This window comes from Solanum dulcamara, chromosome 11 (assembly GCF_947179165.1).
Source record: "Solanum dulcamara chromosome 11, daSolDulc1.2, whole genome shotgun sequence".
Classification (NCBI taxonomy): Eukaryota; Viridiplantae; Streptophyta; class Magnoliopsida; order Solanales; family Solanaceae; genus Solanum; species Solanum dulcamara.
Window position 1 is genome coordinate 20,907,220 of NC_077247.1, and position 72,089 is coordinate 20,979,308.

The 72,089-nt window shown below is 35.7% G+C and overlaps 1 protein-coding gene across 7 annotated transcripts; it reads right to left on the reverse strand.

Moving 5' to 3' along the window:
• Positions 1-11,469: 11,469 nt before the first annotated feature.
• Positions 11,470-39,202, reverse strand: LOC129874232 (alpha N-terminal protein methyltransferase 1-like). Of its 7 annotated transcripts, none has more exons than XR_008762850.1 (6): positions 38,929-39,202; positions 38,695-38,839; positions 37,560-37,618; positions 33,164-33,208; positions 25,391-25,493; positions 11,470-11,689 (listed from the first exon to the last, which is right to left on the reverse strand). XR_008762850.1 is itself a non-coding variant. In XM_055949491.1 (5 exons), the coding sequence occupies exons 1-5, from the start codon at positions 39,055-39,057 to the stop codon at positions 25,479-25,481; spliced, it is 393 nt and encodes a 130-aa protein (XP_055805466.1). In that variant the 5' UTR covers positions 39,058-39,202; the 3' UTR covers positions 25,390-25,478. The 7 variants fall into 7 exon arrangements, 1 of the variants encoding a protein (XP_055805466.1); XR_008762849.1 differs by having other exon boundaries at positions 33,089-33,208; XR_008762854.1 differs by lacking the exon at positions 11,470-11,689 and adding an exon at positions 33,398-33,462 and having other exon boundaries at positions 25,390-25,493.
• Between the last annotated feature and the right edge of the window lie 32,887 nt (positions 39,203-72,089).

Genomic DNA, 72,089 nt, shown 5'->3' on the forward strand with positions numbered 1-72,089 from the left:
ATGATCTAGAGGGTAAGGTGCTTATGGCGTCATTATTGTATGTGATTGTGCATGTTGTTTGGTTGCTGGTGATGGCATGCATTGCATTGGGTCATTGTTTTCTCATGGATGTAGTCGACCCTGGTGTATGAATTGGTTCTTGGCATTGATTTCAGAAAGCTGGGTTGTAACCCAAACTATTTTATATTAATTTTGAATGGGGGAGGGGTCGTACTACCTTTATTACTACTATTTTTAATGGACTAGAGGCATCGAGGATGCGCTCATTTTATGATACTGACCCAATCATAGAGATTTACGACCTTTCTATACAAATTTGACTTTTTATCTCCAGCCACTGTGACAGAGCGGACTTTGATGATCCAACATATAGATTGATATTTATATTGATATAAGACCTTGATCGGGACTAGGCAGGTATATAAGGCATTCCCAAGCCCCCCATGGTGATCCTAGAGAGGCGCACGGGCCCTATTGCCTGATTGGGATTAGAAGTCGGTGTATATATTGTGGTATGAGGCACTTGACACAGATGGTAACTTTTATTCATATATGCATTGCCTATCACCAGCATAGTTGTTTGTATCTGTCGGTATTATGAGATGCCATATGGGTTTACCAGTTATGAGTAAATTCCTAGGCACATAGGGGCTCGAGAGTTATTGTCTTACTATTTGCGAACTTGTGGCAGTATAACGGGTGGTCTCTTGTTTGAAGGTAGTTACTGTCCTTGTTCTTATTTATCTAACTTTTGTGTAGGATTTAGTTGATCTACTCCTTTGGGCCTTTATGTGATATCTGTGTTTACTTTTGTTAGTAAGGTGTCACTTGGTTGTTCCCCTTTTTGTAGTATGTCATCGTGTTTAGGTCTTGGGCTGGCGCCTCCAGGTACGTCCTTGGTTTCTTTGTTTGTTTCCTATCTTCTCACTCTTTCTTATATCTGATGCTTCTTATTGCATGTTCTTTATACTTGTTTTATCTTGGAGCTCAGTAAGCTGATGCGTATTGAGTGCCACTTCTTGGTACTCATACTACACTTCTGCACCCTACAAATCATAGTATGGATTTCACTATTGATTTGGATATCGTGTGGAGCAGCTCTTGGATTTTGAAGACTTGGATGAGCTGTTGGCGTTAAGAGTTGCCTATTTCCTTCTATTTTGGACATAGACTAGTCTTTATTTTGAATTCAGAGATAGTCTGTATTACTATTACTATTATGGTATCTGTATAAATCTTGTACTTCCTTATTTAGTTTAGTGGCTTGACTACCGACTGATATTAGGTCTTAGGGGTTATCTTATTGTATTGTTTTAATCCTTATTATTATTAGAAAAAATTATTTTTATAGACCAAAAACTAAAACTATTTACAATGGGATGCCCTATTACTCTTATGCCCCAGTTATATTAATTTCACGCGTGTCTTCTTTATCAAACAATTAGCATGCAAATTGTCGCTTTTTCTCACCGCTATCTTCTTCTTCCCCAATCTTCTATCTCAAACAATTAGCGGCAATCTTCTTCTTCCCAATCTTCTTTCTCAAACTTTTTCTTCCCTAAGCTACCTCTAGTTTTGAAGTTTTAATCTGTTCATGGACAACATTGCAATTTTAGTCCAGCACAATGGAGTTTGGGATTCAAACAACCACTACAATGATTATCACGTTGATGTTATTTTAGAAAATTCTAGTATCAATTTTAATGAATTAGTTGAAACAATAGCAATAGAACTACAGAAGGATCTTGTTGCAAGCAATGTTGAAATCAAATATGCAATATCACATGGATTTACACCGCTGAAAATTCAGAATAACATGGGTTTAAAAGTCTATTTTGAATTGAAGAAACAAAACCCTGCTATCACTTCATATCCTTTGGTTGTAGAATTCAATGAAGTAACCAACTCCACGAGCATGCCCAGCCTCAATTGCATTGAAATCTCATGAAAAGATATACCCCTAATCCAGTTTGCAGACGCAATTGAGCTGAATCCTAATGAAATTGCTATAATTCATCATGAACACATAGGGCCAAAAGCTCATTATGGACTCAAGAAATCAATTTATTGAAGTTCAACAGATCTACATTGACAAACAAACACTGATCAAAGCACTACGACAACATTCAGTGCAGTAAAATTTTGAATATCCAACTCAAAAATCTTGTAAAAGAAGGTATGCTTCACTGAAAACACCTACCTCTTTAATAATTTATTGCTTGATACCATCAAAGTATATATATACTTCAATGGTATCAATGAGCAATTTCAGTGAAAATACCACTCGTTTGCTCCTTGAAACTATTAAAGTATATATATATATATATATATATATATATATATATATATATTTTGATGGTATCAAGGAGTTGTTTCGGTGAAAATACCACTCGTTTGCTCCTTGATACTATTAGAGTATTTACATACTCTGATGACATCAAAGAGCAACATGTAATCCCTCAATCAAAAACTGCTCAATTAGTTCTTGATACTATCATGGTATATATATACTCTTATGGTATCAAGTGTGAAGACATATCTCTTCACTGAGAATACTACTCATTTACTCATTGATACCATAAGAGTATATTATACTCTGATGGCATCAGAGAGGAGCATGTAATCCCTCAGTCAAAAATTGCTCAATTAGTTCTTGATACTATCATGATATATATATACTCTTATGGTATCATATATATATATACATATATAAAGGAAGCAGCAGTTTCGGTAAAACACTACCTCATTTTTCTCCTTGATACCATTACAGTATATTAATAATGTAGCATATAGCATTCATTTATTGTTCTAGAAGTGATATCATACACCATCCGTCTTATGGAAGGTATGCTATTATTTGTATAAATGACACATGTGGTTGGACACTTAGAGCAAGAAGCATCAAAAGATCGAATCTTTTTAGAGTAACAGAGTTTAAGGATGTCCACACCTGCCCCATACATGAGAGATCTTGTGCAGACACATATGCCACTATGATGTTTTTAAGTAGCATCACCCAACAAAAAATTATTGATCCAAAAATAGTGTACACACCAATAGATATCCAACGCAATTTCAAAAATGCATACGACATCAATTTGACATATATGCAAGCATGGCGGGCAAAGGAAAGGGCAATTCAAAATATAAGAGGCAACCCAAAAGATGCATATGCACAATTACCAACATATTTATACAAGTTGCAATATGCAAACCCAGGAACAGTTAAAAGACTACACACCGAGCAGAATGGCTCTTTCTTATACCTTTTCATAGCATTAAATGCGCCAACTCAAGGGTGGAGGTTTTGCAAACCTACTATGGTAGTTGATGGAACATTCCTAAAGGCAACATATAGAGGTACTGTCACACAAGATGCACAAGGTAATCTATGCTCATATATTACACGTTTTCTTTCTGCTATAATTTATGATACCCATATAGTATCAATATACCCCAGGGTATCATGGCCAATTATTTCTCATATTTATCAAGTGGCGCCATCCTTTTTCAGGCCAAACTATACCAATTGCTTATGGTATAGTTGATTCAGAAAATGATGTGTCTTGGCATTGGTTTTTCAGATAATTGAATGAGGTATATCCAGAGATGGAGGGAATGTGCATAGTGTCAGATAGGCATGAGAGAATAGCAAAAGGAGTTGTACTAATCTATCCAACAATTCCGCACTATGTGTATGTTTCATTTGTGGAACAATATGGAGGGAAATTTTAAAAAGAGTGCAAAACATGATAAACACATATACTTTGCACTAGCAAGAGCATTCACTATCCAAGAAATGAACACACTCTTTAGACAACTAGATGGCATTGATCAAAGAGTCAAACCATACTTACAAGATATTGGTTATCACAAGTGGACCCGCTCACATTGAACAACCAATCGAACAACAGCAATGATGTCAAACATAGTAGAGCTAGTCAATGCAGCAAACAGACATGCAAGAGATCTCCTAGTTATAGATCTACTTGACTTTATGACCACAATGGTATAAAAATGGAATTACAAAAATGGTACTGCTACAAAGTTGTCAAATACAACATTGGTCGACATGTATGAGATATTGTTGAATGAAGCTGGCAAAGAATCACAAATGATGAAGGCCAGATATTTAACCAATACTTTACTGTCAAAACTGCTTATTCTAGTTTTACAATCATATACTAATTTACTTTTTTCATCAAAAACACAAAACACAGGTTGTCCCTTCAACTCAATAAGTCTATATAGTGAAAGATGGTAAAGTCAAACACATTGTCTGTCTACAAAAAAAAAGACATGCACATGTAGAAAGTTTCAAATAGATGAATTTTCATGTGCCCGTACAATGGCAGTTTTGAGCAAAAACCACCTCCCACAATATACACATTGCTCTCCTTACTACACCAGGAAGTTTTTGATTAAAATATATGAGGCAGCAGTGCATCCTCTCCCAGATACCAGTATGTGCCCCATTCCCGATGAAGTGTCTTCACTAGTAGTCCTCCAACCAAATGTCAAAATCAAAATAGGAAGGCCTAGGAAAACAAGAGTAAAAGGAAGTTCTGAATATACAACAACAGTAACATGCAGCAAGTGTGGGGGACAAGAACATAACCGAAGAACTTGTGATAGAATTCCAAAAAAACAATGAAATACTATAATTGTTGATATACTCAGATAAAGAAACATTGAAATACTATAATGTGTTGCTTAACCCAGACGTTACAAACACTTTCTTCTATTTTTTTTGCTTATATTTTCTCATAGTGACATGATAATATAAGTTCGTATTTTGGTACTATTAAATGTTTAATTGTTATCTTACTTTGATTGTTATAGCAAGGTAAGGAGTAATAAAAGAAAGTTTGGCACCAAGATCAAGTAAAGCATAAGCCCCAATGCCAAAGTCCCACAATATAACCTTAATCACTTAATCACTTCGAGAGAATCCTCAACGTCTTGTCTAGCTTGGAGGGCATAGAACCTATTTTGGCGTAGGCCGCCATCGTGTGGAGCTTGTCCCTATTGAGTAGCTTGCCCTTAAAAACGTCCTTCTCTCCCCTTGTTTGAAAATTTTGGGCATTTGAAGACCTTGTGCCCCACTTCACTGCATCCAACAAGCACCCATACCAACCAAACATTTACCTCCATGATTTCTCCTATACTTGGAACACTTAGGAATAGAAGACCCACTAACACCACCACCGGGTTTGGATTGAGAAAACCCATATTCAAATAGATCCCTCTTTGACTCCATCTCCTTCCTAGAAGCCACTAGAAAGTCCCTCTTCTTATGCCCACTCTTGCCACACCAGTAGCAACCTTTTATATTGGCCAAACACTCTCTTAAATGATTCTTACTAAACTAGTAGCAGAAGAAGTAGGATTTTTCCTTTCCATCACTCTTCCTCATATTCGAGCCGGATGTTTCCCCTTTTGACATCTTCTGACAACCAAAGTCATTCCTTCTCCTAACATTCCCTTTGCTCACCAATTTCCTTTTCTTCGCATTCGTGCCCATAGGAGTTACTATTGCTATTCAATTGAGCAGTCACAACTCGAGCCAATAACAGAAGGTCATAACGAAACTCCACATTAGAGATATTGGCACTTGTGGATGGATTAACTGGAGTGGAAGGGCTACCGGCTTGATCAATCTTGTTATATTCCGTATTTTTGCATCTTGGACTATTCGTAAGCTAATGGACATAAATTCAAGTACTTTTAATTTCGAATTTTAAAATAACATTAATTGTTTGTAAATGAAAATTTATATGGATAATATATGTGAAATTAAACACAACTCAAGAAGGACCCTTGAGCCAATTCAAAGTGGAAGCCATCAAAAAGTTTTTTAAGTCACGTTTTCGGGTGATCTGACTTTAGGAGGCCATAACCCCTTTAGCATTTGAGAATTTGGGAAAACTCTAAAAATGAAAGTTGTATATAATTGAAATAGCTTTCCAACCATAGGTCGTGGGTTAGAATGTGATATCATAATAAGAAGATATGGACGTTTTAAGTCTGATAGGCAGAATTAAATAGTGAATTCGGCCCATCCCAATTCAACCTCGGGTCAGGCCCAATACCTACGCCATTAAATCAAATTTTTCAGCTTTTCCTTCGGCTTTTAGACCAAAATATGTCCAAAAATTTCCAGAGAGAGTGAGAGAAGAGAACCCTAGAGAGAAACACCAAAATTTACCACAATTGAAGCCCCAAATCTCGAAGCTCATGAAGAGAAAAGTGTTGTACATCGCGTTGCCTTCAATTTGAGCTAAAAATTAGCCAAGAAGGAGAAATGTTAATATGGATGTTGCACACTTGAGGTAATATTAAGGCTCCTTTTTCATTGTTAACAAGTTTATTTAGAGTTTTAACGGATTAGAACAGAGAAAATAGCGTTATAAACTCGTTTGTTGATTTGTTGAGATTTATGGATTAAGAAGCTATTTTAAATGGATTAAATGGATGAAATTAGCTGTGTGATTATGTATAATAATTGTTGATATTATTTTGATGTTGTTTATGAGTTATTGTTCTTGAATTTGGAAGACTAAAGTGTATGAAGATATTGTAGATATATTTTGGAGCTCTTTAGTATGATATTTATGGATTATGGTAGAACTTGGTGTAACATTAACATGATTTTCTTGAATTTAAATGGGTGATGTTACTGTCATGGGGGTGCTGTGATGTATCATCAAATAAGATGAAAAGATTGTATGAAATAACGTATAAAAATTGGAGGCGGTTTGCTTGGCGTGTTACAGGTGTTCATAAGGTTTTTTTAAGCATCTTTATGTGGTTAATTAGGGGCTGTTTTGGTATGTTGTTGTTCTTGTTGAGATTGGAAGATTTATGACAGTTAAGGTTATATGTTGTGTTGTATGTTGGTTGGGTTATTGTAGCAATGTTTCAATGAAAACGTTAAGACTATGGATCATTAAAGATGACTTTAGATGTAATAGTTGTATGTGGATTTGGATAGTTGTTGGATGTTATGAATGTGGGCTGCTTTAATCTAGAATAATGTTATGATGAAGAGATTAACTTGTATTAAATGAAATTGGATGTAAGAAAATTCCATGATTAGCGTTGGTGTTGGAATGGATAGAATTGGAGTTTCTTGAATTAGATTGGGATGATTGTTGTTGTTGATATTATTGTTATTGATTATGTGTTAAAAGTGAAGGGATTGTATATGTTAATGTTAGATTTCCATTAAGGTCGTGTGGGGGCTGTTCTAAGCCAAGAATGATAGATTAATTTTGATTAATGTTGTAGCTATTATTGTGGTTGATTATATTATAAAAATGGAAGAATTCGATATGTCAAGTTGAAGTTGTAATTGAGTTAAGGGTTGGTTGTACCGTGTGGCTTCTTGTGTTGAATTGAAAGATTAAGTGTAGTTATGATTATGCATTGTATGGTTAATTGTTGGGCTGTTATAAACCATTTTGATAAGGTGTGATGGTTGCACCCTATTAAGAGTAATTCGATAGCACCGTAGTCGCCATGTAGATAATTAACGAAAGTCGAATGATATATGAGTTGTTCGGGGTATTTTTGACTATGGTTGTCATCTCCCTTTCATGAGTTGAATCACGCCTCTCAGCACCATTCAATTTCCTGCTTTCGAAGGCTATCAGGTGGCCCTCTTGCTTCAGGACACCACCAATAGCTAAATCAGATGCATCAGTGTGAATTTCGAATGCCTTGGAAAAATCAGGCAGCGCCAAGACCGGTTCTTTGGTGATGGCTGCTTTGAGCTTCTCAAATGCATCGCTGTATCTATCATCCCACTTCCACTCCCGACCCTTTTTCAGTAGGTCGGTAAGAGGAGCTGCAATTGCCGAATAAGCGAAAATAAATCGCCTGTAGTAGTTGGCAAGGACAAGAAAGGACCGAAGCTCGGGTATTTTCGTTGGGGCCTCCCAATCCTAGATTGCCTTCACTTTGTCACCATCTATCCTTATCTCTCCGTGGATGATAGTATGCCCAAGGAACTGAATAGCAGGTTGTGCGAAGCTGCACTTCTCCCGCTTGATGCACAACTCATTGTCCTTGAAGACATGGAACACTTTGCACAAATGCTCCACATGCTCCTCCGTGTTGTTGATGTAAACAACAATGTCATCCAAGTATATCACGACAATGATCTAAAAACGGATTAAACAGTTTGTTCATCAAAGAACAAAACGTAGCAGGAGCATTTGTCAAGCCAAACGGCATGACTAGCCACTCAAAGCCCCATAACGAGTCACACAAGTTGTTTTGGGCTCATCTCCTTCGACAATGCGGACTTGGTAGTAACCTTTCCTCAAGTCCATCTTTGTAAACACTTTCGCTTGTCCCAAGCGATCGAACAGATTCGCAATTAAAGGGATCGGGTATTTGTTCTTCACTATCACTTTGTTTAAAGTGCGGTAATCAATACACAACCGCAACGTCCCTTCCTTCTTCTTTTGGAACAGGACAGGCGCACCAAAAGGTGCCTTTGAGGGTCGGATGTGACCAGAATCTAGCAACTCTTTAAGCTGCTTCCTCAATTCAGCTAATTTCGGGGGCGCCATGCGATAGGGGGACATGGCAGGCGGTTTCGCCCCAGGAACCAATTCGATTTGGTGATCAACCTCCCTTAAAGAAGCAACCGCTGGGGAAGTTCTTCCAGCATCACGTCCCTGTTGTCATCAAGGACTTGTTCAATACAAGGTGGCAAGGGCACTGTCTCAAGAGAGTCCTCAGTGACTCTAGTCAGGGCAGCAAGAAAGGTAGGTTCACCTCTTTTGAAGCCTTTAACAAGCTGCATCGCGGACAGGTGCATACCATTTTGTGGCACCCGAATAAGGGGTACCACGCACGAGCCTCCAGCATCCTTAATGTGTAATTGGTTGAGACGCGGCGAAATAAACGTGTTGATCTCGTACCAGAAATCAAGCCCCAATACAATATCGAATACGTCCATTGGTTCTACAGTGAAGTACGCCAATCCCTTCCATTCCTCCAAAGAAAGTTGTACCTTAGGGACAAACCCATGGACAGTAGTGGGAAGGGCTTTGACGGTCTTCAACAATGTGTCGCTGGACACGTATGACAGTCCCAAGTCCTTAGCTCGTCTTTCCGTCACAAAATCGTGCGTAGCACCAGTGTCTACCATGATACGTACGTCTTTGTCATTCAACTTGGCATCAACAAACAAGGACTCCCTTGGCCTTATTTTTGATGGTTGCACGGCAAGTGCAGCCAAGGTCATATGATTAAACAAGGTCATGTGATTGAACAAGCCAACAGCCTTGTTCCCTCCTTGCTCAACTCCATCAGCTTGTCCACCTCGCTCACCGGGTTGCCTGTCGATTTGCGCCGCTGTTTGTTCTTGCTGCTTTTGGGCAGCAACCATAGCACTCAACTTACTTAACGAGGGACAATAGCGGGCAGCATAAGTAGTTTCTCCACACAAGTAATAGCCTTCACGATGAGGAGCGCCCTTATTGCGATCCTCATAGTTCTTGCGGAAATTAGAAGGTTGGTTGCGATTATTTCCTTCATTGTCGCTGCCTCGGTTAGGCACAAACTTGCCTTTGTTCTTGTTGTTGTCTCCCTTGGGAGGAACAGTTTTGCTTCTGTTGTCCCTCCCCTTTGACATTCTGCCCGAAAATCGGACAAAGATTTAGCCACTGCTATCGCCTCATCAACGTCACCAACTTGACGCCTTTGCAACTCTTGTTTGGCCCAGTTTTGAAGGCCATCCAAGAAATAGAATAACAAGTCCTCACTGGTCAAAGACGGAATTTGGAGAGAGTTTCGTAAACTCCTTGACATAGTCACGGATAGAGGAAGTTTGCTTCAACTCCCTTAGTTTCCATCGGGCTTCATGAACTACGTTTTGAGGGTAGAACTGTCGCTTGAGGTCTTCCTTGAACTGTCTCCAGTCATCAATGGAACAAACCCCTCACTCCATGTCCGCCTTCTTTCTCCCCCACCACAACATGGAGGTGTCGCTCAAGTACATGGTTGTCGTTCTGATTTTAGCAGCCTCACTGGTGATATTAACATGCTCAAAGTAAGCATCCATTTGCCACAAGAAATTCTCGACATCTTGGGCATTTCTTTCCCCACGAAACTCCTTTGGCTTAGGAGCTTCTATACAAGTCTCACAAACATTTATGGGTCCAGCTGCACCCATACGGCCAGATTCCTCTACCTGCGCCTTCAAAGCTTCGAACTCTTCATGCAACGAAGAGAGAGCCTCAATGAGCTTGAGTTCAAGGTTGGAGAGACCTTCTCGGCTCTCTTCAGCCTGCTCAATAAGATTTGACTTAACTTCGTCAAGCCCTTCGAGTGCAACTAACTCAAGGGAGTCGAAGTTATTTTCGACAACAGCAAGGCGTCTGTTCAACGCCATCAGCCCAGCCTCAACGCCATTGATCTTCTCGTCGAGATGGATGGTTGTTGAGCCGTCTCCGTCGTCAACAACGTGGCTCTTGCCACTGCAGGGGGCTGGGAAGGATTCCTACTCCTGCTCTTATCACATTTCTTGGCATTTTCCTTGCGAACCTCTGCCTCTCTTTTCGGAACAGTCTCTTCGTTGTGCTGCGACCTCGACATAATGTTCTAACCGAATGCTATGATACCACTTGTCACGGGCCTATTTTCAACGACGCATGGGACAACCAAAGCAGCTTGCACAGCTGGCCTAAGGCTCAGTCCTAACAACAAAGAAAACACTTCAATTGCAAGAACAAAAACGTCTACAATAGTCCACACAAACAACCACAAAGATAGAGTAAAATGAGGGAGATGCTTGGGAGGCAAGTGCTAATTTTCTGGTGATATATTTTCCAAAGATTAGCTACAACTATGGTGTCCAAAGGGACTTATGTAGTTACAGAAAAAGAAAAGGCTGGACACCCCAAAGAAAACACTCAAATATGGCTATCTTTACAAGAAACAATAAAATAATAAAAAATTGTTTTTCTGTCATGCCTTCTCACTTTCTCCCACACTGCAGGCTGCATGGCACGGCGCTTGAGGCTGCCTGGACCTCCGAACAGCTGGAATCCAATGTAGCTCCGGGCGGGGCGGCACACAGAGTTTGTTTTCCTACGAAAAATATTTTCCAAAATATTTTTACCAACCAAACATGGGAAGATTGAAAAACAAATTCCTCCATACAAAACACACCCAAAGATAAAGAAAAATAACAAGTAAAACACTTTCGTATTTCACTTTGTATTTTTCCAATAGGATAACTCTTTTGCATTACACATTTTGGCCTTTATAAAGGATGAGTACCAATATCTGAGATAAAAATCTTTAAGATAATGTTCGACCAAGCTATTGGATAAACCTATGGGAGTTATGAGGTATCCGATATGATCAAGCAGCTCTTTCATATTACATAACAAATACATTCTACTAAGAAACAGAGAGAGGAGCACGAGCTTCCTTACTTAAAAGTGTAAGTTACACCCAAAGAATGTTTTTTCATTTCAATGTTGATACAGGTCAATTATGCCTGTCATAACAGATGTATGGTGTTTGCAACACAGAAGAAGCTACTCTTTATTCTCTATCCCAGGCATAACTATGACAATATATGATTACAGAAAGATTCTGGTTTCATATTCCAACTAAATACACCAGTCCACTAACAACTAAGTCTCCGAAGAATCTACCTGTTTTTCTGCACAACTAAAAAACAAATGATCAGCATCGAAAGCTCATAACATATATATGAAACCTATGTGCTCTTGATGTGCTTCTTTGGGTGAAACATAAAAACTACAACATTAGGCATAATGACTCAACATTAAATATAATGATGAGTCAGAAAGAAAACATAATGATGCTTTAAAAAGAACATGATTTGATAATCTTCAATGTGTCAATCAATAATATTTATTATCTTTGAATATATAAATAAAACTAATGGCACATCTAAATTATCGACATAATGTTCCATAATTATAAGAACAAGTAGTCAAGCTTTGGCGCTCCAGAATATCTTATAATCATGACCTTCAATTTATCCATAAATTCGTTTATTAGCATCAGGATTATGGGTAATTGAATACAAATCTATCCATTATTTTTGGAATTATTTGTTCATAAAGATTTGACCACTTTGGTGGTTAACAAACCATATATAACAATTCTAAAGAAATCCATCCATACTAGCAAAACAGTAATAATGAATTGGTCGTTTTCCACACCAGAATCAATGATATGATGTCTTAGCCAACTCAATCTCATAATTAAAATTCTAAAAAATAGGGAAAAAAATATTTAAAGGAAAATCATTAGTTCCTAAACCACGTTCGGGATACCACATGTTAAGGATTTTCTCGATTATAGATTGAAACATAAACAATCTAGACATGACTTTAGGATCCAGGAAATTTATGATTTTCACATGACATCATATAACATTTGCTTTAATCAAGAAAGCATAATGAATCCACAATGTTTTCTTGAATTATCTTCGGCGAAAGTGATTGAACTTTAAGAAAAATTGATTCCTCTCTTTTTCACTTCTCTCTTTCTCATGTTATATGGGAATAACCGTGAATTGCAGTTGCGAGAGGATCAGTTTCTTGAGGCTAATTTATACTCCAATTGCACAGAGTAGATATATATGATTTAAGAGTGGGAAAAAAAAAGATATATATGATTAAGATACTCTTTTACTTGATATGTTACAATGAACTATTTATAGATGGAGGATGATGTATGCAGCATGACGTAGGTGTGCCACGTGTTTGACATATGTGGACCTTTTATACATGTGCGACAAGTGTCTAACATACGTGGCCACCACTTTATGCATCTTTGACAAGTGTCAACCATGCAACAAAAAAAAAACTTACATGTGTAACACATGTCCACCATGTTTGACATGTGTCACGTGGCGTGACACGTGTAATGTTTCTCAACCACTTTATCATATATGGATACCCCACAATAATAAAATAGCCACTTAATTCTCCACTTTCCATCAAAGTGGGAACTAGGAAGTTACTTAATTGCCTTAGAAATTACCCCCTTAAGTTTTGACCAATATTCGTTAATTAGCCCCTTCATTCATTAAACCCAACTTGATCACATGGAATATATATCCTACATTATTAAGATTTTCGAATCTAAATATATATTTGAATATTAAGATGTATTTAGATCTAAATGATGAATACTACTTGAATTCTCTAACATCTACCTTTGAATTCTTTAACATTTGAATGTTTATAATATATCTTTATTAAGAAGTTGATAAATATAATATTTTCCACAATTATTAGGTTGTAAGGTAGTGGTTAGTGGTTGTCCAAGTGGTGCCAGCGATGGTTGGCAATGGTGGTTGAGCGACACTAGTAGTTGTAATGGTGGAAGTAGTTGGTAGTGGTTAGGGTGGTTGAGAATTTTCTTGTCAGCAAAATAGTTTTCTTATAAAGAATGAAATTATGATGTTGCATAGTTTGAACAAAGTTCAAAAAGAAAAGTCATATTTAGTGGCTATTAAAAGACCATATTTTTAGTGGTTTGAATCGCTTCATCAGTGCAGCCATGCACTTCAGAGAAGTGTGTGCTTTTAAGACAATAAAGCACAAAGTGATCCAAACAAAAAGAGCTGACGCAACTGTTACACCCCACTCTTTTTAAACTCGGGATGTCTCATAAGTTTCTTGGACATTAGCATGTGAGCTGGATGTGTTACGACACTATCAAATGACTCCAACAAGGGGAGGATGCGATACCCCGTAGTAGAGAAGGTTGGAAATGGAATCGTAAGAATCCGGAAGGAATTAGAGGCCAAGTAATGAGTCGTAGGACTCGATTTAGCTACGTAAGCTACTAACTTGGAAGTCTTACTTACTTAAGCTATTGGAGTACGTACCAAGCTTGCGTAGCATGGATTGCATAGGCTCTTAAAATAAGACGAGATTACGAACCCACGAGGGAGGAAAAAAATTTTGGACACGTGGCAGCCTAGGAGGGTGACACGTGGCAGCACCTCAAGCAGGCAGGTGACCCACCTGCTTGGGGTCAAGTAGGTGACCCACCTACTTGGGGGAGGTGGACCCCACTGCCACGTGGCATCACCCCATTTGGCCGCATGGTTGAGGTGGCCCAATAAGGGCCTGACACGTGTCACCCTTAGGGGCTGACACGTGTCACCTCATATATATGTGTGTATATGACTCTTCACTTGTTTAATTATCCAAAAACATCAGCCAAAATAGAGAGAAAAACGTGAGGGAGATGGCAGACATGGCTTTGGAAGCTTAAAGGTGAGTTTCTCGATTTTTCTTCCGTGAATTAATTATCTACAGTGTTCTTTAAGCACATGGCTATAAATATATGTATATTACGATGCCTACGGAACCATATTTTCAGTTCTTCACTTGGAAAACTAAGAGAAACTTAAAGAGAAAACGTTAGGGCATAGACTCATTTTTGGAGGGGACAGTTGTTAGTAATATTGGTATAACTTCTTGTGTATAGCTTCGTTTCAGGTGATTCAATATGTTTTGGAAAGTTATTTCATAGGCCTATAACTTTCGTTCAGACTCTAAAATCCAGCTTTTCCTTTAGCTTCTCGAAAAAGGGTGATGAAGTGTAGAGGAGGTACTGCCCAGATTTGGTTTTGGAAATCCTACACGGACAGCTGTAAGTATTTTGGTCATATCTTTTTGTACAAAATTGTTGTAGGAGTAATTCAAAATTTTTTGTGACCTTGATACACATGTCTATAACTTTCGTTGAGGCCACAAATCCTTTTTCCCTCAATTACCCCTCCGAAACTAAGCGACAATATAAGACAGTGGGCTGTCCAGATTTCACATTTTGGATAGTTTTGGCGAGTTTGACAAGTTTAACGTAAGGTAAGGCCTTTCCTTTTAAATTGGAGTTCATGGTATTGTTATATGGTGTATTACACCCCTTGTATGTTGCTGGAAGTTTAAGAATGTCGTAGAAATACTCGACGTTCGAAATAAACTAAATTGGAGTCGCTAGAAGTGAATTGTCATCGAAATAAAGTGTCGTTCTTGTGAGTTGTTGCTGCAGGGGTGTGGCTTGTTGTTGCAGGGCCTAAATATGTCCTAATGTGGGTTAGGGTGCTGCTGGTAGAAGCCACATGACCCCTCGTTACGTATAATTAAAGGTATCACAAAATAAAGGCTAGACGCCCTATTTTGGTATCGTATTTTTGAATAAGTCGTTTGGAGTTTATGTTGTATATTGTTGGTATGAATTGCTGCAGGTTGTTGTTGTTGGTTGGTTGTAGGTCTTAGGGACCTAATTGGAAATTCGGATAGGGCACATTATAGGGGAGGTGCTGCCTAATTTTTGTTAACGCCTTAACAAACTAAAGGACTAGTCGAGGAAACGACTAAGGAAATAGATTTCATTAACATTAAGGCGTAATCCAAGATGCTGGAAAGTTAAAGAGTAGTTGATATTCGTATTACTTTCATATTGAATAGGTTCGGAAGACGACGAGACGAGTAGGATAAAGGGTAACTCCCAAAAGGTATGTAAAGCTTTCTCTTGGCATGTTTTGGTATAAGTTCGTACAGCTATCTTTCTTTTCTTTTGGCAGTGTTTAGCCTTAAATGAATTGTATATGAAGTGCGGGGATAATTCCATTCCCAGAATTCTGAGTATTTCCTAGTAGGACTTCTGTATGTCAGAATGTAATGTATGGGAAGCTATCTCTCATTTCCATTGAGACATATTTGATACGAAAATGAGATTACAATGCCATAGTGGTTCACCGAGCCCCATGAAGGGCCAGGTGCGAGATATGTATGTCATGACCACCAGAAGAAAAGTACATACCACATAGAGTTTACTCACTTTCTTTTTGGCATGTCCTAGTTGTAAGCTAAATGTGATACGAGCTCCAGGGTAATTCCATTCTTAAGTACCTCTTATTTACTACTGGATGTTGAACTCTACGGTAGTTAAACTATTTCCCTGGAAACTCCTATACGTTAAAGAGGTATGAATGTACAGACCCCAAGTCTTAAATCTATTTGATAAAAAATGTTCTGATTCCATAAGTGAATTGGCCTTACTTTAGTATGCGTCTAGGGTACCTGAGATCTTAACTGATATAGCCCCGAGTGAGAGTTAAAGGGCACTTGAAACAACTACATTCCTACCCAGACCTCCAAGTGATGATTCGCTTGATGACTTCATTGAGTCTCAGATAATGATTTAAATTGTGTTTTGTTTCTCACTACTCTACTCGTGTATACTGTAACACTTCTTCTCCGAGTCCCGGGCCGGCTATAAGACTCGTGCAATTCACTGCATTATCCACCGAGCCCTTCACTAGAAGGCCGAGTACGTATGTATATATATGATGATGATGTGCTGTAATAAGGTGGCGATGGCATGGGGCCTGATACTGATACTACAGATATGATTCACCGGGTCCCTGATAGGGCCGGCTATATTGAAAATTTGAGCATGCATGATTTTACTTTTCCAGGTACTGATTTCTGATTTGACATTTTATCCCCTGCTTCTCTACTTCAGATATGCTTCCAGTTGTATCATGTTATGTTTTACATACTCAGTACATATGTCGTACTGACCCTCTATCTCGGGGGGCTGCGTTCATGTCCGCAGGTACAGATACAGGTTTTGGGAGTCCGTCATCTTAGGATCCCATGCAGCTCAGCTGGAAGAGGCTCCATTGTTTCGGGGCCTAGTTGTTGATATTGTCCACTGATGTATAAAAAGTATTTTGTCCATTCAGGGGTACGGCGGGGGCCCTGTCCCGCCATATGTTGTCATTTATATTTTTAGAGGTCTGCAGACATGTATATGTGGGTTGTGTATGTCAGATGATATATGATATATGTTATTATGTTATGGCAGCCTTGTCGGCTTGCGTGCTCTATCATGTTGTGATACAAACGAAAAGGGCTACAGGTTTATGAAATTGTTGTCGCCCAATGGGGCTCTATTATATGATATTGTTTATTTACAGTTCAATGTGACCACAACTGATAGATATGTATATGGGGGGTCCAGGTCGGACCCTAGTCGCGGCCTACGGGGTTGGGTCGTGACAGCACCAAGATAATCATGGCTAAAAGAATTAATCCAAGAGCTTAATACTAGAGGAAGATGTGAACTAACTCGGGGCAACCGAGATATTAGTAGAGAGGAAATATAGAGAAGAGAAATTTGTATTTCATAACATGAACTCACGAGTACAATTACAACTTGTAATCAAGTAACTGATATTGAGCTAACTAACTAAAAGGAACAATAGTAACTATCTTTGGCAAATGGTGCTATCAGACTTTCATAGGTTAATTGCCTAACCACCAAATGACCAACTCATTTCTTTGCAATCTTGCATCAATACCCCTACTGAAGGCCACCCTTGACCTCAAGGAACCTGTGTCATAAGTCAAGAGAGGAACTCCCAAGTTGCCTGAGCAACATCGATACAAGCCACTTGACCAGCACCTGACAAACAGCCCTTGTAGCGGCCCAACCCCCAAGTGATATTGTCTGCTCTGGCCTAGGCTCGCACGGCTTCAAAACGCATCACTAGTGTGTAAGGCCTACTTACTTATATACCTAACATCTCTCATGTGTTTTGCCAATGTGAGACTTTTATCCAAGTTGGGGTGTCACATACACACCTCTTATGAACTTAGCGTCCTAGCTAAGGTTTGTCCCACAGCATGGGATTTGCCTAAACTCAACACCGGAGGTTTGCCCCCATCTTATTGGGATTTGCCTAAACTAAGTTGAACTCTGGCCCATATTAACAAGGTTAACATAAGAGTGACTCTGATACCATCTGTAATGGCCCAACCCGTCAGTGATATTGTCCGCTTTGGGCCTAGGAGAGGTGTTAAGTATATAAGTAAGCAGGCCTTACACACTAGTGATGCGTTTTAAAGCCATGCAGGTCTAGTCTAGGCCCAGAACGGATAATATCATTAAGGGGTTGGGCCGTCACAATCCTATTACTTCTTTTCACTACTCTTCTCTCCAAAAAAGATCGGGCAAGGGACAATAGGGCTAGACATCTGAAGGAGAGGGGGGTGATTTATAACAGCAAGAACCACATGAAACCTTTTTGAGTAGGGAAACATGGAATGTATGGTGCATGAGCATATCAATAGGTAACAACAGCTTATACATAACTGCCCTAACTTTAGCAACAATCATATAAGGACCAAAGTACTTGGCTGCCAATTTGTTAAATGGTCTAGTAGCCACAGAAACCTACATATAAGGCTATAACTTCGAGTAAACCCGATCACAAACAGCAAATAACTTGTCTGATCTATGCTTATTGGCCATGTCCCTCATCCTCTGCTGAGCCCTTGATAAATGAAACTTTAGTAACTCAATGACAGCTTCCCTAGCCTCCAAGGTTCTTTGAACCATCTCACTGTCTGCTTCCCTAGCTAGGTAAGGAAGAAGAATAGGAGGTTTCTGCTCATACAAGACCTCATAAGGGGTGCACTTGATGGCAGAATGACGAGCAATATTGTACCACCATTCAGCAAGTGCCAGACAAGCAGCCCATTCCAATGGATTGTCACAAAAAAAGCATCTACGATAAGTCTCCAATGTTCTATTCAACACCTCAGTTTGACTGGCTGTCTAAGGGTGATATGTTGTAGACCTGTGTAACTGAACACCCTGTAAGGAGAAAATATCTCGCCAGAAGACAACAACATACCCAGTGAAATCCCACAAAATGGGGTCTGGGAGAGTAGAGTGTACGCAAACCTTACCACTACCTCGTGGAGATAAAGAGGTTTCTGAAAAACCCTCAGCTCAAGTACATCAAACTCAAGTAAAAGAAGAAAAAAACAATGGAAGAAAGCATAGTGATTAATAAAAAAAAGCAGTGTAAAGTCTACAAGAAAAAAACAATAATAACATCAAAATAGTGAGAAAAGCCAAATACACTAAACAACTATGGCAAGAACTATAGGGTACGACTAGTCCTACAACTGGCACTAGACCTACATAAAGCAAGACAATAATCTACCCCTACTAACCTTCTATCCTAATACGCGATCACCAATCTTTCCTATTTGAAGTCATGTCCTCGATAATATGAAGTTGCGTTATCCCTGTCTAATCACCTCTCCCCAATACTTCTTTAGCCTGCCTCTACCTCTTTGCGTACCCCTACAGCTAGCCTCTCACACCTCCTCACTAGGGCGTCGACGCACCTCCTCTGCACATGTCCAAACCATTTCAATCTCGCTTCCCTCATCTTGTCTTCCACATGGGTCATTCCCACCTTCTCTCGAATAACCTCATTCCTGATCTTGTCACTCCTAGTATGCCACACATTCATCTCAACATCTCATCTCCGCAACATGCATCTTCTGAACATGTGAGTTCTTGATTGACCAACACTCCATCCCATACAATAAGGACGGTCTAATCACCACTCTGTAGAACATATCTTTAAGTTTAGGTGATACATTCTTATCACACAAGACTCCAAAGGCAAGCCTCCATTTTATCCAAGCCGTCCCAATGCGATGTATGTTATCATCATCAATGTCCCCACTAACCTAGATGACGAACCCAAGATATTTAAAACTTTCTCTCTTGGGAATAGTCTGTGTGGCAAGTCTTACTTCCACGTCTACTTCATCCAATGCAACACTGAATTTACACTCCAAATATTTTGTTTTGCTCCTGCTCAAACTGAAACCTTTGGACTCCAGAATTTGTCTCCAAATCTTCAGCCTATCATCAGCTTTGTTCTGTGTCTCATCAATCAGTACTATGTCGTCCACAAATAATATACACCATGAAATCTCCTCCTGAATAGACTGTGTCGGCTCATCCATCACCAAAGCAAAATAGGAAATGGCTAAGAACCGATCCCTGATGTCGCCCCATCTCAACTGGCAAATGCTATGGGTCTCCTCCCACCGTTCTAAGTCGAGTCTTGGCTCCATCATACATGTCATTTATCGTCCTAATATAAATCATCGAAACATCTATAGCCTCCAAACACCTATAGAGGACATCCTTCGAGACTTTGTTATAGGCCTTTTCAAGATTAATAAACACCATATGTAGGTCCCTCTCCCTTTCTCTAAATTTCTCCACCAGTCTCCACATAAGATGGATTGCTTCAGTAGTCGATCGCCCCGCCATGAATCCAAATTAATTCTCAAAAATGGACCACCCTTTCCTCATCCTCTACTCTGTGTTTGGAGGCTAAAGGTGTTCTGATGATTTATATTAGGGCGATTAAAGACATGTATGATGGAGTTTTTTCACAGGCCTTTTCAAGATCAATGAACATCATATATAGGTCCTTCTTCCTTTCCCTATATTTCTTGGTCTCCGCATAAAATGGATTACTTCAGTAGTCGATCGCCCCAACATGAATCCAAATTGATTCTCGAAAATGGACAACCCTCTCCTCACCCTCAACTCCACCACTCTCTCCCAGACCTTCGTAGTGTAGCTTAGCAATTTGATACTCCTGTAATTGTTACAGTTTTGGATATCACCCTTGTTCTTGTAAAATGGAACCATAAAACTCCACCTCCATTTGTCGAGCATTTTTGTCGTCTTAAAAATAACATTAAACAACCTAGTCAACAACTCCATACCTAGCAAAAGGAACTTAAGCATATAGGGTCCCTTGTCATTAATCATGGTGGAGGGCATAGCATGTAACTTGAACACATTATCTAAGAAACACTGAGCTATTGTCTAAGTTGTGTATGGAAGTTCCAAGCTCATGAAATCACCATATTTACTCAGTCTGTTGACCACTACACAGATCACATCCTTGCTTCTAGACTTAGGAAGGCCCTCTATAGAATCCAAGCTAATATTAGTCCATACACCATCAGGAATGGGAGGCTAAATAAGATCAGTATGTTATTGCATCATATTTATGGCAGACATACATCACACTTATTAATGGAGTCATGATATCCTGAGCCATAGACTTTCAGGAAAAAAGAGTGTAGCCTTTTGGCCGTCCTTGAGTAGAATGCCAAAGATGGAGGATAATCTGTCTCAAAATGAAATCAGCTCCTACAATTAGCCTGCCCTTCCACATGAACTGAGAATTGATCCAAGTAAAGGACTTGTATGTATGCACCTAGAGTTAAGTGGTCAACCCCTGTAAAGTGACATCAGACAACCAAGATTGTTGAATCTGGTCATATAAAGCATTATGAGGACCCAATAAGGAGATAGCCAATAGCTCCCCACCCTGATTTCTAGAAAAGGAATCAGCAGCCTTATTATCAGTAGCCTTCTTAAATTCAATGAAAAAGTCAAAACCCATAAGCTTGGTAATTTCAGCCACTTGGAAAACAGTGTGTATGTTTTGGTCAAGCAGATGTTTCAAGGCTTTTTGATAAGTTCTCATAACAAAATGTCTACCCAACAAGTATGAGACCATTTGGCACAGAAAATATTAATGCTAGTAGCTCTAGGTCATACACACACATAACTTGATGTCGGGGAGCTAAGGACTTACTGATATAAGCAATAGGATGCCCTTGCTGCATCAGGACAACACCAATACCCATTCCACTTGCATCTGCTTCAATGATAAATGGCTTAAAATAATCTGGTATAGCCAAGACTTGTGCAGTCACCAATGCCTCCTTGAGTTTGAGAAAAGCTGCAGTATCTTCTTTATTCCAGCCAAAATTATCCTTCTTGAGTAACTCATGTAATGGCTTGCAGATGACCCAATGCGTTTGATAAACCTCCTATAATACCCTGCTAAACCAAGGAACCCCTCAATTGTGTAATGGTTGCAAGCACAGCCCAAGTTTGGACAGCTGAGATCTTCTTGGGGTTGGTAGCTACTCCCTTTGCACTGATAAAATGTCCCAAGTACTCTACTTCAGGTACACCAAAAGCATACTTAGAAGCCTTGGCATACAACCTGTGATGCTTCACAATCTCAAACACAACCTTCAAATGATCCCAGTGAGCAGTCATGTCCTTACTGTAAATCAGTATATAATCAAGAAAACCAATACTGATTTCCTAAGGAGAGATTTTCAAAACAGATTTCATAAGGCTTTGGAATGATGATGGAGCATTGATTAACCCAAAGGGCATAACCAAAAATTCATAGTTTCCTTCATGAGCCTTAAAGGCTATCTTGTGTGTATCAGTTTCAGCATTCTCAGATGGTGATATCCAGCTCTAAGATAAATTTGGGAAAATACTTTTGCCCCTCCCAACTCATCTAACAAATCTTCAATAATTGGAATAGGAAATTTATCCTTAATAGTCAACTGATTGAAATCTTAATAATCAATACAAAGTCTCCAAACTACCATTTTTTCCCAACCAATACAACTGGTGAAGCATATGGACTGGTGCTATGTTGAATCACCCCTTGGTCTAACATCTCATCTACCAACTTATCAATTATGTATTTCTTTACACCAAAATATTTATAGGGTTTTTTACTTACAGGTGTGGAAGAATCTATGAGTGGGATCCTATGATCAAAAAGGACCTCTGTGGGGAGGAAATGTAGTGGGAACTTCAAAGATACAGTTGTACTGCTCTATCAAGGCAACCAGAGCAGGAGACAAATCAGTACCTTGTGCAGCATGAATATTGTTACATTGAAGATCTGTGTCTATGTTTGTGGTTGTGATGAGTGTATCATATAAAATTGGCTTTGGTCCTCTGGCGTGTTGCTCAATGCCTTAGTTTTAGTTGTCTTGAGTTGAGTAGTCTCCTCTCAATACACGTTTCTTCCCTTTATGCATAACCTCACTAGTCATGTTTCTAAAATCAAAGAGGATTATGCCCAATGTGTTCAGCGCATTGCACTGCTAGGACTATATCAACATTTCCCAGATGAAGGAATAGGAAATCAGAAGAGGATATCGCTCCTTGTAACAGCCATTGAAGATTCTTGCAAATTGAAGCACTTTGCACTTTCCTTCCATCTGCTACAGTCAGAGACAGCTCCATTATAGGACTAGTCATGCACCATAGCTTCCTGGCCACATCTTCATCAATGAAGCTATGAGTACTCCCTGTATCAATAAGAACTTGCAAAGGTTGTTTCTCATGATAAACAGTGACTCTGATAGTCAGGTATCCACTAAAACCAGTAATACTAGCAAGGATATAGTCATACACTCATCCACAGAATCAAAATTGATAGTTAGTTCCTTCATGACCTGAGTCTGATCAAATTCCTCTTCATATGCAGCTTCACCTTCCTCATTCTCATCACAAAGAAAACATAGTCCTTTTGCCCTTTCCTCATCCATCTCTGCAGTGAGCAATCTCCTACCAGAATTGCCATTTTGGAATTTATTGGGTCTGTTATGGGATGATTCAAAAGATTTCTTGAATTAATTGTTGAAAGGAAATAGTCTTTGATAATTCTGATATGTAGGAGGATTTGGTGAAATGGGATTCTGGTTTTTACCAGAAGGTCTAGTTGCCAAGATTGTACCTGTGCTTCAAAGACTCCTTTTTGCAGCTTCGTAATACTGTAGGCCTGCATTAGTGTTCTAGGTGCTAGGATTCGAACAGACTTATTCAGTTCAGGCTTCAACCCTCCCAAGAAGCAACTATTAGCATTCTCATTGGAGAGGTTAACCCCAGTTAATAGTCTATCAAATTTGGCTTGATAATTCCTCACACAACCAATTTGTTGTAGATTCTTAATTGCTTCCATTGTATCTTCAAACCCATCCTTAAACCTCTCATTTAAGGCCAAGATATACTCAGTCCAAGTAGGTTCGACAGCTTAATTCCTAGACCTAATGTAGGATCTGTGCCAAGCAACAGTCTCACCCTCCAAATGAATAGAAGTTACCCTCACTCTTTGGTCAAAGGGAATCTCATCCATTAAAAAAAATTGGTCCACCTTGTACAACCATGTCCTCAAATCATGCCAGGAAATCAAGGAAAATCTAGCTTAGAATATTGAGTGAAATAGTTACCATTCACAGCAGGCCCTGCTTGAAATTCTTTAGCTGGACTCATCTGTTCTGTGTCCCTCGAACAGTCACCTCCCACAGAAAATTCTGCTCCAATGGTCCACCCCTTTATCCTTCTGTTTCATCCCACCAATGGCCTACTTGATCTCCATCATTTTTTTATCAGTCTGAATATTTCTATCATTCATACAGGTCATAGTAGTGCATTACGATCTCTTGCGCTTTGACTTCTGATTTCTGTTATTTCTGTTATTATTTATTACTTTCTATGCTTTGATTACTCAATTTTACCTGTGACGCTTTCATTATTTATTTAAGCGTTATTTGTTATTAGTCTTTATTTATTTGTATTTATTTGTCATCTATTCGTTATTTGTTTGTTGTTTTTCTCATAAAGCTTTTAATTTTCTATTCTTATCTAACATTTTTTTATGCTTTTACTGAGCCGAGGGTCTCCAGGAAACAGCCGTCCTACCTTGGTAGGAGTAAGGTCTGCGTACATTCTACCCTCCCCAGACCCCATGTTGTGGGATTTCACTGGGTTGTTGTTGTTGTTGTTGTATACAGGTCATACCCTCCATAAGTTTCTACAGCTGATCTTGAACCTGAGGAAGCTTGCCTTTAACTTCCTCAGAAGATTTGTCTGAATTCTTATTGCTGACCACCATGATCGAAGCCGAAAATCAGTTGCTCTGATACCAATTGATGCAACAAGATAATCGTGACTGAGGAGAATTAACCAGGAGCTTAATACTCCAGGAAGATGGGAACTCACTCGGGAAAACCAAGATGTTAGTTGAGAGGAAATATAGAGGAGAGTAGAGATTTGTATTTCATAACATGAGCGCATGAATACAAGTACAACCTGTACTTACACACAATTGAAATGAATGAAAGACTCTAATCAAGAAACTAACTTTGAGCTAACTAACTGAAAGGAAATAAGGAACAGTATTGACTAACTTTCGTGAACAGTGCTAACCGACTTTGACGTGCTAACTGCCTAACGACCCAACGTCCAGCTCATCTCCTTTGCAATCTTGCATCAACAGCTCAGTTCTTTTAATCTCAACCTTATGGAGTTGGATCCATATCGCATTAATATATATGGCATGCAAAGTTTTGTTATTTTAATTGTAATTTGATTAATATAGTAATAGATTCATGTACACTTTGTAGCTTTTAATTTTCTATAAATTGTCAACTTCACTTTGAAGGAGCATGTGTTTTGCTTCTGATTTATTATTCAAGCCCCATAGACCTTGTCGCTTTTTTGCACTACTGCGCGTTTTCATAAGCTGATTAAAACTTGCAAAATATTCATATCATACTGGATCATGGACATATGATTAGGCCAATAGCTACTTATTACAATCAAGCCCTGCTAAAACTTCAATTTTAGAAGATCACTTCACCTTTGCTCTCTTGAAGAATGCAATGAAGTCATCATCTGCAAGATGCCCAATGCACCACTGAACCCAAATAACATCATATCTTTCAGCATCAGGTGTGAATTCCCTGAACAAAAAAAAAAGAAAAAGGAAAACAATGTGTAAACAACAGCCTAGAAGTGCAGAGATAAAAAAAAAAAACTAACAAACATTATGGCAATCTTTCCAATTCAAAAATGTGGAAACAAAGTTCAAGCACAAATGAGCTGGTTAAACACACTAGACAGACCTTTAAAACACCCAAAGTTAAGCAGGTGACAGAACTATGAACTGCGATAAGCTAATTTTTCAGTTTAAGTTTCAAACCTATATACATATGTGTGTGTGTGTGTGTATTTAGTTACCATGAAAAATGTTCCAAATTAATATCAATGCTGGTTTGAATCAGATCGTTCGTATATAAGAGAGTAATATAACCAAAGGTTGGTATGGTGAGCCAGCGAGATTCACTTTTAAGCTCAATGATCAGTCATGAATTTTTAATGCCTCATGATGACACGCTATGATTAGGAGATATGTGTATGGAAAGACCTAAAGAATTTCTCTTAAAAAATACAATTCTGCAGAAAACAGTTTCCGGAGAACAAGACAAAAGAAGAGTTAAAAAAGGAAATATCTATTTCCATTCTTAACAGCGCAAAGTGAGGAATCATTTTTGTTCTCAGCAATAGTAACAAGCCAGCAGACTATTGTCTCTGTTTTCTCCTTCCAGAAATCATAGTATCAAATATTAAGAGATAACTACTGGAATAAGGACTTCATTACTTGAAACGACCATGTTCCAGGAGAAACTTATTGAGCATATCTCCTACCATATATTGCTCTTTCTGTCACCTGATTTCAAGAGTAATTATGAGGAGAAACAAAACGCTGAATTGTTAAAAGAAAATTGTTTACCTGCTGCCTACGCACCCTTAGGGAAAAAGAAGAAAAAAAGTAATATAGAAAGCAGCACGTTTCCAATTTGACGACTCAAGAGACAAGTGGAAAAAAGAAATTAAAAGTAAATAGAAATAAATCCTGTTTCCCACACAACGTGGAGGGGGTAACGGGTCGTGATTATATGGTCCACAATGGCTGAGTTTCACAGGAACTTTTAAGCAAGATAAGGCTCTATGTTGTGAATAGGGGTGCATATGGTTTCACTTTGAGCTATCTTCCAGAGGTGTCAAAGTTCGGGAGCGAAACCCTATGGAGACAGTCCATTCTTTTCAAGCCACTGGCAATTTTGAAAAGAATGTAAATGCTCCTTACGTAACAATCATATCAAGGAAGGATGAGTTACAAGCATTATGAACTTTGAACCTATTGAGTATAGCAAGAAGCATCTACATGAGTGTTGCACTATTGCTAAGGTACTCTCTATCAGATGTAAGAAAACATTGGATGTGACGGCTTCAACCTCCCCAAATGCATTCATTGAAAAAAGACAAATTGTAAATGTTGCAATAGTTGTAAATGTACCAGTAGGCTCCTGGATGTAAAAAAAAGGTGTAACAGCTCAGGCCCAAGATATTTTCCGTTCTGGCTCAACCTTTGAGGTCTCACGATTTTCTCTTCTTAAGTTTAATCTGAAATGTGTCTCAATAGTGAATCTGAACTCGCTATGGTCTCTAATTTTCCCCTCACGTTCTGATGTGGGATTTGCCTAAAAAAAAGGCTCCCAATGAATCCCATTTCAAGTTCAACTGATAGAGGCTTGCGTTATTACACTCACTGCCCCTTCCCCTCACGGACTCAGCATCCTCGCTAAGTTTATTCCCCACCACTATACTAGGGGATGTACCAGCTCTAATACTACTTATAAAAACCCTAGTCCAACTGCCAAGTCACAACAATTGATCAATATTCTTTTTATTAAACAAAATTATATATATATCAGTGTTATAAAAGGCAAAAAGCGCAAAAAAGCTCTAAAGTCCGTTGGGGCTTTAAGCTCAAAGCGCAAATAAAGCGTAGGCTTTAATTAATGAAAAAAGGCGCAAATGGATAAAAAAATACAAATATATATGTTTAGTCCAAGACTAATAATTATAAACTTGAATGACAAATATATGACCAAAGAAATTGAAAACAAACTATGATAAAGTGAAATATCAATTGTTTAGTGTCACTTCTTAAGAAGAGGCTCATTGGCAAGGAAAAGTTTGTCTTAGAACCTTGATGACAACACTGAAGCGTACATAAAGCGAAGCGAAGCGCTCAACACGTTTTGAGCCTTGCTTCAGGGCTTAAGAGCGCTTAAAGCACGCCTTTGACTACATATATATATATATATATATATATATATAACCATGGCTTTGAAAATATTCTTATTGAATATTAAACTCAAAATTAAAATTTATATTGACCACACAAAAAAAAAGGGCAGCCCGGTGCACTAAAGCTCCCGCTATGCGCAGGGTCCGGGGAAGGGCCCGACCACAAGGGTCTATTGTACGCAGCCTTACCTTGCATTTCTGCCAGAGGCTGTTTCCAGGCTTGAACCCGTGACCTCCTGGTCACATGGCAGCAACTTGACCACACAAAAAATAATTAATATTATTGTCATAGCCATACGTTATTTCAAAAAAATATGTTCATAGTAATAGTTTATTACTATTACCACAGTACTCGAGACTTCCAAAAAAAAATTTAAAAAAATATATATATATATATATATGGGGGGGGTTACTATTGCCACTTTAGTACACACATTTTTCCAAAATACAATTGTACTAAAAATCACTTTCAATACTTCACTTTTCTTCCTTCTTATCTCCTTAGCCTTTAGTTCTTTTAATAGATTTTTGTCTTCTACCAGAATTTTGTGACATCTGTTGTTGCATTAAATGGTATTAACCATTTTTTTGATTTCTAGTTCTCGTTTCAGATATGGCTAAACAGAGACATGGCTCAAATTGCTTCAAGTGGGAGTGGTTCTAAAGGACGAGCAAAAAGAAATTGTAGAAGAGTGCGTCGCAAGAGGACTAGAGTCAGTAATGATTCAGACTTTGAGCCTGAAGTCATAAGGAATGACTCACGGACGCTGCAAAATCTAAACAGAGAGAAAAGAGTTTGTAAAAGGGAAGGAAGGAGATTATTTGAGGAATTTAAGAATATCAAAATAGACAGTTGAAAATTTACCGAATTTCCTCAACTGTTTCTTCATTAAAATAAATAAAATATATGACAAGTATATTTATGTTGAGGATTGGAATGGATTGGGCATGATGTATAGTTTCTTACCAGATTATTGGATTAATGAACTAGCTGATATCTATCACGACTTTTGTCCTAATAAACAATTATGGAGGTTCACAGTGGCTCTAGAAGCTAGGTGGTCAGCATGATCCCATAGAAATATAGTTTAGTATTTTGTAACTAGTATTTTACGAATTCTGTTATGAACACACTTTGATGATCTTTTATATGTATGTGTGTGTTTTTTAATTGTAAAATGATTTAGACTTAAAAATTTGTGTTATTATAGTCTTCAATATAATATGTTATACATTAAGAAATAAATTTCAATTTTGGTTAAATATTTAATTTATAGATGACGATTGGAAACTTATGTATCCTTTTGATTTTACACTAAATGTGAAACTTTTCTGAGAATTGATTTGCTTAAATATGTAAGTCACATGCATATTGATAAATGTACTTGCGTAATTTTCTTTTATTAACAGACATGGCATCTAAGAGCATTATTGCCGACTTAAATAAGGGTGAAAAATAAATGGTGACAATTACGACTTCTGGAGTCGTAAAATATGGTATGTATTGGAAGAGCAAAACGCTCTTGAAGGTATCAACCATGTTTTAAATCAACCAAAAGAGAGTACAACTGCACAACACAAAAGAGATCTTAAAGCTTACAAAGCTTGGAAAAAAGCTAATGTGCAACACATGGAATTGTTGTGAGCTCTGTTGTTAATGACCTCATTCATGAATGTGAGGTATTTCCTACTACTCGTGCAATGTGGGCACACTTGTGAGGAATAAATAAGGGTACATTTGTGACCCGCCTTAGACAATTGACTATCAAGTTTGACACTTAGAAGAGACGTCATGATATAAACATCAAACAACACCTTAGGGTAATGTCAAATATTATAGCTCAACTCATAAGTGTTGGTCATATTCACTCGGATGAACAACAGGTTCAGGCAGTGCTTCGGTCTCTTTCCATTAGTTGGGAACATTTGAAGGTTAACCCACAATAATAGCATCAAAACTTTTTTTGATGGTGTCCGTCATGTTGAACTTGAAGACAAGCGGCTTGGTGTTGCAAAAGCTGCTTCTAATGCTTTTCTAGCAGAATCAAGTGGTACAAAGTCTTCAGGTTTCAAGCGCAAGAAGAATTGAAAAAGGAATGAAAAGGGCAAAGAAACTGGAGAAAGACCCTCTAAGAAAAAGAACAAGTCAAATTCCAAGAAGGGAAAACGATTTTTCAAGAAGATGAGCAAATGAAGTGCTACAATTGCCAAGTTCTAGGGCATTGTGCCTGTGAATGTACTGAGCCAAAAAAGGTAGCATTTCTAAATGCATCTCTAAGTACTATATATGTTTCTAGCACTACTTTACTAACTGAATCATATCCTATTTAGATTGTAGATTCAGGATCCACCGACCATGTAAGTCGTGATCGAGAAGCGTTTGTAGAGTTCTGTCGAGTTTCACCTGGATCAAGGTGGATATATGTAGGAAATAATCCCAGGCTTAAAGTCAGGGATAGGCACTTGCAAAGTGGACTTGCGTGGTGGCCGATCTTTGATGGTGCATGACGTCCTATATGCTCCAGAGATTCGACAAATCTTAGTATTTGTGTTTTTTCTTTTAGATGTAACTCTAAATGTGATGTTCTCTACATAATCAGGCCAAAGTTAAATAATGATTTTCCATAGGCTAACTCCATATGCAGCTGCTGAAGTTTTTGTGCACCAAGAAGTAAGCTCACCATGTTTAGCTTTGATCACCTCTTTCCACATTCCAATATCTTCAGTTCCATACCTCCGCAACCATTTCATCATCATGCTTTTATTGTGAGCTGCAAAATCTTTGATACCCAGAACCCCTAGGGATTTTGGTTGTCACTTTTTCCCATTTAACCAAATGGAACTTATAATTCTTGTTGTCGTCTTCCCATGGAAAATTCCTTCTAATTTTGTCAAGCTCTTGGAGAACTTCTGTTGGTATAGGGAAAAGGACATGTGATAAGTAGGGATGTTGTCCATTACACTGTTAATCAATGTTACTCTTCCTCCAAAAGAAGGCGGAACCCATCGATGGCTCCCTAAAGTTGGCACCAACTTTAACTTAGACACTTCAACTAAGTTTAGTTCATTTTAGACACCTCAAGTAAGGTCCCGATGTGTGACATTTTTTTTATAATCATCCAAATATCTAAAGTGTGTGTAATACACTTGTCGATGATGTGTTAAAGTGGTCAATTAAATAAAGACATGTGACATATATATCAAAAATAATTTTGAAATAACGACTTTTGAGTAGAAAAAAAAGTGGCCATTAAAATAATAATTAAAAAAAAAGAAGAAATTCATCACTTCTAAAAAAAGTGATTTTCGAAAAAAAGAAAAAATCCACCCCCCACCTAGTCGTCTTCTTCACCCACCCCACCCACCCAGTCGTCTTCACCACGACTCCACCTCCACTCAGCCCAACCCCAACCCCTCTTCCGCCCTATCAAATCGTCTGCTCCACCCACCCCAACCCCAACTCCCTCCCCACCCATATTGTCTTCTTAAGAAACACTATCAAAAGAAACTATTTTGAAAATTTTATTTTACGAAGACATAATTTTTTCTTCTTTACTTTTAAAAAATCAGTTACTAATTAACAATGGAAGGAAAACAAGAACTAGATCTAGGCAATGACAATGAGATTACAAAATCAAGGTCCAAAGTTATGGAGAAAAATGTCAAGAAGATGAAAAATCAACTATAAAATTACATGACAAATGATGTAAAACTGGACGATTTAGGCCGGAAGCTTGATATTCCAATGAATTTTGCCTAACGATGATGGAATTTTGCAGAGCACTCCCATTGAAACCCAGTCTGAAAGGTTTGATTTTGTGAAAAAATTTAAGCTTGGAAAATGATAGCTAGAAAATGAAGAAGAAGAAGAACAGGAAAAAAGATATTTTAAAAAAAAAACGCTCTTCATTGCTCAAAATGAGTGTAGCACACGCAATGTGCCAAGTCAGCACAAAGTGTCAAAATGACACATCGGAACCTTACTTGAGGTGTCTAAAATGAACAAAGCTTAGTTGAGGTGTCTAAGTGAAAGTTAGTGCCAACTTTAAGGGGCCACCGATGGGTTCCGCCCCAAAAGAAAGATATTGCATTTGCCATGCATGCTGCTATCCTTTTTTTGAAATTCTCAATTATTTTCGACGGGATCTCATTAGCCTTGAATTTTGCACCTAAAGGCAACCCAAGATAAGTTGTTGGAAAGGAGCCCATGTGCAACACATGATTCCTGCTAGTTCTGCCAGATTGTGCACTGAATTTACTGGATAGATAGTGCTTTGAAATATTTGTATTTGGTTTTTGTTGATATTAATGAGAAGTAACCATATTCAAAAAAAAAAAGGCAAAATTCTTTTTATATGTCTACAACATGCGCCCTCATGCGGAGATCGGATTTTTAATGAGATACGCACATGGAAATATTTTTGTTGAGGGATAGCCGTGAACTTGAACCTAGGACCTCTACCTACTAAACTACCATGAGTAAATGAAATGATGTTGTCTTCAAAGACACTGATTTTATTTTGGAACTTGATTCACTGGCTATTGCCAACATTGTGAACCATAGACGCTCCAGTAACTTGAAACTGAAACAGATTATAGACAGAATTGTCAAGTTGAAATATCTCCATGGTGTGCAAGTGAGTCACTACTATAGAGAGGGAAACCAAATGGCTGACTTTCTCGCAAAATTGGCTTCCACATCTTTGCAGAATAGCATGTTCCACTCCACCCAGCTAAGGGATTGGTTCAACTCGACAAGAGCCAAATGCCTAGCATCAGAACAAAAGTTGATAAGGCAAACTTCTTCATTAACTAGTGAGTCTATACATAGTTGTTGAGCCAGAAAGTTCTAATTTTTCTGCTTTCTGGTTTTTTCGGTGATATTATATCACCACCTTTTTTGGCTTGACAGTGTTGTATTGAGGTTACGCTCGTCCTCCTCTGCCCTTTTTTGCTGAATACAACACGACCCAGACTTTAATCTGGGTAATTGAATATAAAAAAATCTAAAATCTTAATATGTTGAGGAGGGAACACTTTTATTTATGAATTTCATTTCTACAACACAAACCTGCATTTTATTCATCTCTTATTTTAGAAATTACTTATTTTTGAGTGGGAAGGATTTTATTTCATAATATTTTGATTTTGTTAATACTCCTATGTTTTGAATCGTGTTACTTTAGCCGAGGATCTTTCGAAAACAGCCTCTCTGCCTAGTGCACACCACCCTCCCCCAAACCCCACTTGTGGGATTACACTGGATATGTTGTTGCACTGTTGTATTTTGGCACTTTATCATCACCAAGCTATGACTTTTTTAAAACAGATCATGCACACTGTACTTTGTAAGAATTGACTTGATATATCTACCTGACTGTTATGAAATTTAAGCCAGTACCTGAAGTGGGACACAATAAAAGTTGGCAGCTTTGTGCAACTTTGACACCATTTAATTTTCAGGAGCCAAATTTACCTGAGCAGATTCCAAAAAATGTGATACAGGTTCTAGGAGGTCAACCTGATAAAAAAACAAACATTTCAGCTTTTTCTCAAAGGAATATTAACTGAAGTTAAATCAGAGGAATAATAGTTTCTTAAGCAGGTGAAGTTTTTTATCATGTTTGTGGAAAAAAACACAGCCATCTAGATGAGATCCCAACAAAAAATTATGATGCAAAACAGTGGGCAGAATATACCTATTGCTTACATAGTCATGTGACTGCTTTATGGGGTGGGTGTGGAAGAGAGCCCATATACTCAAGAAAGGATTACCTGCTAGGAAACTAAATATTACAGAATGGCATCTTTGCAACCAGGGACAAAGCAATCAAGTAGACGAAAACATAATTCAAAACTTACTTATTGCAAATGCTCACTGCATCGAATAGTAACTATAGCATTTACCAAATTATTTTTCCAATAAAACAAATAGGGAAGAAGGATGCCTACCTTGAGAAACCTAGTATCTGATAAGGCCCCTAATGTAATGTGAGTGTGTAAATCCTTTATATATTTAAATACGATGTGCAGTCTAGTTCCTAAATATACTTCATGACAAACAAAATAACAAAAAGAAATTAGGTTACAACTACAAGAATCTCAACATGATGCTTACATCTAGTCCTTCCTTACCTTTTTTCCATAAAGCATGAATATTGAAACTAGAATAACCATCATTCACAGTATTCTCTTTATCAGCAGTTAATACTTAATAGAAAGCAATAATAGGACAGGAATGATCATTTGACTATCTACATGCAAAGCCTTTCGTCTCCACTAATTGTTAAGCTTCCCAGTGACCCAACTTCAGAACAATCAGAGACTACGCATCATCAACTGACTCATCAGCCATCAAGGGTCCAACAATTTTTTTTAAGCACCAATAGAACACTCAAGGAACAAGAATATACAGTGGCACCCTCCTTTGAAGGTCCGCCTACAGCTTCAACTCATACTTGCTGAGTTGTCCGCACTATTTGGTGGCCATATAAGTGAGAGCTATCATCAAGAAAATCAGAAGTTATACTGTATATAACCATTCATCTGTAAATGCAGAGTGGGAAATGCAAGAGCATGGAGATAACCTGACAAAACAGACTTCATAGCATCCACCACATTTCGTTCTGTACTAATTAATTTCTTTATGGAAACACAAAATTGATTGTGAATTTTAGTACAAATATTCCGAAAATAGAGAACAATTCAGACCTATTAATGAAGAACTGACACAACTTGGACCCTATATGTAATGTTGTCAAAAGCGCACTTAAGCCCCGAAGAGAGGCTCAAAATGTGTTGAATGTTTCTCCTCGCTTAATGTGTGCTTCAGTCTCCTCATCAAGGTTCTAAGACATATTGTTCCTTGCCAATGAGCCTCTTCTGCAGAGGTTGTACTAAACAATTGATATTTCACTTTATCATCTAAAAAACAATTAATTTCTTTGTTCATATATTTGTCATTCATGCTTATACTTATTAGCCTTTTAACTTTGAGGCTCCAGATTTCTTTGGGATCAAAGCAATCAATGTTGCATTGAAACTCTTCTCAAAGACCTGAATCGAATGAGAATATTGGATGGTGTTGGCGACATATTCCTTCAACAGACTCCAAAAAGTCTGATAAAACACCATTGGGAAGCCATCTGGACCAGGTTCTTTCTCCATAGCATACATATTCAAGCTTTCCACTATTTCTTACTCCTCGAAAGCTCTCTGTAACCAAGCATGTTCCTCATCAGTGATCCTTGCAGCCTCGTGTAGTCTAAAATCAGGTCTCCAGCTTTCTTCCTTCTTAGATAGATCTCTGTAATAGTTTTGCAAGCCTCTTTAATACTCTCTGGGTCTTGCATAATAGTGTCATTCACTTTAAGTTGCTTCATGGAATTGTATCTCTTATTTGAAGATGCAGTTCTATGGAAAAACTGTGTTCTTATCACCATGTTTTAACCATTGAACCCTAGACCTTTGCTACCAAGCAATTTCTTCCTTTTCTGCTACCTCTTCAAACTCCAATGCTAAGTTTGCCTTTTGCACTAATTCATCATCTGTGAGTGGCCTCTGTTCTTGGGCAATTTCCCAACAGGATATTTGATTAAGGATATCATCTTTTTTCTGTTTCCAATTCTCCTGTTATATCCAATTCCCCTGTTATATTTGCTCAATTCTTTTATCTTAGCCTTAAGCATTTTAAACTTCTCAGCAAGAACATAACCAGGGTCTGCCATTCACCCTGAAAGACTCCCACCATTCTTTCACTTTGTCCTTAAAGCCATCCACTTCAAGCCACCAGGTATCAAATTTGAAGTAGGACTTTTTCTAATCCCAGTTCCCACAGGTCAAAAGAATGGGATTATGATCTAATGCTAGTTTAGGAAGACTGTACTGCTTTATCTGAGAAAACACATCTCCACACTCAGTGTAGTGAAGAAATCTATCTATTCTGGATGCGCACTCATGATCCTCCCCTTCTCCAAGTAAAATATCCTCCAAATAAAGGAGGATCCACCAGCTCCAATGCTTCAATGCATGATGAACATTCAGTCATAGCTCCACTTCTTCCGGTGGAATTGGTTATCTCATATGGAAACCTGGTGATATTGAAGCCCCCACATACTACCCAAGGCCCATTGAAAGAGTCTCTCATATCTTTCTGCTCATGCCATAGCGTTCTCCTTATTACTCTATCATAGTCTGCATATACTGCACTCAAGTGCCAGCTTAAGTTCTCATTTATCCCTGTAAATTTTCCAGTGATACACTGACTTCCCACCCCCAACGGTTCACCCTTCCAAAACCTCTTACCGTTAAGATTAAAACTTCCCCGCTGCTCCCTTGTGCTTCTTTATGAATTTCCCACACCCATCTGTTGCTCCAATTACTTTGAGCTGATTGTCCAGTGATCCTTCAATTTTTGTTTCCACTAATACATATATGTTTGCCCTCCCCCCCTAGTTGATGCAATAGTTTCCTGACCGCCTCCCTCTTAATATTCCCATTCAATCCCCTTACACTCTAAGATACAATCTTAACTTTCATTGATAACCAATGGTAAGAGCTCTCCCAGTGGATCTTGGTTCTCCGTCCTTGAAATTCATATCAAAAAATAAATCCCTGACCTCTTTGGAGACATTGTTGTTATTTTCATTGGCCTTAGAACCCTCACCCTGCTTCATCTCCCTCTCCCTTCTCCGATCTAATTTCATCAAGAGGGCATAAGCTTCATCTTTTGCACCCTTTGATGTCAACCCCAAGCTGTTGATACAACTTAATTATGTTGGATTGCACCCAACCTGATGCCTTTGCCGCCAAATCCTCCTCCAATGCACTGTTATCAATTTGTAAAGCAGAGAGATCTTCCTCAGTGTACATCACTGCCGGGGCTTCAGAAAAATCCTCCTCCTCTATACTTTGTTCTTGCGATATTGTTCCTTCAGCAGAAACTATTGATTCTCCTTGCACGTATTTCACTGAGTTATCACGAACAACCAGAACACCCCCATGACCCCTTTGTTTTTCTGACCCTTTTGAGCTTGATCGTAACACTCTTTCTACTTCAAAGATGACGAAATTAGAGTAACCGGCCTTCTCTTCTGGTAAGCGTATGTTATTTACAAATGGCTCTAAAGAATTAATTGGAATTTTGATTGGGCCCTCTTTGGTATGATTATGGCATGAAATGAGTTTATATAAAGAAACATGGTTCGTGAGGATTCATACAATCGACCCTACTTGTTTGGGGTTGAGGCACAGTTTTTGTTGCAGTATAATGCTTATATAATATGCACAATTGAATTCTAAGTCAAAAAAATTGCATTCACAAAAAGTTGGATGTAATAAACTTACACCTTAGAAAGGAATAAAGATTATTTGATGCATCAGTTGTCTTCGTTCAAATTTTACAACTTTTACGTTGAACTTAAGATATTTTTTCACATCAACCAACTTATTCAATCCATTTAGCAGCGACTGATGGATGAATCATGGATGTTTCTCCCCATTACCGTAGGTACCAAATGCATTAATCATTAAAGAACCTCGCTTCAAGGATGATGGTAAGGAATTTTTTACGTGAATCGCAGAGTCCACCTACCGCAATTCTAGCTTTCTGCTTAATCTGGAATTTATTATTTTATATCCACGAATACAATTACTGTGAAAAGTCTACCATTTATCAGACCATAGGATAGTGCGGTTGTTTTCAGCCTAGAGAGTTTTTAGAAGGTTAATTCATGCTGGGTGAATGCTTAGAAAGTTTACCAAATTTATTTCAACCATAGTTTAACATAACATCTTCTCAAGAAAATCAAAATGTTAGAATATCTTCTTCGACTGAAAAACGCAATATACTTACACAAAAAGATAGTATATACCTCATTGAAATATCGTATAAGAAGATTCTTAGTAACCCTTCCAATGCCAGATCCACAATCTGCACCAATTGAAGCAAACTACCCACACATTATAAACCAATACACTTGAAAATATGGTATACAATTGTTATGAATTTTGAAATTTGAAGCAAACATAGAGTTCCCACAGGTATTAAAATTAGCATGCAAGTCCTCAGTAATGCTCAAGTTCCTTTTAAACTGCGTACTAAGGTGTAGATAGGCTGCACAAGTTAGTTTAAGAGTTGTCTTAAGAAACCTTGATAGCAGAGTAAAATTTGTTTGATACTCACCTCCATTTCAATTTATATGGAAGTTTTGATTGGGCACAGAGTTTAAGGAATAAGAGAGACTTTTGGCACCTAGCATAGTACCCTTAGAACTTGTGATCGTAAATATGTCATGACCTTTCTATGGCTACAAGAGCATATCATTAAGGCTAAAATGAAATGTTTGAAGCTAAAATTTTCCAAATACTGAGAGATATTATTCTTTTTGAAATGGAATAAAAAGGGAAGATTTTCACATAAAATTAAACAGAGGGTGAAAGAAATTTGTCATAACATTCTAACTCAGAGACAACTTCACTCCGCCCTTTAGCAATGGTTTAGAGATAGCAATGGCAGAATGAGAAGTTGAAGCTAAAGATTTTCCAAATTTAGAAAGGTTTTAATCTTTTCTAAAGAGACTAGAAAGGAAAATATTTCATCGTAAAATGAAACAGAGGGTGTAACAAGTTTGTTGAAACAAATTTAACACAAAGAGACAACTTCATCTCTTCCCTTTAGTAATGGTGTAGAGATAACAATGGTATAAAGTTCTAGTCTTGAGTGCTTTAGGGTGGAGAAATTTCTTCCATGAAAAAAAATTCTGAGCTAAATATTTCAAACGACATTATATGTGTGGCAAGGTTTGAGCCTTATATTGCATAAACACTGAAAAACACTCTCCTTGAAAAGAATATTTTACTAGGGAACATGTTCTGTTGTGCCGAACAGAGTAGAAGTCCAAATTTGGGGACCTTTTGCTAAGAAATACACTTAATCTTGTATGATACGATGAAGTTCCCATTAGTTTTCCAGTGAGATTAAAAGATAAAAGAGAATGGAAGGAGTACCGAGAGCTACAAGACGGTGGCCTGTTCCAGCATCAGGGAACCTTTCGGCCAAAATGGTGTTGAGAAAATCCTCACTTGCCTTTATATCGGGCGTATTCACATGCCCGTATCCACCGAGCACTCCATCCACTGTGGCTTCCACGCCCTTCACATACCAACAAATCAAAATCAAGAGAACACATAAAAGCATGCAGAGTAGAAATAACATAAGAGAAGCAAAATAAAGGGTCTTACTTCCCAGTAATTGATGCCTTTGTTGTACCACTGGAACTTCTTCTGGGGGTCACCATCCCCTACTTCTCTCCACATCTCCTCCGCGTTTCTAAACGTACGGCCGTCTGAGTCTAATCCGCCGATTTCCATTTGGGAAACGCTCTCCTTGCTGCTGATTTCGGCGCTACAAAACTGAGACCCTATATTACAAAAGCTTGGTCGGCTAGTAGGAACAATAGGGTGCCGATATGGAAAATCTATATTCAAATCTACAAAATTACTTGTGTCAATTGATCTGATGTGATACGGATTGAATAAGAGAAGTCAATTAATAAACTTTTATATGATTTTAAAATACTTTAAAGTATTAGTTATCGTGATTTAACATAAGTTTCAACTAATATATGATATTCTCTTTGTACCATTTTATGTGGCACATATGAAATTTTGAGAGTCAACTAAATATTCGTCATATTTTTAAAAAAAAATTAAATTGTTAATTATTATAATTTATAATACTACTTTTTCGTAGAAAAATTTCTATATTAACAAGGGAGAAGGAGAGGAGCTTAGTACTTTTTACATAATTTTTTGTATGGTTTTTAAATATTTTAATTTGTTAATTATTGCAATTTATAGTGTTGTTTACTTCATATTCAAATAATATATGTTGCTTTATATGTCCTAATTTATGTGGCACAGATGAAATAACAAGAGTCGACCAATTTTTTGTGATTTATAATAATAATACTTATTCATAATTTTTAAATATATAACATACTAAAGAGAAAAGTAAGATAAAGAAATTGAAGCGGTGAAAGTACTAATATAAATATAAGAAATTGAAGCACAAATTTCAACAATAAAGAAATGATGCAGGTGGAACTAAATAAAAGCAGAAGGGCAAATCGATCAATTTCCATCCTGACCCTAAGTTGTTCACATTCTCTCTTACATAGATAAGAGAAATATATTTATACACAATGACCCATGTGAGTACTGACCCAAATATAGGTTACTCCATTTATCTCAATTTATGTGGCACATATGAAATTATAGGAGTCAACCAAATTTTATACTGAAAAGAACCAAAAATATCCTTGAACTATTGAAAATGGTACAAAATTATCCCCGATCCACCTATTAGACCCGAAATACCCCCGACTTATACCTTTAAGAACCATTTTGTTCTTATTTTTACTGACCCTAAATTTAAACCTATTTTAATAAATTTATTAATGATGTGGCGATCATCTATTGGCTGCCTTTAAATAACCCAAACTAATTTAAAAGGCATAATACTTAAACATGAATTTAACTTAGCTTCTGCTGACAACTATGATATTAAAATTTGTCAATGCACAAGTAGGCATTTTAACAAAACGTGTGAAACACACTCAAATTAGGCGCATTAGAGGTGAAAATCAAGGCCTCAACGGTATGAAAGGCTTAAATGACAATTCTACCCTTAACGAATCCCTTTTATATATATTTGCATTTTTCAAACCATAATCCAAATTTATTCTCTTTCTACTAGCAACTATTTTTCTCTCTTCTCTTTACGGTTCTCTGCACATTAAAATGGCATCTAATTATTTTTCATTGTGGAAAAAGAGTTATAATGATGATTTCTTGGTCTGTAAACAATCCAGGTTGCTGGTTTCTTGGATGTGAAGATGGTCGTTTAAGATTTTATTTAGATGACTTTTTTGTTTAAATTTTAGTACTCAAAATTTAATTTTTATGGTTATTTTGTACTTCTTAAACAGGTTAGATACAAGTTTTTCAAGTGGTGTGAAGTTGATTATACTGAACACGCTCAAAAAGATATTTTGGAATTTCAAAAAGAGAATAAAAATCATGATGAAGAAAAGAAGAAGATCAGGAGAAAATATCGAGTTTTGATGATCATTGTGATACTACCGTGGATTGATAGAGGGTTCTTTATGTACTGGTTGTTACATATATTGGTTTTTCAATAGTTTGGCTGGTTGAAAGAGTTATTTTGGGATCATAATGTAGTTTTCCTTGACTTGGTGACTATATATATATATATATATATATATATATATATATATATATATATATATATATATATATATATATATATTAAATAGGTATTGCTTGTGCTAGCACGGGCCTAACGTTCATAATATGTTGATGATTTATATTAGTATATTTTACCAGTGTAAAACAAATCTTCCATTTAAACTTTAACTAGTATACGTACCCGCTCGTTGCGTGCCAGTAATAATATAATTGTAAATACTGATCTATTGACAATTTTAAAATTCAACTTGCTATAAATTGATATTGTAAAATTTACATTACAAAATGTTAGCATTTAGCACCTTGACATATTATAATAAAATATTTATAAAAATAAATCAATATAAAAGCTTAGTTCATAGTCTAAATTTGATAATAATAATTTTTAGCGTTATTTAATTTATATGTTTTTAAAATTATTCAAGTTCATAAATACTCTCACACAATTCATATTATCTTCTTGTTAGAATAATAAAGATATAAAAGAATTTAATCGTTAGATTACAATAAAATGTACATAATTAAAAAAAGTCCTAAAATTATGATAATGCAAAACATAAAACTAAGAAATTTTAATCACTTGAATGTCAAATTGTAGACATGCTATTCAAATTTTTAAATTTTATCTTTTAATTTTTCTAAAAATCATATATCAATTATATGATATTTAAAAATAATCATGCAATTATGTGGTATTTTACTACTATATTATTCTTATAGTTGAATGATATTTGTATAAATCTATTTTCAAATAATAATTTAATCAACCTATGATCAACAGAAACAATAATAATGATTCCTCATGTTTCTCTCTCTACACAATCCAATTGCTTTCTCTATTAAACATATCATAAATTTTTATTTTAAATATATATTTAAAATTTATATAAATTCTTAATTCATAAATCGTAGTAGTTTGGAAATGACTTTTTTCTTGAAAAACAGCAGAAAGAGTTGAAATTATAAAATACTTATTATTAGCTTAAGATTTTTTTTTCTTTTCAAATTCATACATTTATCTTACCTGCACACACACCTTATTAGATCCTCTTATAGTTAACTAATATGTTTGTTCACGTATATTTTTGACATAGAAAAGCAACAAAAAATATTAATATTTATTGAATATGAAGAGAAGTAATTTTTAAGCAATTGAATAAAACATGTAAGTAAAATTCAAATTTAAATATTTTTAAAAATTATTTTATCAAAATACATTAGTCATATAAGATATATTAACTAATTTTGATAGCAATATTTATGCATGCTTTATTTGAATTCAATACTTTGATGTTGTATAGAGTTCAATGGATTTAGATCTAATATTACTTGATTTGAATTCTATATTAGATCGATGTTGAGAAATGAGAAATATTTTACTATATATCTTTATTTAGAGGTCTCAAGTATAAGCTTTGAGAAAACTTTACGATATAATTTTATAATAAGTTAAATTATGAAATTGTCAATAAATTATTAGTTGCGATTATGTTTATTAAATGATCACGTAACGCGGGAGTACGCATACTAATAACCACTTAAAATCGAAGAAAGAGAAATCATTGAAAAGGAGAAATTAATAGCTATGAAAAATTAATATATGCAAGTATGTTAGCATTTACACCTTAATAAGTTATAATAGAATACTTATGAAAACAAAGCAATATATAAGTTCAGTTCATTGTCTAAAATTGTTAATAATTTTTTAATGTTATTTAATTTAATTATTTTTTAAAATTATTCAAAATCATAAATACTTTCACCCCATCCATATTATCCTCCTGTTAGAATAACAAAGATATATACCAAAAATAAACATTAGATCAAAACAAAATATGACTAAGAAAAGTCCTACAATTATGATAACACTAAGCATAAAACTAAAAAATTTTAATCACTTGAATATATTGCATAATTTATTAATTTATAACTTTCTTCTCAACTTAGAAGTCAAAATTTTTATTTATTTTTGTAATTAAGTTTAAAACTTTCGTTAAAACATCTACATTTATTTATTTTATCATGTTTTTACATTCTTTGAAAACATGTTTTTATCATGTTACTAACATGTTTCAAGTTTAACGTTTGAAAAGTTGATATGGCGATATATAATTTTCTATATACAGTTTAGAAACAAAATTATTAATAAAATATTTATTTGGTAGAAGAAAGAAAGATATTATATTAAAAGATACATGAATTGTATGAGCTTACTATTACAAAAAAATGGTAGTTGCTACTATTTTAATGTAGTTTGAAGTTATATTATCAGTGTTCCTCCAGATCCGAAAAATAATTTGCACATTATATATCGAAACGCTTAACTTCTTTCTCTTTTTTGCTAGTACAATAGAAGTAATAATTAACCAATATAATTTTTATTGATCACAATAATAACTTTTATATTCAGAAAATAATAAAAATCATCCAAATATCCGTATCATTCTTATAATTTGACAAATATAAACAAACTTTTATATTCAGAAAATTTATAACATTCTTTGAAGAACTCTTCGTGCATATCAAACAAACTCAAATAAGAAATATATAAGAAAAAAGGGAGTTTTAATTTCATGAATAAATATATCGACATGTTTTTGAGAGTGAAAGTTTTGGCTACTTTGTAATTTATCCTAATGTAGATATATATATTTTGAAGATAAAATTAAGAATTTTTTTGAATTGTGCTATTCATAACCATCCCAAGTAAAAATGTCTTTTTTTTTTTATCAAACTGTCCCATTTTTTTTAATTTTTAAGTACCTTGATTTATTCTTTTGTTAGATATTAATTTTTATTTTCAAATTTATTTTTTTGCTTTCTTTGTGTTCCATATTAATTTATTTTCTTTTCAGTTAAACTAAATGTTAAAATTTGAAATTTTTTAAAGAAGGTAAAAAGTAAATACGTACTCAGTGATGCGCAAAAAATATTAAAATATTATTTTTAGTCATTTTAGATTGTAATGTCTTGTTTTAGTATATTAATTCATTCTTACTTTACAAAGATTCAACTATTATCTTGTTTCTCAATAAAATGTACTCCCTCCTCTTCATTTCTCCGCACCCCCATAACCAAATTTATATGAATAGAAACAACGAATTATGTAATTATGAAATAACTTTTATGTTTCATATTTTTTAAAACTAAATTGTTCACTATTTAATTAGTAAGTCTTAACTTAAACAAAATTTGAAGAATGAAATTATTGAAAAAAATGTAAAAGTCTATATAACATTGCAGGCCTAAGTCAACCTCTTTTCCCAACAAAAAAAGGCTAGGAATAACATACTAAGTACACAGATGTTAAAATGCAGATAATAAAATAAGATTGATTTATCACTAAACAAACAGAAGCATGGACCAACCTGTTAAATTTACCTCTAAACATTGCCTTTAGACAGAGACTCAGACAACCTTGGTTTAGTTCTACCTTTAATGGAGTAATAGTGAACACATTTTCCAATTGGATAGCAAACTCGTGCCCCAGGGCATTCCAAATGTGACTATCCCAATGCTATCTTTGTGCTTCTCTCTGTTCTTTATAATTCCAACACACCTCTATTTCTACCACGAGTAATCATGAATACATCTCAAACATCAAATTTGAAATCTAAGTCAAGCTTGATGTTGTCATTGTACTTGATGAGGGGATAAAGTTAACCGATTGTTCTTCCATCAGAAGTGTCGAGATATGAGATCCGCTTTTGTACAAATTGCATCCATCGAACTTTACAAAATTTTAACGGATCAGCAAGAACTTTACAATCCTAATTAAATTAACTGATATTGTTACCATATTGTTGGGTTTGCAAGATCTTCATCTCCAATTAATAGAGATTTGCTCTGTCAGTACCCATGAAACATACATCTACATCATGTATAAAAGAAAGTATTAACAAAGCAAATAAAATTGATAAGACTAATTTAACCGTTAAAATAGGCAAGGATATACTTTGATGTAAGCAAGAAAGACTGATGAATCACATACCAAATATTTTTATTAAATTACATTGAAAATGAGAGGAAGCCCCATTAAAAAGAGAGAATGGAGGTGGAAAGAAAGTCTTCATGAACTTTACATTTAAGTGTTCATGAAACTTCTCCAAATTAAAATCGTTTGAAAATTTGAGAACTCCTAGAATTAAGATAAAACGGAGAAGTTGTAACCATCTCTAAAATTAAAAGTATTAAATTTAAATTTTAAAATCTTATTTTTCAGATATTAATTTTTTATAGCATTTTAATATAAAAGTTGCTAACGGTTATTAGAACATCTGTTTACATTTTCTTATGATCAATTTGTTATGTTTTACTTATTTTATATAATAGATATCGATTATTGGGATTCTTAATCTTTGCAATTTATTCCTACAGTATAAATTTTATGGATATGGTGCAGATTTTTCTTTTCTCTTTGATTATTTTGACAAAATTATATTTATGAAAAAAAATCAGTAAAAAAAATGTGTTCGGGGAGTTATGGTGCATAGGGTTACATGAATATTTCTTCAGTTTTTTCCTTCTTTTTTTAGTGTTTGCAATTTTATTTTATTTTCAAATTTTAAACTAATTTAATAATTTTAATAATTCATAATTTCTGTGTTTTATGGTGGACACTTTTTGCTTCTCCTATTATATATAGATAGATATTACAAATAATTTTATCCTATCATATTAGCAATTGAATATTTATCAACCTTCCTACTAATTTAGAATTGAAAAAAAAAAACGAGGATCGACGATTTACAGAGCAACGTTTGTAAAAGTCAAAAAAGGAGGCCAAGGTCAAGTCAAAAAAAGGGGCCAAGAGGCAGCAACTTTGTTTGACAAAGTTGGCTGCAGATTTGGGAAAAGTTGGCTGTAAATTTACACGGTAAGAAAACGCGTATACGCGTTTTCTTTCTCCTATAAATAGGGTCTCTTGCCCTCATTTGAAATTATCCCAGAAAGAGAGAGTAAGAATACAAAGAGAGTTTTACACCAAGATAAATATTGTAGTCTTGAGTGTCCTCTTTAGTAGTTGTTCCTTTTACAAGAGAGAAGTGTTAATTGTTGTTTTCTCCTTGTATTTGAGAGCTGTGTACTCCATAAAAATATAGTGAGATCCTTCTACCCCGTGGTTTTTCCCTTCTATCATTTAGAGGGGTTTCCACGTAAAATTCTCGTATCCAATTTATTTTCAATAATTTCATCATATCAAACTTTAATTGTGGTGCTTCCTCACCCCAACAGTGGTATCAGAGCCCTCAGTTATTCTGTTTATTTTATGCGAAGATACTATCTGTGAATAGTAACTTTTTGTGAATAGTAAAATTCGGTGAATAGTACTATTCACGTGAATAGTAAATTTCGGTGACGGTACAGTTTATCACGACTGTTAGCAAAAATATTCAGAAACGATCTAGAAGGGTGTGAAGCAAATAACAATGTCGAGTACAACAAAGTTTGATGTTGAAAAATTCAATGGGACTAATTTCTCATTGTGGAAAATAAAAATAAAAGCGATATTGAGAAAAGACAATTGCTTGGCTGCAATTGATGGCAGGCCCACAGACTTTGTTGATGACAGCAAGTGGAACGACATAGACAGCAACGCAGTTGCTGATCTACACTTGGCACTAGCTGATCAAGTGTTGTCTAGTGTAGCGGAAAAGCAGACGGCGAAGGAAATATGGGATACCCTTACAGGGTTGTATGAGGCCAAGTCTTTGCATAATAAAATCTTCTTAAAAAGAAGATTGTATACTCTTCGAATGGCAGAGTCCGTGTCAGTTACTGAACACATCAATACTTTGAATACTCTATTTTCGCAACTTACAACAATGGGTTGCAAAATAGAGGGTACTGAACGTGCGGAGCTTCTACTTCAAAGTCTGCCTGACTCGTATGATCAACTCATCATCAACCTGACGAACAATACAGACAGTCTAGTTTTCGATGAAATTGCAGCCGCTGTCTTGGAAGAAGAAAATAGGCGCAAAAATAAGGAAGACAGACAAGCAAGTTCGCAGCAAGCTGAAGCTTTGATGATGGTGAGAGGAAGACCAACGGAATGTGGCCCCAGTGGGAGTCACAATCATGGCAGATCTCAATCAAGAAGTAAGAAGAATATCAAGTGCTACAACTGTGGCAAGAAAGGGCACTTCAAGAAAGATTGTCGGTTCAAGAAGAAGAGTGAAAATCCTGAGCCATCAAATGCTCAAGGGAATATTGCATGTACCTCGGATGATGGCGATATTTTATGTAGTGAGGCAATATCAAATAATGAAGGCAGAAAATGTTTCACTGATGTCTGGATCATGGACACAGGAGCAACATGGCACATGACTTCCAGGAGAGAATGGTTCCATCAATATAATCCTATCTCAGGAGGGTCTGTGTTCATGGGAAACGATCATGCTTTGGATGTTATTGGTATTGGGTCCATCAAAATAAAGATGTATGATGGCACGGTTCGCACCATCCAGGAGGTACGACATGTAAAAGACTTGAAGAAGAATCTATTGTCTTTAGGACAACTAGATGATAATGGATGTTCATATAAGACTCATGGTGGAGTCATGAGAATATCCAAAGGAGCGCTTGTAGTGATGAAAGCAGAAAAACTTGCTGCAAATCTATATGTGCTTAAAGGCAAAACACACCAAGAAGGAGAAGCATCAACCGCGTCAGCAAGTTCATTTGAAGAATCAACGATGATGTGGCATCGTAAACTTGGCCATATGTCGGAACGAGGTTTGAAGATTCTTGCTGAGCAAAAACTTCTTCCAGGGCTCAAAAAGGTTTCACTACCCTTTTGTGAGCATTGTGTTACCAGTAAGCAAAATAGACTGAAGTTTAGCAGTTCCTCTGCTAAAAGCAAGGAAATACTAGATCTGGTTCACTCTGATGTCTGGCAAGCACCGGTGGAGTCTCTAGGAGGAGCGAAATATTTTGTGTCATTTATCGACAATTACTCCAGGAGAAGTTGGGTGTATCCAATCAAGAGGAAGGCAGATGTTTTTTCAGTTTTCAAAGAATTCAAAGCGCGGATGGAACTTGAATCTGAGAAAAAGATCAAGTGTTTGAGGAGAGATAATGGAGGAGAATACACTGGTGATGAATTTAATAACTTCTGTAAACAAGAAGGTATTAAACGGCAGTTCACGGTGGCATATACTCCACAACAAAATGGAGTAGCAGAGCGGATGAACAGAACCTTGTTGGAACGGACAAGAGCTATGTTGGCAACTGCAGGGTTGGAAAAACCATTCTGGGCAGAAGCAGTCAAAACCGCATGTTATGTGATCAATCGGTCACCATCAACCGCAATTGATCTGAAAACGCCAATGGAGATGTGGACAGGAAAACCAGCTGATTATTCTCGCTTACATATATTCGGAAGTCCTGCTTATGTTATGTACAACACCCAAGAAAAATTGAAGTTGGATCCAAAATCTAGGGAATGCATTTTCTTAGGGTATGCTGATGGAGTCAAGGGGTATCGCTTGTGGGATCCCACAGCCCGCAAGGTGGTAATCAGCAGGGATGTTGTATTTATTGAAAACAAGATACAAGCAAAAGAAGGTAGCACTTCAAAAGAAAAATCAGAGACTACTACAGTAGAAGTTGAAGAAATAGAAGAAGTTCCAGTTTCTTCTGAAGCAGCACCAGAGCAAGAAGAACAAGAGCAAGCTGAGATCGAAACTCCAGGAGTTCGACGGTCAACTAGGGAGAGAAGAGAACCAGCTTGGTACTCAGATTATTCTATGGAGAGTAATATTGCATACTGTCTATTAACAGAAGATGGAGAGCCTTCAACTTTTCAAGAAGCTATGAAAGGCCAAGAATCATCTCTGTGGGTGGCAGCAATGCAAGAAGAAATTGAAGCTCTTCATAAAAATAAAACATGGGATCTTGTTCAATTACCACAAGGAAGGAAGGCCATTGGAAACAAATGGGTCTACAAGATCAAACGCAATGGTAATGATCAAGAGGAGAGGTATCGTGCAAGATTGGTGGTGAAAGGATTCGCTCAGAAAGAAGGTATCGACTTCAATGAGATATTTTCTCCAGTGGTTCGACTCACAACAATTCGAGTGGTCCTGGCGATGTGTGCTACATTTGACTTGTACTTGGAGCAGTTAGATGTCAAAACTGCATTTCTTCATGGAGAACTTGAAGAAGAAATTTATATGCTCCAACCAGAAGGTTTTGAAGAACAGGGAAAAAAGAACTTGGTTTGTAGGTTGAACAAATCTCTATACGGTCTCAAACAGGCGCCGAGATGTTGGTATAAGAGATTTGATTCCTTCATCATAAGCCTTGGATACAACAGACATAGTTCAGATCCTTGTGTTTATTACAAGAGATTTGGTGATGAAGACTTTGTTATTTTGTTGTTGTATGTTGACGACATGTTGGTAGCAGGCCCTAACAAAGATCGTCTCACAAATTTAAAGGCACAGTTGGCTAGGGAGTTTGAAATGAAGGACTTGGGACCAGCAAACAAGATTCTAGGGATGCAAATTCACCGAGACAGAAATAATAGGAAGATTTGGCTTTCTCAAAAGAACTACTTGAAGAAAATCTTGAGACGTTTCAAGATGCAAGACTGTAAGTTAATTTCTACCCCACTTCCTATTAATTTCAAGTTATCCTCAAGTATGTGTCCTAGTAATGAAGCAGAGAGGATGGAGATGTCTAGAGTACCGTATGCATCAGCAGTGGGAAGTTTAATGTTCGCCATGGTATGTACAAGACCTGACATTGCACAAGCAGTGGGAGTGGTTAGTCGGTACATGGCTAATCCTGGAAGAGAGCATTGGAATACTGTTAAGAAGATCCTGAGATACATCAAGGGTACCTCAGATGTTACAATGTGTTATGGAGGATCAGACTTTACTGTTAAAGGTTATGTTGATTCAGATTATGCAGGTGATCTTGATAAAAGCAAGTCCACCACAGGTTATGTGTTTACTCTTGCTGGAGGAGCTGTAAGCTGGGTTTCAAAACTATAATCTATCGTGGCTACATCTACGACGGAAGCAGAATATGTAGCATCTACACAAGCTAGCAAAGAGGCAATATGGATGCAGATGTTACTGGAGGAGCTCGGGCACAAACAAGAGAAGGTTGCACTATTTTGTGACAGTCAGAGCGCTTTGCATCTTGCAAAGAATCCGGCATTTCATTCAAGGACAAAGCACATACGAGTTCAGTATCACTTTGTTCGTGAGAAGGTGGAAGAAGGCAGTGTGGATATTCAGAAAATTCACACTAATGACAACCTGGCAGATATGCTTACGAAGCCGATCAACAGTAACAAGTTCATATGATGTTGATCTTCTATTGGCCTAGCAGAAACGTAACATCGCAGTAATTAGGTAGAAAGGATGATGTGAAGACTTAATTGATTCTCAATTAAATCTTCAAGTGGGAGAATGTAAAAGTCAAAAAAGGGGGCCAAGGTCAAGTCAAAAAAAGGGGCCAAGAGGCAGCAACTTTGTTTGACAAAGTTGGCTGCAGATTTGGGAAAAGTTGGCTGCAAATTTACACGGTAAGAAAACGCGTATACGCGTTTTCTTTCTCCTATAAATAGGGTCTCTTGCCCTCATTTGAAATTATCCCAGAAAGAGAGAGTAAGAATACAAAGAGAGTTTTACACCAAGATAAATATTGTAGTCTTGAGTGTCCTCTTTAGTAGTTGTTCCTTTTACAAGAGAGAAGTGTTAATTGTTGTTTTCTCCTTATATTTGAGAGCTGTGTACTCCATAAAAATATAGTGAGATCCTTCTACCCCGTGGTTTTTCCCTTCTATCATTTAGAGGGGTTTCAACGTAAAATTCTCGTGTCCAATTTATTTTCAATAATTTCATCATATCAAACTTTAATTGTGGTGCTTCCTCACCCCAACAACGTTTTGTCTAAACTGTTGGTCTAGATCAAGTAAATCATGATCTAATTAAGTTTCTTAAATCAACAAATGTTGGTTCATTAAACTTCTAATAAGGTTACATTTTAATCATACACCAGATTGTTCTTTGCCTATACAGATAAAGAAGATATACTACAATTCTAGTGATGAAGTGATATAATAACAAAAAAAGGGACTTCTGCAGCTATCTATTACCAAAAAAATTATTTTTTAAAAAGAAGAAGTAGATATCAGTATAAAGAATATGACATTGAAGCGAAGTACTTACTTTTGCAGCTGTCTCGTCACAAGAAAGTCAAAAAAAAAAAGTATAAACAATTAAGCATGCAAATATAGTTGTTAGTCAAAAACTGCATTTTCTTGGTTGCACCGTTTCAGTTCTGTACTTCCATCATAGAGTCAAAGTAACAATTAAGTGTAAAGCTTGTAGGAAGCTTGATAATATATCCACCTTTATCAGATACTTGAATTCTAAGATACTAAAATCATACAATCAAATATGCAGAGGTTTGCAAATATGAAAATGAAAGCTACTATCTACTTAAGTACAGTGAATAGCCTTTGAGCAGTTCATTAACTTCGTTGAGATACATCATGTGCAGTATGTATAATCACTTTAGTTGTAACTGCACAAATAAAGAACCTAAAAACTAAATATGTCCTCCAAAGCCTATGGGAGTGACATTTTCATTCATTTGATTACTTCTTCCAATTTGAAATCTCGTACATGTGATAAAAATCGTTAACGATTATAAGAATTGAACTTCCTTTGTAAGAGATAGAGTGACCTGCAAATAATAATTTATCAGGTGGTCTTAATCAGCTTCAAACACCAAAAGCTATACATTTTGCTTGGTTGAAAAAATGTAAAAGATAAAGTAAAAGCATAGAATGGATTCCAATTTGACACATAGATTACACATTACAGATATTAACACATGCAAGTATTCAATCAAATGACTGCTACAACAATATAACCCAAGAATGAAAAATAATATTGCACATAAAAAGAAACTAACATGGAATAATATAGAAGCATCTTTCTAAAAGGTATTATAAATAATTCTTATGTTCTTCCTTTCTAATTCTTAAAGGAATATTTTCAGATGACATAATGACTACTTTGTATTTTTGATAGAAGAAGATTCCCGTTTAAAAGAAGAAAAAATGTAAGTAAATTGAATCCTAAAGAGAGTAACTGAAAACATATGTTGCTCGTACTTTTCAAAAATGTCAATCAATACATATATAATCCTCCAAAAGTAATTCATTTAGGAGTATCTAACATGAGTACGACAATATTTTTGAAAATCCAAACATTATAATTCAACCATAGACACGTGACCCTTTCAATATCTATTATGCAGTATGTTAGTGTGGGCATTTTAATATTTTATTAAATTACAATTTTAGCAATTGTCCATTGATGACATTTAATGTCATCTTTATTCTATTTTTCATTAGTGCATAAAATGTCTTTCATTATCATCTTTAGTTAGTGCAAGACTAAATCATTCCATTATGTATTTTTAACATAATAATCACTAATAAGTGGTGCACTAAATTATAATGGTGCACTTAATCATGATAATGATGGCATTCTATTATTTTTTCATTTTTGTATGATTTTCTCTCCTATAAATAGAGAGGTCTTCTTTGTTTTGAAATGTAAGATAAGTAAAGAAAAAATTGAGAGAATTAAGTTTGTCTAAAAAGAGAGTTCTTATTAGTTGAAGGGAGGTGTTCTTTGAGTGGAGCTTTAAACTCAACTCTTGTCCAGAGTTTGTTGAGTTACATTTTGTGATAAAGCTGTTGTATCCTGGAGGAGACAAGTCAAGAGAACTACTGTTGTATTCTGGAGGGGACAAGTCAAGAGAACTACTGCTGGATCAGTGAAACGATTTACTGCAGTGGGCTTGAATCTCCTTAAAGAGAGCGAGATATCCGCGCCTCAGCCAAGAAGTGAAGTTAATTTATTCATTTTATTTTTCAATTGTAATTTGTAATCTTGTAATTTCACCGACAGTTTTTAAGGAGATTCAATATGGCTACAATTGAAAAATCCGCGGATATCAAGATGGGAGATCTAAACAAGCCATTTCGGTTCAATGGTAATCATTTCAAGAGATGGAAGGGTAAAGTACTTTTCAACTTAAGTCTTCTCAATGTTTCATATGTGTTAACTCAAAAAAATCCTAATAAAGTTGACATCCTCTCCATGGATAATGATGAATTTATTTCTCATCAAGAGAAAGTGGAAAAGTACAATAATGATTCCTACAAGTGTCGGTATTATATTTTTAATTGTCTATCTGATAATTTTTATGATTATTATGATAGAACTTACTCTAGTGCAGAGAAAATATGGAAAACATTGCAGAGTAAATATGATACCGAAGAAGTTGGAGCAAAAAAATATGCTGCTAGTCAATTTTTTCATTTTCAAATGGTGGATGACAAATCAGTGATAGACCAAGCTCAAATTTTATAATGATCGTTGGAGAGCTCAGGTCCAAGGAAGTCAAAAGTGGAGACAACCTTATTGTTTGTGGCATAATAGACAAACTTCCACCTTCATGAAAGGAGTTTCAAAAAACTATGCGCCACAAACAAAAGGAAACCTCTTTTGAAATTTTGATCATGAAAATCCGCATGGAAGAGGAGGCAAGGGGCCAAGATGCACTTTTACAAAATAAAGAGAGCAACATCACAACGAAGGTAAATTTAGTTACTTCAAAATATGCTACTCCTGAATCTAACAAAAATACCTCTTTGAAGCCTAAGAAGAAAAAATTCAAGAAAAATAATGGTAGACTTCCCAAGAAAAATAATGGTGAAAATAGCCAAGCACAAAATCAACAAGTTTATGATAAAGGACCGTGTTTTGTCTGTGGCAAGAGTGGGCATATTGCTCGATTTTGCAGATACCGGAAATGTGATTCTATACCTCAGGCAAACGTTACCAAAGAGCCTTTTGTGGCAATGATTACAGACATAAACATGGTTGAGAATATTGATGGATGATGGGCTGATTCTGGTGCAAACCGTCATGTTTGTTATAATAAAGACTGGTTTAAAAAATATACTCCTTTTGGAGAGACCAAAATTATCATGCTCGGTAATTTTCATACTACTCAAGTGCTTGGAACGGGAGATGTCGAATTGTGTTTTACCTTTGAAAGGGTATTAACTTTGAAAGATGTACTTTATACTCCTTCCATGAGAAAAAACTTGATGTCTAGTTTTCTTCTTAATAAAGCAGGCTTTAAACAGATTATTGAATCTGATCAATATGTAATTGTGAAAAAGGGTATTTTTGTGGGAAAGAGGTATGCTTGTGATGAGATTTTTAAACTGAATGTTGAAATGAATAAAGCTTCTACTTCTATTTACATGCTTTCTTCTACTAATTTTTGGCATGCTCGTTTGTGTCATATTAATGATCGTTATGTTGGAATCATAAGTAATTTAGGATTAATCCCAGTGATTAAAAAGAATTTTGAAAAGTGTGAAGCTTGTAGTAAAGCAAAAATCACTAAAAGGCCTCATTTTAAAGTTGAAAGAAGAACTGATTTATTAGAATTAGTTCACATTGACATTTGTGAACTTGGAGGAATTTTAACTCGTGGAGGAAATAGATATTTTATCACTTTCATTGATGATTTTTCTAAGTTTACATATGCTTACTTGATGAAAAATAAATGTGATGCTTTTAAAAATTTTAATTTTTTTCTCCATGAGGTTGAAAATTAGTTTGAAAAAAAATTAAAAAGAATTAAAAGTGATAGAGGCCGTGAATATGAGTCAAATGAGTTTAATTCTTTTGTTAGATCATTGAGAATAATTCATGAAACTCCTCTTCCTTATTCTCCTTCATCTAATGGTGTAGCGGAAAGGAAAATAGAACTTTGGTTGAATTGACTAATGCCATGCTTATTGAGTCAAATGCACCTTTGAATTTTTGGGGTGAAGCTATTTTGACTGCGTGTTATGTGTTAAATCGAGTGCCTCATAAAAAAACTAAACTAACACCTTTTGAGTTGTGGAAAGGTCACAAGCCAAGTTTGGGATATCTAAGAGTTTGGGGTTGTCTAGCCTTTGTGAGGCTAATGGATACCAAAGTTACAAAATTGGGTAAGAAAGTTACTACTTGTGCTTTTCTTGGTTATGCTTCAAATAGTACAGCCTATAGATTTTTTAATCTTGAAGATAATATTGTAATAGAATCAGGTGATGTTATTTTTCATAAAAATAAATTTCCTTTTGATTCTAAAAATAGTGGGGGTCAAAGAATTGAATAAAATATTTTATCACTACCTAGTTCTTCTTCTTCCATTTTAAAAAATAAAGAAATTGATGATTTTGAGTTAAGAAGAAGTAAAAGAGCTAGAGTAGAAAAATATTTTGGTCCTGATTTTTATGTTTTTAATGTTGGAGATGACCCTTTCACTTTACAAGAAGCTTTATCTTTGCATGATTCTATTTTTTAGAAAGAGGCTGTAAATGATGAAATGGAATCACTAATTTCTAATAAAACTTGGAAGTTAGTTGATTTACCACCAGGTTGTAAAATAATTAGTTGCAAATGGGTCTTGCGAAAAAAGTTAAAACCAGATGGATCAATCGATAAATATAAGGCTAGACTAGTTGCTAAAGGATTTAAGCAACTAGAAGGCCTAGAGTTTTTCGATACTTTTTCTTCGGTTACAAGAATTACATCCATTAGACTTTTAATTGCTATGGCTGCAATTTTTGATTTGCATATTCATCAAATAGATGTAAAAACTGCTTTTTTAAATGGAGACCTTAATGAAGAAATCTATATGGAACAACCTGAGGGTTTTGTTGAAGCAGGCCAAGAAAGCAAAGTATGTAAACTTACTAAATCCTTATATGGCTTGAAACAGGCGCCAAAGCAATGGCATGAAAAGTTTGATTTCTGCATGATTGAAAATGATTTTAAAATAAAAGAGTGTGATAAGTGCATATATCATAAGTCTTGGAATAATACACATGTTATTATTTGCCTATATGTTGATGATTTATTGATCTTTGGCTCGAATATGAACGTTATTGATAATACTAAAAACATTCTTAGAAGCCATTTTGATATGAAAGATCTTGGTGAGGTAAATTTTATTCTGGGAATAAAAATTACTAGAACATGTAATGGAATTTTCCTTGACCAGTCACATTATGTTGAGAATTTTTTAAAAAAATATAACTTTCTTGATTGCAAGCATGTTTTAACTCCTTTTGATTCAAGTGTACACTTGTTTCCTATTCAAAGTGAAAATGATGTGATAAATCAAAAGGAGTATGCTAGCTTAATTGGAAGTTTGAGATATTTGACTGATTGCACTAGGCCTGATATTGCATATGAAGTAGGAGTACTTAGCAGGTTTACAAGCAAGCCAGGTAATGAACATTGGCATGCTATAACAAGAGTTATGAGATATTTAATTGGAACAAAAACTTGTGGTTTGTTCTATAAAAAATATTCTGCTGTACTTGAAGGCTTTTCTGATGCAGATTGGAACACTCTAGCAGGTGATTCCTGTTCTACCACTGGTTACATTTTTACATTGGGTGGTGGTGCTGTTTGTTGGAAATCAAAAAAATAAACTATAATTGTTAACTCTACCATAGAGGCTGAACTAATTGCTTTAGCTTCAGCTAGTAAGGAAGCGAATTGGTTAATAGATTTATTATTTCAAATACCTTATTTTGAAAAACCAATTCCTCCAATTTTAATTCATTGTGATAGCACTGCAGCAATTGGTAGAGTTCAAAATCATTATTACAATGGTAAATCCAAACCTATAAGGAGGAAACACGGTAATGTAAGATCGTATTTGACAAGTGGTACCATTAATGTTGATTATGTCAAATCTTGTGAAAATCTTGCAAATCCTCTCACTAAGGCCTTAACTAGAGAAAAGGTCTGGAGCACATCGAGGGGAATGGGATTGAAGCCTATAAATTCATGAGTCATATATGAGGAAACCCAACCTGAATATTAGAGATCCTATAACCAGGTTCAATGGGAAAAACGAATCATATGATGACTTGTTGTGAAAAAAATGCACTATTTTTTGTTCCTTCCCTATGATGTGAGTGCATTGTTTTCTGTAGTGAATTGTGGAGGTTGAGTTTAAAAAACTCTTAATGAAAATTTGTAGCCCGTATGGGTGGAGTGTTAAACTTACAGGAGCACTCTCGACAGATTTCACCTATGTGAGTGTGGAAGTAGGCCGCTTTCTATGAGAATTGAGCTTATTCTCAAAAGCACTCATAAAACCGGGATAGCACAAAGCCCTAATGTGCTGGCTTATAAAGCTCGTGAAAATACCTTGATTACTTTGTGTGAGCAGTAATATTTTATGTCCCTTAAGCAGTCATAGTTCAAGTCTGAGACCACTACGACTCTGGAGTAAAAGTTATTGTTTCACTAAGTAAAATTTCAATGCAGAGCACACCTTTATTATGTATAGTAGTCTTCCTTCAGCTGATAAACTCTCTTATACAATATTAAAATGAGTAGGGGGTTGTTAGTGTGGGCATTTTAACATTTTATTAAATTGCAATTTTAGCAATTGTCCATTGATGACATTTAATGTCATCTTTATTCTATTTTTCATTAGTGCATAAAATGCCTTTCATTATCATCTTTAGTTAGTGCAAGACTAAATCATTCCATTATGTATTTTTAACATAATAATCACTAATAAGTGATGCACTAAATTATAATGGTGTACTAAATGATGATAATGATGGCATTCTATTATTTTTCATCTTTGTACGATTTTCTCTCCTATAAATAGAGAGGTCTTCTTTATTTTGAAATGTAAGATAAGTAAAGAAAGAATTGAGAGAATTAAGTTTGTCTAAAAAGAGAGTTCTTATTAGTTGAAAGGAGGTGTTCTTTGAGTGGAGCTTTAAACTCAACTCTTGTCCAGAGTTTGTTGAGTTACATTTTGTGATAAGGCTGTTGTATCCTAGAGGGGACAAGTCAAGAGGACTACTACTGGACCGGTGAAACGATTTATTGCAGTGAGCTTGAATCTCCTTAAAGAGAGCGAGATATCCGCGCCTCAGCCAAGAAGTGAAGTTAATTTCTTTATTTTATTTTTCAATTATAATTTGTAATCTTGTAATTTCACTGACACAGTATATATATAGATATACAATACTTGTAATTTAGATTCTCAATTTATCTCAAATATTGACAGGTAAGAAAGGCCTCCAAGTCCAAGTGGAAGAGACCCTTTAAGAAAAGAAAAAAAAGAGGTCAAATCTTTAAAATGAAACAAGTAACTTGATGGGGATTTTTTTGTCCCAAAGTTTTTTCCCAAAAAAGAAAAATGAGAGAATTTTGAAGGAAAAAAAAAGCAGAGAGGAAAACGAAGCAAACATAAAGAAGAGAAACTTAGAACCCATGAAAAGGAAGAAATAAAACTGCTTAATTTTCTATATCAAATAGACTGTCATTCCTAGCATACAGTAGTTTGTGATAATAAACTAACTTTCACTTCCTGCAATTCCAGGTGAGGCACAACATTAAGGTGATTAAATTTTTTGTTTCAGTTCCTACAAACTGTTGCAATACAACTGTTATTACTATCAGTGATATTGAATTGAAAATCATAGTAAAATGTTTGAGAAAAAACAAATCAGAGTTGGGCCATTGTTTAGATACGCTTAGACTTCTGTCCATGTTGCCACTACTTGTGTGCATGTTATTCCAAACTGCAACATCCTTGCAATAAGCTAAAAAAGTTAAGGGGGCATTTTGTAGGATGTATTAGAGAATATAATACATGTATTAGCCGTGGCATATTATCATGCAAAGAAAATCTACTTCTCCCAACAATTGAGCATCTAAATTCCTCTAGCACAATCTTTTAGGATCACATTGCACTTCTCTTCTTCAGGCTAGGCCAAAAATTATTTTCAAATAGACTGGGCTTCTCCATTTGTGCCTTTTAATATACACTAAACTGAAATTTTTTGTTTCAGTTACTCCCCAAGCAATAACCCCCAAATGCCAGACAATGAATTTTGTAAAATAAATAAATAATTATTTCTCACATCTGTCATTGTAGAGTACAATAATCCAATCTTACCAAATTCTATGGGCATCCAACAGTGTGTTGGCTTGTTGTCCTTAGTTTAAGTCAATCCATATCTAGTATCAATGAACTACAGATGGTTCCTTTTTATGTCAAATATGCAAGTTTTTTCAAAGTCAAAAAGAAAAAGTAGGAAGAAAAAGAAAAGTTGAAAAAGTAAAAGGTAGGTAGGTAGTAGACTGTTTTTGTTGAATTTCTATTTCCAGCACGCGTTTTATTCAAAACATAAAAACGCGTAAAATTCTTTTATGAGTTTTTATTCTCCTATAAATAGAGGGCCTCTTGCCCTCATTTAGATCCTCCCAAAAAGTGAGAGAAAGAATAAAAAGAGAGTTATACACCAAGATAAATATTGTAGTCTTGAGTGTCTTCTTTAGCGAGTTGTTCTTTTTACAAGAGAGGAGTGTTAATTATTGTTTTTTCCTCGTATTAGAGAGCAGTGTATTCCCATATTTGAATAGTAAAATCCTTTTACCCTGTGGTTTTTCCCCTCTATCTGTTTGAGGGGTTTCCACGTAAAATTCTCGTGTCCAATTTATTTTCTTTATTTATTATCATATCAAACTTTAGTTGTGGTGCTTTCTCCTCCCAACAATGGTATCAGAGCCCTCGGTTATTCTGTTTGTTTTATGCGAAGGTACTATCTATGAATAGCAAATTTTTGTGAATAGTAAAATTCGATAAAAAGTACTATTTACGTGAATAGTAAATTTTGGTGACAGTATAATTTGTCATTATTGTTCGCAAAAATATTCAGAAACGATCTAGAAGGGTGTGAAGCAAATAACAATATCGAGTACAATAAAGTTTGACGTTGAGAAATTCAATGGGACAAATTTTTTATTGTGAAAAATGAAAATAAAAGCGATATTGAGAAAAGACAATTGCTTACCTACAATTGAAGGCAGGCCTACAGAATTTACTGATGAAAGCAAGTGGAATGACATAGACAGCAATGCAGTTGGTGATCTACACTTGATACTAGCTGATCAAGTGTTGTCTAGTGTGGCTGAAAAACGGACGACGAACGAAATATGGGATACTCTTACGGGATTGTATGAGGCCAAGTCTTTGCATAATAAAATCTTCTTAAAAAGAAGATTGTATACTTTTCGAATGACAGAGTCAATGTCAGTTACTGAACACATCAATATTTTGAATACTCTATTTTCGCAACTTACAACAATGGGTTGCAAAATAGAGGGGAATGAATGTGTGGAGCTTCTACTTCAAAATCTACCTGACTCATATGATCAACTCATCATCAACCTGATGAACAATACAGACAGTCTAATTTTCGATGAAATTGCAACCACTGTCTTAGAAGAAGAAATTTGGTGCAAAAATAAGGAAGACAGACAAGCAAGTTCACAGCAAGCTGAAGCTTTGATGATGGTGAGAGGAAGACCAATGGAACGTGGCCCCAGTGGGAGTCACAATCATGGTAGATCTCAATCAAGAAGTAAGAAGAATATCAAGTGTTATAATTGTAGCAAGAAAGGGCACTTCAAAAAAGATTATCAGTTCAAGAAAAAGAGTGAACACCCTGAGCCATCAAATGCTCAAGGGAATGTTGCAAGTACCTTGGATGATGGAGATATTTTATGTAGTGAAGCAATATCAAATAATGAAGGCAGAAAATGTTTCACTGATGTCTGGATCATGGACACAGGAGCAACATGGCACATGACTTTCTGGAGAGAATGGTTCCATCAAAATAATCCTATCTCAGGAGGGTCTGTGTTCATGAGAGACGATCATGCTTTGGATGTTATTGGTATTGGGTCCATCAAAATAAAAATGTATGATGGCGCGATATGCACCATCCAAGAGGTACGACATGTAAAAGACTTGAGGAAGAATCTATTATCTTTGGGACAATTAGATGATAATGGATGTTTATATAAGACTCATGGTGAAGTTATGAAAATATCCAAAGGAGCGCTTGTAGTGATGAAAGCGGAAAAACTTGCTGCAAATCTATATGTGCTTAAAGGTGAAACACACCAAGAAGGAGAAGCATCAACCGCGTCAGCAAATTCATTTGAAGAATCAATGATGATATGACATCGTAAACTTGGCCATATGTCGGAACGAGGTTTGAAGATTCTTGCTGAGCAAAAGCTTCTTCCAGGGCTCAAAAAGGTTTCATTATCCTTTTATGAGCATTGTGTTACCAGTAAGTAAAATAGACTAAAGTTTAGCAGTTCCTCTGCTAAAAGCAAGGAAATATTAGATCTGGTCCACTCTGATGTCTGGCAAGTAATGGTGGAGTCCCTAGGAGGAGCGATGCCATATCATAAAAATATTTCACTACCCTTTTATGTCTGGCAAGTAATGGTGGAGTCCCTAGGGGAGGAAGCACCACTCAAAAAGATTATCAACTATTTGATAGTATAATTTATTTATTTATTTTATTTCATAAATAATTGAAAGCAACGTGGAGCAGATCAGTATTTTGGGCAAGGATCTCCTGCCGGCCCCCTTTTCAATATATCTCCATTTTCAGTTATACACCATAGTGTAAAATATCAAATATTATATATATACCGAAAAGTGTATGAAGTATCTCTAAATTATCTTTTGATATTGAAGAAACTGACCGTGCTCTGTCAAAATGAACTTGAAATTCGATTGTTTTTCACATCAGAGAAAGTGGCTGATCTTTCTTGGTTGTTCCGTGATATTTTGATACCTGCACATAGCCGTTAAGTAATGCATATCGATATCACTCCCAAGAATTAAATCAAATACATTGTGCCAAAGCTAAATCTTTCAATTTCGAATAGAAATTAATAAGCAAAGAAACCTATAAATGCAAATATGTACGAACCACACCCTTAATATTCGCCATGCAGAGCATTGCCTTTATTCAAACATATTGTAGCATGATCCTCTTTTCTTGTTTGTAATAAAAAAATGGTCACTTCCCAATCAATTAATATTTTCTTCGACCATATTTCAACTTTTTACTCAACCTGGAAGGCCTATAAATAAAAAGGTAAATAGCATTATCTTCTTTACTCAGCAAGATGCTCTAGCTTTTCATCGTCAAATATTTTCTTGTGCCCAGACCTTTATTCATCACCATGCAGAGTGTTGTCTTCATTCAAACATGGAAGCATAATCTTTTTTTTGACCGTGATAAAAAATGCCACTACCCTAATTAATTAACTTTTTCTTCAGAAAATATTTTAACTCTTTACTCAACCATGATAGACGTTACCTTCTTTATCAACAAGATGCTCTTACTCTTCATCGTCAAATCTGTTCTATTGCAACCTTTTTAGTTTCAGAAGATCCTCACTAATATGTTGTATGGTTCAAATTAATTACCTCTTCCATCATTTCGACAACCATTTTATTTTATAGCAGCATAGTAAAGAGAATTCAAGAATTAGTCAATAAGCAAATCAGAAGCTTCATTCCATACAAAATTTCAGAACAAACTATTTTCAACAGTCAGCACTCAGATTGAGGCACAAAATCAAAGAGAAACATCTTTAACAAGAAACAAACATAACATTCAGAGTTTACAGTTAGAGATTTTGGTACTTTTCACAATGGTCTAGATGAAAGGGAACGAAACACTTTCTTGTCCTTGAAAGGAATGAAACACTTTCGGTACTCATTCAAATTGTCTCTTTAATTGCAGCATGTCCTGGGAGGTTAAGTTTTCACACTGCTTCAAGGTTGTGGTCTTTCTGTAAACAAACAATCAGAAGCTATACTAAAAAAATGTCCGGATATTAATTTTCAAGCTAGAAAGAAATACAAGATAAAGGCATAAAATTATAACACTTCAAATATTGTTTGCTTTAATTTCCCTTCTCTATAATGTCATTTGCATCATTGGAGATGAAATATGCAGCAAAAAGCACATGGTAGTTGTTATCATATACTGTAAAAGTGAATAGCAAATATTTTCGAGTGAATTAGCATGCTAGGTATAAATTAGAAAAAGGAGGAGCTATTTATCTCTTTCTCATGACATTCATCGCAAGGTTAGATCAATACTAAACAGTGCGCTAGAATTTAATTTTTACAATATATAAATTCACATATTTATAAACTTACAACAATTTATGAAGCATTAGTAACAGACAATTACACAAATTTGGAGAAACCTCACACCAACCATTTATATAGTTTGTCTTGAATCTATTGATTAACTAATGACACCAGATTTTTTTAAAAAAATTCTAAGGCTCCTCTTACGAGCATCATCTAATGGTAGACTAAGTCAAACCAATAAAATCGATATAAGAATCAAGAATACACCATACATCACCATATTGCTAATGAAAAAAAATGATTTCCCAGTAATAGAAAGTGCCGATAGAGAATTCTTCAACTCACATATATGTGAATCTCACTCAAAAATTAACTTGTAAGAATGTCTTATCATTAAGTTGGTAATGGAACTTATAGTAATGCATACAGATTAATATTGGATGGTGATTATAAAATTACCGAGGTTACTGGTCCCCTAGATGTTAGATGTACTAACTTCTCATTAAAAGAAGTCTTTTATGGTAGATACTAATTATATGTGAAATAAAATTTGCACAAATAGAAAGCTATGTCTGATTAGAATATTTGGAAGTATTTACTTATAATTAGATGGAGAATTTTAATTTTAATAAGCTTAGTGAGTAATGGTTTATTCATTCCCTTTCTTTAGTACTCTTATCTTTTGCATGAAATTGGATACTTCTCTAGGTGACTCAGTGGTTAATGGGAGGAAAGCAGAGCCTATTCACTGTCCCATGTATTTTGTACTTTAATAGAGTTTTTTCATACAACTTCGAAGCTAAATGTGATTCCAATGCAAATGCAATTCCTAATATTATATATGATAAAATTCAAATGATTGTGAAGTGTTGTTCAAATTGCTTATTTTTCGATATATACTTCTGTGAAAAAGAAACAATAGAATAAAATTCAAAGTGATTAAACTTCATATTCCAAATTTGAACAAATAGATGTTGTTGAAAAAAATGGAAGCGAAGAGCCCGACAACGACACTGAAAGGTTGAAAAAAAAAGGCGATGAAAAGTTGAAAAGCACACCCGAAGAGATAGATGGAACTTCAAAACGGAAAAAACACATCGATTAGCATATGACAATTGTGAAGAAACCTGCGGTTGTCCAGCAAAATTATCCATTCATACACCATTAGGATTGACAGAGTACGACATCAACATATTTCAGCTATGAATTGAAAAGTTGAAAGAGATGCAGAGGAAATTTGGACAAAAATTGAAAGGGAAAATACAGCTAAGTTAATTGTAACACCCAATGGACAAGCCGAAAAGAACTGAAACACTATTTTTGAAGAGCATAGAAGAACAAGAAGCAGATTGGAAGAAGATTAGAAGTGAAATGTAAATAATAAAATAAAAATACCTAACATGAAGATGAAGAGAATTAAAAGAGTTGAATGAAAACCATGTTGGAATTGAAAGAGGATACAGATTCTTGCACTGTTTATTTGGAATATAAATGTGGAAGACTTATGGTGAACCATAAAGAGATAGGGACATGTTTTCCCTTTGAATTCTTGTGAATGTTAGATGGAAAGTACATTGGGACTTATGAAAAAATTGATACAGATAAAATTAAAATACTCTAATCATATTAAAGGCACAATTGAAATCACATTAACTTTAAATTGTAATCAGATATAGATGAACAAAAAATAAAATATAATAAATTATCTAAAATGAGTTCAGAACCTTTAAGATTCATCCTCAACTACTTCTCTTTCTCAAAAAATCCAATCTTTTAAACTGCCTAACCCTCTCATTTCTCATACTCATAAACTTACCACCTCCACTATACTTTCATATCATTCCACTGCAAGAGCCATAGTAACTCATCAGATTCCACAAACACTAAGAATATTTATCTTCTTTATCATATTTTATCACACATCTTATGGTAAATCTATGTTATTTAATATCTATGAGCTCAATGAACGTGAACATGAAAACCTGCTTATCTTTGATTGAGCCAAAAAAATGTCAATTCAGAAATCATACTTGAACTATGAGGACAAAATAATAAAAAAGAAAATCTATAGAGTATTATCTTTTTCAATAAGAAATAAAATTAGCTCACAATAGTCTAAAAGTCCACCAAAATCAATATCTGAACGACGTCAATCTCCTCGCTGCCTCGTCAAACAATTGAACAAACCATGCCAAATACTAGTTGAAAAATCTTGTTACTTTTTGTCTTAACATGAACCAAAATCCATAAATTAAAAGGGCAAAATCTTGTAATGCAATAAGCCTCCACTTGGAGATTAATTGCACTTGAAAGCAGTAAAACAAAAGCTCACACCCACATATTATATACCAAACATCAGTAAAACAGCTCGCACCCACATATTATACACCAAACATCAGTAAAATAACTCACACCCACATGGTTACATATAGTAAAACAGCTCGCATTTACATAATACCAAATATCAACAAATTTTTTCATAGTGAACATCAAAAGGCTTCACAAAATATCAACCTAACCATCAAAAAACAGCTTCATAAATACTATTTTACTTGAATTATTCCTTGAGAAAACATATATTAAAATAAGCAAAAACAAAGATGCCCGAAGTAAAACCACATCACTAGCAATGTTGAACTCTCATGGAACCTACTTGAATTTGATTTGCAATTTTTTACGTTGTTGCATTTGTTGAAGTTGATTCTCAATAATAGCATCATTTCCTTTTTACTTCAAATGGCTTGAATCCAAGATCTACATTTATTTGTGATGCATTTTTTAATGCTGACCCATTTGATATGACTCTTTACTTGGTCTCCCAGGCTGCGTAACTCATATAAACATTCATTATACATAAATAAAGATGAAACAAAATCAAGTTAAAAATAAACATACATTAATTTCTTGTCTTCTAGATTGTGTATTTGATCTCTTGTTCTTTTCCTTCCAATTAAAGAAGATGTTGCCCTTATAGTGGAAAAACTAGTTGTAAGACCCAAAAGTTGAAAAGCCAAAATGAAAGGAAAATGTTGCAGAAATAATATCTTATGCAAGTTCTAAAAGCTGATCTATGAGCCGTAGGAAGTCTTACGAACCGTAGAAAGATCTCGTAGGTAGGGTACTAGAGTTCGAAAAATGGTTAAGTGTTGGGTACGAAGGACGAGTGGCTTCTATTGACCGTATAAGATCCTACGATCCATAGAAGGGGATCGTAGGAAAGGCTGTAACACCCCCTAAAATGTTGTATGTGGTATTTCAATTCTCGATGAAAATGATACTGCTTTAGTATTTTGGGCATAACTTTTCAACAATTAGTCTAAATTAGGTGATTCAAATTTTTGAATAACCCCAACGGCATTACCTACAACTTTCATAAAGACCATATCTTAAGATTCGGAGAATACATAAGTCAAATAAATTAATTTTTATAAGATATGGTGCTGTAACGAAATGGAGTATTTGTAGAAGAAAATTCACATTCACGGTAGGATGCTCAAAATCGCTTGATTCTTGAACGACATGAAAGTATACTTCTAGATCTACAATTCATATGATACATCAAATCCTAATTAGAAATTTATCTTGTTCAAACGCAGCTCAGAAAAAGGATATTCCGTTAAAAGAAGATTCATCCACCAACCATGGAAAAATCTAGATCCATTTGACATCACCCATGACATCAATAGTCCTCCATTTGACATCATCCATGAGATCACAATCATCCATTGAATTTTCAAGATCATCCTTTGTAATTATTTTTATTTATTGTTAGGTCCCTCCTCCACACTTATAAATACCCATCTTATTTCCTCATTTTATTTATCAAGCTTTCTCAAGCAACTCTTCTCTCTATACACTTCTTTACTCATTCTCAAATATAGTTTTAGTTTTTAGTAGTTTAGATATACTATTTTGATAATTTTTATATTCCGGATAGTACACAAAAAGCTTCGATAGGGAGAAAAGGCTAGGAGTTCAAGAGTGGTCATTGAGTTTTTCAATTCGGAGTAAAGGTTTAAATTCTATGTATGTAAGGCTATTCATAGCATTGGATTGAGTTTGTCCATGTGCCCAATAATTAAATTCATCATAATTGAGTTATAGTTGAGTTTTACCCAATTCTTGAATTCTAAATGAGCTAATTCTTCTTCTATTGAGTTAGATATATTTATGCATTGAGATTATTATTTTTATCTCTCATATTATTGGAATTATTGTTTGTGGCTACTTTCCTATGAACCCTAATTGATTTGATGTTCATGAATATTTTTACACGTGTTTTGAGTAATGATGTTGGCTTTTAATATTTATTGACAAAAAGAGTGATTTGAATTAATACTATACATGTATTTTATTGAGTTTTGAAAGATCAAAAGAATTGAGTTTAAATGAATTTGAGTAAATAATGTTTTGAGCAAGATGTTTTGATGAGATGTAAATAATATTTTGAAGTGTAATGATTGATGAAGAGGTAATAAGACGAGTTTGATGTTTTTCCAATAACATTAGATGATGATGTTAATATGAGCACATATTTTTGGAGTAGTATTGAGCACTGAGTTGACTCAAATCCTAGAACTATGTAGCCAGCGTAGGATGGAGGCTATACCTCTTAAGTCCTAAAATGAGGACTTTGATGATTGGATCCAAGTTGGTGATGTCTTTTACCCTGGCAAGGTATTGGATAGATGTGGCAATGACATTACTTCGTTGTATCATCACTAGCTCATAAGTGATGGTAGTCGGTTAGAGAAATTCTCAACTGAGTAAGCATTGCTTATTATTGTTATTATTATTTTTAAACTTGCATTATATATTGATGTTGAAATGATGTTGAGTTTTGATACGAGTCTTTCTGAGAGAAGTTTCTTGCTATCACATTCCATGTATTGACGTCATTCGACCTACATCGTTTTATGATGCAGATACAGGTTTTAGAGATCCTCAATAGGCGTATCGTTGAAGATCATTACTTTTCAGCTATTTGGTGAGTCCTTCTTTTATTTGGAGGAACTCTTTATCCTTTTATTATTGTTGAGTATTATGTTTCTTTTGAGGTAGCCATAGACATGTTATTGGCACCATCTGATAGTGTTAGAGGCTTCATATACAGAGTTTGATGATGTAATTGGAGTAGTTCTCCTTTGAAACTACTTCTTCTAAAGATTATTTCTTTCATTTGATGTTGATGATGGCGAGCCCATATAAGTATTCTTATTTTCACTTAAGTCTTCCGCTGATGAACGAATGAGTGATGAGACCAAGTGGTTCTCTCGGAGGCCAGAGATGGTTTCTAAGTGCCAGCCACGCCTAGGGTACCCTCTCGGGGCGTGACAAACTTGGTATCAGAGCACAGAGTTCAAGAGTCCTAGAGTGTCTATGAAGCCATGTCTAGTAGAGTCTTGCTTATGGGTGTGTCGTGCAACACACTTATAATCAGGAGGCTATAAGACATTAGGAATTATTTCACTTCTTTCATAATTTGAGTTCATGCGATAGAGTTTAACTCTATAAAACTTACTTTCTAATTCATGCGTTTATACGTTGTAGACCATGCCTCCTAAATGTATAGCAAGTCAGAGGAACACTACCAGCACTACACTACCGGCACTGAGGTTCCACAGTCAGAAATGCCTCTACTAAGAACTGGGGTCCGACCTGCAAGGTCTACTGAGGTACCCCAAATACCTATTGTTCATACCACTCCTACTTTGGAGGTAGAATTTAGAGAAGCTATTGCCATGCTCACTTAACTGGTAGCTGCCTAGATGGGTAACCATAGTTCACCAACTCCTAGATCTAGCTCTCAAGAGTTGTCTTCCACCACAAGGATTAGAGATTTTCTGAGGATGAACCCGCTAGTCTTCACAAGGTCTAAGGTTGAGGAAGATCCTCAAAATATCATTGATGAGATGTGAAAGATCTTGAAAGCGATGTATACTACCGAGGTTAAGGGTGTTGAGTTAGTTTCCAACCAGCTCAAGGATGTGGTGAACGTGTGGTATAACCAGTGGGAGCAGAGTCGTGGCGAGGATGCTGTACCTATAGTTTGGGATGAGTTTGAAAGCACTTTTCTTGGCCACTTCTTTCCTTAAGAGCTACGGAAAGCAAAAGTTGAGGAGTTTATGAACCTAAAGCAGGAGAGCATGACTATAAAGGAGTATAGTTTGAAATTTATTTAGTTTTCCAAATATGCCCCAAAAATAATTCCTCATACAAGGTCCAAAATGAGGAAGTTTGTCTCTAGCCTAGGCAAATATGTAAAGAGAGAATGTAAGGCAATACTAATGATTTCTGATATGGATTTTTTTAGATTGATGGTATAGCTCAGCAGGTTGAGGATGAAAAGAAAAAGGATCGAGAGGAACACTTAAGCAAGAAGGCTAAGTCTGCTGGGCATGAGAATAAGCAGAAGCAAGGGAAGGGTAATAAGTCTTTCTTTCAGAAGAGGTCTTCTAATGATACACCTTCTTCAACAAGTGCTTTTACGCCTAATTAGAGGTTGCTAAGTCACCAGAACTTTCGAGCTCAGGGTTCTCAATCCCAATTAAGTGTGGCTCAAGGTTCTATAGAAAAGCCACCATATGCTAGATATGGGAAGCTCCATTTGGGAGAGTGTTGTGTGGGCACCAATACTTGCTACAGATGTGGAAAGACAGGTCACTTTCAGAATGAGTGTCCTTCAAAAAGACAGGGAGATGGAAGTAGTAGAGTTCAGTTTCCTTCTACAGCTCCACAGAATAGAGGTAATCAAAGAGGTGCAGCTTCAAGTACATGCGTGGGAACAAACTGTCTGTATGCTATGGGTAGTCGCCAAGACCAAGAGAATGCATCCGATGTTTTTACTGGTATGCTATGAGTCCTTTCTTTTGATGTGTATTCATTACATGATCCGGGTGCTACATTATCTTTTGTGACTCCTTACTTGGCTAGTAAATTTAAGATGAGGTTTTCAAGCAGAAGGTAATGTGTCATGACCCAAAAACCGAGGTCATGATGGCATACATCCCAAAATCTAACCTGATGTGTAAGCCTGAAAGTAAAACTCATACAAGACTCCCAAAGGGAAAGTCATGCCACAATTTAAATAAAAAGAAAGACAATGAAGAAATTATCCCGAAACCTAGTGTTATAAGTATAAAGAGCATCTAATATAAGGTTCAAGTCTAAAGATACAACATAAGTCTCTGAATGATACAAAAGATTGAGAAATAAAGATAGACTAGTGAAGATTCAAATTTTGGGACCTCACCACTAATATGAGAATACACAATCCGCTAGAATATGAGCTGCCACGTGAGGTAACTTGACTAGTAACTGCATCAAAAAGGGACACAGAAGTAGGGGTGAGTACAATTCATATGTACTCAGTAGGTTTTAGCCAATTGAGTATAAAGAATTAATCAAACCTATAAAATAAACTAAGGAACACTTCCACCTGCATATAGAAAAGTTCCACTTCGGCATCAGTGTCGCTAGTTTATATATATAATGGTGCGAGTAAAGTAAACCTATAATAACAGCTCATAATCATAATTAACCAGATAATTCAAGCAACACAGATATCAATGCAATGCAATGCAATATGTGATGCAATGATGTGGTGGTACGGTGGAATCAAGACTATTGCACAGCCTGTCGTATACAACTACTGAGCTGTGCTACCAAGAAGGACCCATGGGGGTCTCATAGACCATATACCTTAATCACAATATCTTATTATCCTTGCCACCTCCTTGTGGTCAAGAGATCATAATGCATCCACTACCCTTTCGTAAAATTGTCTCGATCAGGGACTCAAGATACAAAGGTTTAAAGGTGTTTCATTTTCTTTCTTAAAAAGAATTTCTATATTTCTCAACTTCCCATGTTTCATGATATGATGAATGAGGATGAATGTATCAAAACACATATAGCATGGAAGTAATATTCAACTCACATGTGGTACAAGGTTCAAAGTTCTCAAAACTTAACCTACACATGATACTCACCCTCAATAAATAGAAAAGGGAAGGGAATATTTTAATTTAAGTGTTCACCATTTTCTCAATAATATTTCAATACTCAAGTATGCTCAAAATCCCCAACTCAACCCTTCAAGCGGGGATCACAAGTCAAATAATATCCTCAAGCCTTTTTCATAGGCAAATCATGAATCACATGCTCTCAAAGCAAATAGGATAATAAATAGGCCCCCCACACAGGCTATGTAATACAAATAAGCCCCACACGACAACACATTAATAAATAATCCCCACACAGACATCACAATATATATAACATTCTCAACTTCTACTACAACCCTATCCCAAAGTCTATAACATATGAATGACTAATTACCCCATTTCAATCTCAAAGAAGGATAACCAAACCTATTTCAATTGCCGAAATCGTACTCGAACACTTCCACCGAACAAGCAATTCTCGAATCCAATGCTCGGACTGGCAACCACTATCAAAAATAAAATATACATATCACAAGGAGTCCAATGACACCCATATTGATAGGTTTTGGAATGGATGGTAAAATGGTCCAAAAATTAATTATTTTCGAAAAGGATCAAATATGGAATTTTATTTAAAAATTATATTTTACACACTGATTAGAGTTCATTTCTAGAAAATCCATTAAAATTGAATAAGAATCGAGTTTCAAATCATGAAAATATAATTTTCTAACTTGGAAGAAAACTCCATAACCCACCTTTGAAATCTTGATTTAAAAATATTTTGAAAGATAATAATTACAGAAACTGGTAAAGGATAATCTCACCATGATGTTTCTTGTGTCAAAACTCATAATTTAGACCCAAGAATCATTAAAAATGAAGCTAAGATGACTAAGAAACAATCCTCCAAAAATCACCACAATTTCATTCCGAAAATGGCAAGAGACAGAAACTTTGAACAACGATTTACCAAAAATAAAGCCTCTACAACTAAAAATGATTACACCACAATGATCCTTATGAAAAACTCAGCAATTTAGCCTAAAATATTGCTGAAAACGAACCCAAAATGCTCAAGAAATCAGATCTTAAAATTCATCAAAAATATAATTCAAAAAT

Coding starts and splice junctions, on each gene's coding strand:
- LOC129874232 (XM_055949491.1), bottom strand. CDS start 39,057: ATGGAAATCGGCGGATTAGACTCAGACGGCCGTACGTTTAGAAACGCG. Junction 38,840..38,928: donor AAGGCATCAATTACTGGGAA/GTAAGACCCTTT, acceptor TGGTATGTGAAG/GGCGTGGAAGCCACAGTGGA. Junction 33,209..37,559: donor TTATACGATATTTCAATGAG/GTATATACTATC, acceptor TTTTTTTATCAG/GTTGACCTCCTAGAACCTGT.